This window comes from Acomys minous, assembly GCF_964271855.1.
Source record: "Acomys minous genome assembly, chromosome: 17".
Classification (NCBI taxonomy): domain Eukaryota; kingdom Metazoa; phylum Chordata; class Mammalia; order Rodentia; family Muridae; genus Acomys; species Acomys minous.
Genome location: NC_140500.1, coordinates 20,043,157 through 20,114,885, shown reverse-complemented (window position 1 = coordinate 20,114,885; position 71,729 = coordinate 20,043,157). Strand labels below are relative to the sequence as shown.

The 71,729-nt window shown below is 48.4% G+C and overlaps 1 protein-coding gene and 2 long non-coding RNA genes across 3 annotated transcripts; 1 reads left to right on the top strand and 2 right to left on the bottom strand.

The window, feature by feature from the left end:
• Window positions 1-37,286: 37,286 nt before the first annotated feature.
• Window positions 37,287-40,250, bottom strand: KCNA5 (potassium voltage-gated channel subfamily A member 5). Its single transcript, XM_084766695.1, has one exon. The coding sequence runs from the start codon at window positions 39,909-39,911 to the stop codon at window positions 38,094-38,096; it is 1,818 nt and encodes a 605-aa protein (XP_084622821.1). The 5' UTR covers window positions 39,912-40,250; the 3' UTR covers window positions 37,287-38,093.
• Window positions 40,251-40,362: 112 nt separating this feature from the next.
• Window positions 40,363-53,690, top strand: LOC311588767. Its single transcript, XR_014776332.1, has 3 exons — window positions 40,363-40,443; window positions 49,469-49,625; window positions 53,574-53,690. It is a non-coding gene; the product is annotated as an uncharacterized lncRNA (long non-coding RNA).
• Window positions 53,071-66,143, bottom strand: LOC311588766. Its single transcript, XR_014776331.1, has 5 exons — window positions 64,193-66,143; window positions 59,622-60,235; window positions 56,780-56,838; window positions 55,860-56,052; window positions 53,071-53,876 (listed from the first exon to the last, which is right to left on the bottom strand). It is a non-coding gene; the product is annotated as an uncharacterized lncRNA (long non-coding RNA).
• Window positions 66,144-71,729: the final 5,586 nt, after the last annotated feature.

Genomic DNA, 71,729 nt, shown 5'->3' with positions numbered 1-71,729 from the left:
CTGTGTTGCTGTGTGAGCATTGGGAAATCAGACAACACCAGCACCTTGGTGTCACCGATTTATAGGGTCCCAGTGTCTGGATTTGGTCTCTGTTTTGAAGACTTACACAGCTACTGAAATTATTTCTTCTCATCCACTCCCATCCACCTTACTGTGTATCAACCTCGGGGTCTCATTAGGAAAACATTCCGTGACTGAGCTTCATCCTCAACTTGTTGCTTCCTTGTAAGACAAGGTCTTACTATGTAGCTCGGGCTGTACTTGACCTCACTGTGTAGCCCATGCTGTCCTCCGAGGCACCATATTTTTAATCTCAGCCTCCTTAGAGCTGAGATCCTAAGTATGTACCACCATGCCCAATTTACAAACCACATCTTAAAAGTCCATGGGTGCACAAGCTGGTTGATTGCACATCTTGGCTGTTGTGGATGGTATTATGAAAACCATGGGCTTTTAGACATTACTTTCATACAGAGATCTTACTTCCTTTGGATATGTGAACCCATGGGGTATCTAGATCATATAGGAATCCTACTTTCAGTTTTCTGAGGAGCCTTCATATTTTTCCACGCGGATGTACTAAACTACGTTCCCACTAACAACATTCAGACCCTCCTACTTCCTGCACCCTCGCCAGCATGATAGTCTTTGCCTCTCATCTTACTGTGTTGTTGGCTTACATGTCTGTGATGTCTAGTAATGCTGAGACTTATTCATATATCGGTTGGCCCTTTGAAAAAAATGTTTATTTAAGACATTATGTCATATATTTTTATTGTCTCTGATATTTTGAACATGCATACAATATATTTTGATATTGAACCCCGTTCCTTCCTCTGATTCCTCCCAATTCCCTTCCCCAACCCCTACCTCTTGCAAGCTTTGTGTTTGTTATTGTTATTTATTATTACTACCATCACCTGCCAAGTCCAGTTTGTGCTGCTTAAATACACATGATGTGGGGCCACCCACTAGACCATGGTTGTCTTATCAGGGCCCACAACATTAAAGAAAATGGACTCTTCCTCCCCTGAAAACCATCTACCGTCAAGAGCTCCTCATCTGGGGGTGGGGGCTCGTGCACTCCTCCCTGTTCCTTGCTGGAATACTGACGGACACCTTGGGCTTGTGGGTCTCATACAGATGCCCGCAGCTGCTGGGAGTTCATGATGGGGTAGTCCCAGCCTGTCCAGAAGATGCTATTTCATCCAGTCCACCTTGACCACGGGCTCCTGGGAGACAGGCTTTAATTCCTCTCCACTGGAGCGCGGGCTAGACCACAACACGTACAGAGGACAACCTACAAAAAGTGGGGGACAGCAACTTTCCAGCCAGGGCACCGGCAGGCACCTGGTAACCAAATGTAAGTTGTGGTGCTTGTATGCCGCCTTCTGTGTGACACTCTTGAGAGGCCATGTGCCCTCCGCGCTCTTGCTCCCTTATCCTGTGGCCTCAGCTTAATCATGAGCAAACCTAAGATGGATCAAACTGAGAGAGGCATGCTACAGACACTTGACCAGTGCTCCTTAAAATTGCCAAGGTCATGGGAAACCTGAAAACACTGGAGGAGGCAACAGAGATGTGATAATTAAATGCGATTTGGATCTGGTATTTGACCTTGGAGCAAGAAAGGGTCCTCACTAGAACAATGGGATCTGATTTCAGTCTGTGGTTTAGTTAAGAGCAATGCGGCGACGCCTGCTGCTTGAATTTGACAAATGTACCATAGCTGTCTGATGTCTAAGAAATTAGCTAACAATGGGCAAAATCCTCCCTCGGTGTCACATTTGCAACTTTTCTGTCCTCAACCAAAATAGTGAAATTAACACTTTAAAGTCAATGTCTGCATATTATATGACCAGTGCTATTTAAGTATACTCACAAGTGCACACATGCACATGCGTGCACACACCAAGTGGAAACACACTAGTTCGTTGAACACAGGGTGGGTTGGTTCACACACATCATTGCCTCTAAGAGTAGTGTTGCCTGGGAAACTCGTAGCCCCTGAAGCAGGGCAGTTGAGAGCTGGGGGAATGGCTAGACATACACCCGTGAGAAACTGAGCTTGACCCCAAGGACTAGTGTAGGAAGCCGTTCTTCCTTGGCCTAACAGTTAGTAAGAGGCACAGATACTATGTCCCCAGCACGCCTTCGGTACAGCCCATGCGCAGTCTTCTTGGGGGACCATTCTTCCCAGTAGTTAATAAGTACAACTGAACTTTCTGTGTGAGTCTCAGGGCCCTGGGGAGGATGTAGTGGTGATGCACAACACTGACATGTCAGCCTCTGAGGTTATCCTTGTCCACACGGGACACAGCCGGCAGACGTACTGCTCTGGGGAAAATCCTCCAGCCTTTCTAGCCCTCCTGCTAGCCTCTCCCAGTAGCCACAACTAAAAATACAGCCTGTGAAAAGGAGTCTCTTTCCAGAATAAGGATGTCAAGGCAAATGTCACTGTACTCACAGCAGTGGGCCTCTAATTCCCGATATAGCAATGGGAAGAGGCCAGCTCCACCACTGCACCCCACATGCAGAGCCTCAGAGCCCAGAAACAAGGACTCCACAGGAAAAGCAGGTGATCAGGTTAGTGTCCATGGTAACAGAGAAGCCAGACAGAGACGGAGCACAGCACGAAGGGGACTTGAGGATGTGTAAGGCAGACCCTGTCAAGGGAACTCCTACCATCAACTCTGCCTGCAGAAATTGTCTGTGGCTTTGCCTTTTCCCAACCTTTACCAAAGAATAATTGACAAATAATTGTTCTGGAGTGGTAGTGTATGCCTTCCAGACCAGCACACAGAGACAGAGGTGAGTGGGTCTCTGTGAGCATCACGGACTGTGCTTTTAGTATTTTTGTCTCCTCCTTACAGGCCTGAGAAAACTTCTTTCAGCTACAATAGGGCTCTCTCTCTCTCTCTCTCTCTCTCTCTCTCTCTCTCTCTCTCTCTCTCTCTCTCTCTCTCTCTCTGCAGAGAGCTAGCGTGCCCATCCACACCACAGCTGAAACCACTTAGATCAGAGTCTACGCCATGGGCTCTTCACAAAGACAACGGGCTCCTCTAAAGCCAAAACCCCAAACCTCAATGCCATTAAACCACAACCTTTCAAGCAAAGCATCCAATGAGTGAATTGATTCATTCATTAAGCATCTTGACCTCACGCTGCAGGACTGACCCTGTGCTAGAGCTCCTGTACACAAATGGATGTCTGGGCCCTGCCACTGTGCTGTGCTACGGACTCTACAAACAACTGTCATGAGGAAAGTGCTTGCTGCGGAGATGATTGCTGCCACCCAGAGGCAGGAATGATGCAAGGACCCCTGGAAGAACTTTCGTGCTTCAAGGTAATGCTGTTACCCTTTAACACAGTTCCTCAGGTTTTGGCGATGCCCAACCATAAAGTGACGGGATAACAATTGAGATGTAACCTGAATAAATTAATAAAATAAAAAATTTAAAAGCCTATTTTTGTTGTTACTTCATAACTATAATTTTTCTACTGTTATGAATCATAATATTTCCAGTTCTCTTAGGCAATGCATATAAAAGGGTCCTTCAATACCCAAATGGGTCACGACCTACCAGGCAAGAACCACCAAAGTGGCTAAAGAAAGTCTTCGGAAAGGACTGAGTACAGGGCGTTGGGTCCTGGGAGTCACAGGATGCCCCTGAGTCTCCTGCAGAGGCAGAGTGAGAAGTGTGGGCTGCTCAGACCTGCAGGTAGCTGTGGCCATGCCGTGGCTCAGGGGAGCAGGGTGCTGCTTATCAAATCAGTACTAAAGAGAACAGTAGAACCATTCTGCAGCTGGGGGGTGGGGGGAGAGGGAGATGGGAGCTTCCTTCTCAGATGCTTCAGGCCTTCAAACCAGAAGCAGCTGAAACCTAGTAGAAAAGGAACCTGCAGGGCACAGGGCACAGACAGAAAGACGACAGGGCCTTGGGGGGACTGGGCCTGGAGCTGGGGGAGACAAAAAGAATTTATCAGGTGAGGAAAGTACAAAGCTGGACCGACAGAAGGGGGCAGTGGGAGGGGGGTGACAGTGGAGGATGCAAGTGTTCTTCTGTATCTGTCTCTGGAGTTCAGACTAGGCATGCATGGAGAGCGTGGGCAGTAGGAGGGGACAGGGCTAGAGGAGGGCCACATTGGTCTGTCAGTGCTGTCAAGACTCCAGCACATTGGTTAAGAGGGAGTAGTTATCCTGGTCAAACCAGGGACAGTTAGATTAGGGTTTAAAGTCACAGCATCCCTGTGGCTAGATTTTTGTGGTCAACATGTATCTGACTTTTTTAAAAAAAAAAAAACAGAAATGGAGGAGCTTCAGAACTGGAGACCAGTGGCGATGCCATTGCTGTAACTGCAGCAAGAGACGGAAAAACCTGAACCTTATAAAAGAAGGGAGGCTGGAGACAAAGGATGTCAGAGAAAAAGCCACTGTGGCATAGGAAAGCTAGGGTGACAGTCAGAAAGGATTCTAGTCCTGGTGGTCAGCTCTAGTCCTCAAAATAGCTCTTGGGTCCACATGCTGAGGCGTGGTCCCCAATGTTGATGGAGTCTTTAAGAAATAGGGCCTGCCAGAGATACACTGTCTTCCTACCATGTTAGCCAGCTTTCCGTCACTGTAACAAAGTACCTGATAGACTCAACTTACAAGGAGAAAAGTGTTGTTTGGGCTCTCAAGTTTCAAATTTCTGGTCTGACCGATTTGCTCTGTGATGGTCAAGCATTTCATGCAGAGACTGGGGTAGTGCAAAACGGTTAGGGTCGGAAACTTGCTGAGGGAAGGACCCCAGACTCAGATAGTATGCAAACAGCAAAAAGTGTTTTATTTCTGCAGAAGTCCAGCATTCAGGGATCACCACTCAGGCAGAATGGCAACCCCCAGGAGAGCTCACAGGCTTTTCTAAAAGCCAATTAGGGGAATTTCAGATACAGTTAGGGCATCTTTATTTCCATTGGTGCAAATTAGAATGGATACATTGGGGACTGGTCCAAGCCAAGTCAGGAGTTAGTCACGAGTTAGAGGTTTGCTAAACCAGTGGTTGAGCAACCTTATCTCTCCTGGCCAGATATCATGGAAAACTCTGATTGGTTGCTCATTTTCATTGGGTTTTCCTGTAACTGAAGTTTCTATTTCTGAGACACAGAAACTTAGGCCTGTGCTGGCTCAGCGAGAAAATTAAGCCTGCCTTGGAGCCGGTTAGGCGTGTGTAACAGGGCTCTTAAAAACCACTACCTCATGGTCAGAAAGTGAAGATGGTGACTAGCCTAAGGCTCCACAATACGCTTCTAGGGCATTCCCCCCAAAGACCTTAAGAGATTCCATAAAGCCTTATCTCTTGAAGACTCTACCACCTATCAGCGGTGGCCCCCTGAGGACCATGCCTTAGTGTGCGGCCCTTCTAACCAATAAGGAGAGGAATGCTGGCACACAGCTCAGGCTGTCAGGCTCAACTGGCAACACACATTGAAAAGAAAGAGAAAGAAAGGGGAATGGTGAACTTTTGATCGTTGTCTTAGTTTGGGGGCCATTGTTGTGGTTAATAGGATTATAAGGACAGTTCTGAGGCACCATGTACTTGTGACGAGAAGGAGTCAGTTCATACTTGGCGCGCACAGAGCAGAACGGTGGCCACTCACTGGACTTCGGTAAGGTGAATGATCAACACAGATCAACACAGAACATAGCTTGTCTGTGCCAGTCTTCTGTGACCTGGACTTTATGTGTTCACCCACCAAATATGTGTCTAGTTTTGACTCTGATCCACCAGCTAGCTAGCTATCTTCAGTGATAAAAAAAAAAAAAAGGATGTTCAGACTGCCATGTTGAACTTGGTGGTGCAGCGCAGGCTGTTAAGACCAGCTCTTAGGAGGAAAGGGAAGAGGAGCTCCCATGGGCAACATTACCTACACAGCAAGTTCCAACCTTCCAGAGATATGCAGAGAAAATAAATTCTGTCCCCAAAAATGTTTTAAATTAAAACATAAATAAATTATAAGCTTTCCTCCTCCTCTTCCCTCCTTCATTGAAGACCGCAGGATGCGAGAAATGTCTGCAGTACATCACTTGACCAGCAGGTGGCAGCCAAAGAAAGCGTTTACGATTCATCCCAGCCCTTCAGCCTCGGATAGAAATTCTAGGAGCTCAAAAGGAGCTTTGGAGTTTCTGAAGTCTCTGGCTTCTGTGTGGGACAAAGGGTCTACTGCAATAGAACAAGGACAGAGGGCCTGAACATCACATGTCTTGTCACAAATGGAGCCAAGACATTTTAAAAAAAAATGGTCCACTTTGATACTCAGTTGCCAGAGGAACCTCTAAGTTGTGGGGCTTTAGATGTGGCAGTCTCTAAGCAGACTGGAAGCCAAAAAGCCCTGTCGGGAGGCAGGTGATGGGGAGGGCAATCTCTCCAGAGAGCCGCCCTGCAGCCAAGCTCCATCAATGCAGAGGGGTTGGTGGTGACGTTGCCATGCATGTTTGGGAAGGACTTAGGCCACACTCGCCGCTCTGTTGTTGTATGTGTACACCCCCACCTTTGCCTTTTCTCTTTCCCCATCTATCCCTAGCGTGTTTCAAGCCCCTCTCCACCCTCCCTAGCTTCCGAAAAGGAAGGAAAGCGGGTAACACTTGCCTTGCCGAGTCTGTTTTTTCACTCAATGTGACAATCTCCAGCTCCCTTCATTTTTCTGAACCTAGGATCTCACTCTTCTTTACAGCTGAGCAAAACTCTATTGTTTGGGCCCGTCCAGCCTGTGGCCCAGGAAAGGTATGACTAAAGCCCAACTTAAACCCACCAACTCACTTACAATGTTATGAGATTATGCTTGTGATTTAATGCTTATAATTCACTTTCAGGGTTCGTTGACATGAACTTTTGTATTGGCTACGGTGTGTGTGTGTGTGTGTGTGTGTGTGTGTGTGTGTGTGTGTGTGTGTGTGTGTAGTACCCACAAAAGCCAGAAGAGAGCATCAGATCCGCTGAAGCTGGACTTAGCTCCGCGGCGATGCTGAAGCTCAGTGTAGTTATGTTGCCCTAGTTCCAGAAATTGAGAAATCCCGTCAGAGGGCCTGTGCTGGTTTGAACAAAAATGGCCCCCATAGGCTCATATAAGCGTGCCCTTGCTGGAGTAGGTATAGCTTTGTTAAAGAAAGTGTGTCACTTGGGGGGTGAGCTTTGAGGTTTTAAGAGTCCATGCCAGGTCTGGTCTCTCTCGGCTACTGCTCCAGCACCTTGTGTGCCGCCATGCCTCCTGCCGTGATGATATGGGCTAAACCTCTGAAACTGCAAGCAAGGCCACAATTAAATGGTTTCTTTTATAAGAGTTGCCTTGGCCATGGCGTTACATCACAGTAACAGTAACCCTAAAGAAGACAAGGCCTTAAAACAAGGAAGAAGACCAATTGTCGCACAGGGGATGTTCTGTTTGGACAAATGGCGAGTGCAGGGGCCGCGTCCTTGTCTGATATCCTCTCCTTTTCTCCGGGTACAGAAGTCTTCCTCTCCGGACTGAATCTCGGGATAGGGCTGGAATAAGCGTAGAATAGATGATGTTGATCTTGCAGCTGGCCTTTGCAGGACTATGGCTTCTGTTTACTCCCACGATGTCTCTCTCTGAGGGGGTGGGGCCAAGGGGGCGGGGCCAAGGGGGCAGGGCCCAGGGGGCGGGGTCCTGGCTCCTTCTCCCACCAGGTGTCACATGGCTGCTTATCTCCGCTGACCTTTTCCTGCTTAAGGAAATGGATTTACCAGGACTAGAAGTCAAAACAGTGCTCTGTCCAGATCTTGCTGACCGTCACACAATTATCTCTGACCCATCGGACATGTCAAAAGGCTTTTATTTTTGTACAGATAACTGTGCATCCATGATTTTTAAAATGTGTTATTTTACAGAAAGCCATGGACAAAGAACATCCCTCTGTGCTCCAGGAAGGGGTGCCCCATAGGCTTCTGGGGTTTTATTCTTCCTGTACTGGCTGGCAGAACAGAAAACAAAATATTTGTGTTTCTATTCTTAATTTACCTAATTTTAACAGCTATTATGCCTATTTGATGTCACAGCTGAGGAATGTACCCGAGTCTACTCCTTCCTATTTTCTGTCAGTCTCCTAACTTTCACTCCTTACTCTGTGTTTATATTTTCCCTAGTACTCTTGATGACACTGGATAAGACACTGAACTTTATTTTTAAAAATATAATTTGTGTATTAGGACAGCCTTAAAACCTATAGGTTAATATTGTGTCTTAATCTGGGACAGTACCTGTGAGCCTCTATGGGGCATAGAGAATCCGATGCGTTGACCCATTCCTCCCTCTGATTTCCAAAATCTCAATCTCATGTGTCAGTTCCCCACTGTGGACAGCAAACACATCCCAGCGCAGCCTACAAGGAATTTCTGTCTGAATAGGCCTAGACTTTCCCTTTTCTGTAAATGGTTGAACACATTGACATCTCTCTAAGAAGGAGACACCTCCAAATAGCCTCAGGCAGAGCTAACCTGGGAGGGACTGGAAGAGGAAGTGAGGTGAGACGACTGGGAGGTGGAGCCCCCTAGTGGTTGGTCCTCCCCTCCTTCTTGAGCTGGGTACGGGGAGAAAACAGGATGCCGGAGTCTCTGCCTCTGAGTTCATCGTCAGTGGGACTCTAGCAGAAAGTCTGAGATAATGAAGCAGCTTCTCTCTGGTAACCAATAAATGAAAATTGAAAATGGAACCCTGAAACTACACCACCTGGGGCTTACTTACAGGGTAATGAGGGCTAAACTAATACAAGCATCCACCCTAGCATATAGAAATGCTAGCTAAATAATACAAGTTTTTAAACTTAAATATGCATTTGTACTCACAGGAAAGAAGGAGATAAATCCATGAATGTCATAAATAATGAAAAAATTAAAAGCCGGCCCTAATGTCTAAAGGTATCACTAAGATGGCCAGCAAACAGGATACACAGCCTCTATACAGGCTCCGAGATGCCTGTACTAAATTAGGATCCTCTAATATAAAGAAATATGAAATCATAGCAAGCCATCTAGACAGGCGTGAAGATGATCTAAAGAGAGGCACTCACTCCCTTCGTGTGTTCATTAGTTGGTTGAAACTATGCTCCCCATAAAATTGAAATTTCTTCATTAGTCTCAAAGTTGCATAGGTGAAAGTCTGAAGCCTGGTGCCTGCCAGAGAGGAAGCTTTGTCCCTCAGAAAGAAGTTTCACACCTTCTGACCACCCGCCAGGCCACCTTGTAGGAGAGACTGGAGCTGAAACAATAGCGGTTCAGTGACAGGCGGGGTCATATCTCCACCAGGACGGCTCAGTTATGGCTACCTCTCCAGCCCTCTATTTAAATGGAAACTTCATGTTGGGACCCTAATAATAGACCTGAGGACTCACTTGATCTCTTGTGCTGTTGTTGTTCCCGGTGTGGCTGCAACGGATGAGTCTCTTTTCTCTGCTTACCATACTACTTTAAAAAAAAAAATTAGACTTTTGAGGGTTGCTGGCCAAATCTATCAAAGACCCTGACCCTAACATCCTGGCAAAGAACCTTATTTACAAAGGACAGCATACTCAGTCAAAATGGTGGTCATAGTAGTAGTAGTAGCAGCAGCAGCAGCAGCAGCAGCAGCAGCCACAGCAGCAGCAGCAGCAGCAGCACCCACAGCACCCACAGCAGCAGCAGCAGCAGCCACAGCAGCAGTAGAAGTAGCAGCAGCCACAGCAGCAGCAGCAGCCACAGCTGCAGTAGAAGTAGCAGCAGTACATCTCTCCATCACCGGGAACTGACAAGACAGTTTTTCTCTGCTTGTGGGACTAGATGGAGGAAGGCTATGCTGAAGAGGAATTTGGTACCTAAATTCATGACGAAGAAAGAGAAAGCAGCATGGTCCTGGTCTCCTGGAGTTAATGCTGGCCCATAAGAATTCCCATGTAAACAGTCCTGGTAAGGACCAGATCACAGTGAAACCCTGTGAGTGGGAGTCAGAAAATGTGAGGTCCCCAGCACGACAGCAGGACACCATGAGAGGTGTCTCATCCAGCAAGGCTTTCAAAGGAAAGATTGACCCCAAACTGTCACAGGAGGAAAGTCAGAAAGCGGAAGGGACCAAGCACCTCTCACTTGACAGATGAATTGGAAGGTCCTCAGGGGACAACTCCTGACCATGTGAAAGGTGGTGATGGGCCGGAAGAACTCGGTTTTCTCAAGCTACAGGCTGGCTCTTGAGATGTGAAATTGAAAGCGAGGTGCTGGGGAGGGCAGTAAGGCAGACAGCATGCTGAGAAGGAAAGCAGAGCCACTGGCACAGGGTCAGCTCCATTCAGTTTCAACGCGAACGCTGAGCCCCCTGTAGAGGAAGGATCCCAGACGGTCTGGAACCCTCTTAGGAAGGCTCCTCTCCCATGAACCAACTCACTGATTTGACCAACTTCCCTCAACGTACATTCAGCCCTTGGGATGTTGAGACAGACAGATGGACATCTTTCTAGTTACAAGTTCTGATGATCTAGTTGAAGAAGGAAAGAAACTCCATGAAACTCTGAGTGCATCAGTTTCCCATCTCTGACAAAAATCAAATAACTTCTAAAGACAAAAGATTTATTCCGGCTCATGACATCAGAGCCTCCAGTGATACGGGATCAGTGGCCTCTGCTGCTTTGGACATGTGACATCAGGGTGCTTTAAGGAAGCTCTACAGGTAAGCCATAGGCCACGCCCACCTTTATGGCTGATGATGAAAGTGAACTATCTTGGAAATCCAGCGCTGGGCCAGTTGTATCCCTTCAGGAAGCCAAGGGATTCTTTGGGGTGACCTAACAATTGGAAGAAGAGACATACCATGAGACCTGAAGTACCACAGGACGGTCTAGGGTCAGCCCAAACATGTCCAGGCAAACCTAAATATGGGATCTATGTAGAATGTCCTGTACTGGCATAGGCTTAGAAAACGGTTCTAAAATTGGCCTTTCTTCTCTTGGGAAAGTCAGATTCTTTCCCAACAGCTAGTCCAAAAGGAAGATTGGGGTAGTGGGGGGGGGGGGGGGAGACAAATCTTTCCATGGGCCATTACCTTCTGTGATGGATGACTTTCCCCTCGGGGCTTCATTTCAAGCCAGCATCCTAGTCTTGGCTGGGACCCAGGCTGTCTGGAGCCTGCACAGTGTGTCTGATAGGGAGGGCACAGGGAACTGGCCCTTGTGCTGGGTTCCCAGCACCAGCTCTGGATTTCTAATTATAATCGGCTCTTGCTCTCAGGTTGCGCACCCTCTCCTCAGAGATCTTCCTTCCGTCCCTACATCCACAAATATTTACTGGGTTGTGCAACGTGCGCAGAATTGCCCTGACCCCTGAAAAAGGAGCTGAGAACTGCAGAGATACACCGAGAACTTGGTCACGAGAAGGTGGCCGCAGTAAATGGTTTCCTCCTGCAGTTGTTCCTGATGAAATCTTTCTAAATAGGAAGGCTCCCGGGGAATGCCTTTCCTAGGTCCCAGAGGAGTAGCCGAGGTCACAGGACATAAATATCTCTAGCTCTGGCATCTAGACTGCAATTCAAGGTTCAACTCATCAAGTCACTAGCAGGATTCATATGGAGACTTCCCCCCCCCCCTTCTCTGAGACCCCTAACAAATGCAAGCCGACCCAGAGAGACCTGGGGTCTGCAATGGAGTGTATCCAGAGTCAATTCAGCTGAAGAACACAAATATATCCACAGGGGGAAACCCCAGGACTACTAAAAGCATCACGGTTCTTGGCAACAACCACCTACACCAAGAAGGAGCTGGGGGCTGACGTGGCTTCAGGCTGCCGATGGGTTTTCATTCCGCCGGTTCATTTTTCTGAAGAGTTGAGTGCCGACACACCCAGCTCTGGTCCCCTCTGCCACTCTGTAGCACAGGCATACACCAACCAAATTTAAGGCTCGAGTTTGTAACCCTCACCCCAAGACTGCAGCACGTTGAGATAAAAGAAACCCTAGCATTTCCGTTATACAGAATTTCACTGATGAGGTGCTGCCCTTGTATTCCACCCCCCTTCAAAACTATGAATATCTCCAAAACTATGAATGTCTCCAGGCTGGGCCTTGCTTCCTTACTGTGTTTCTTCAATTTGGCTGTATTGAACACTCGCTGTCTTCATCTTTATGAAGCACACGGTTTGGTGAGCACAAAGAGAGAGAGAGAGAGAGAGAGAGAGAGAGAGAGAGAGAGAGAGAGAGAGAGAGAGAGAGAGGGAAATCTGGGCATTAAAATGTTAGTGAAAATACCCACCCGATCCTTCCCAGGAGCACCTTCATCTTCACCTACAGTTCTCCGAGGGCACCCAGACTCTGAGGGATGGTAGTAAAGGTCACACAGGACCAAGAGTGGGAATGGAGAGACTCCTGGGAGGCCTGGTTTAGGGCTTCCTGGAGAAAGTAGGTTGTCCCCTGTCACAGACCAACTTAACCCAAGGAGGTTATGCCACTCACGTCTTAAAGGGAGTATGTTTATCACCACTTGGCACCAAAGGTCTGTAGCATTCATCAAGGGGCCCTCGGCTCCCTCTGTCCTTTCGACAAACACGGGAGAACCACAGAGATGCCCCTAGACACTGGTCTAAGCCCGAAGGAGGACCAGCTATTAAATAACTACAGTTTGCCTTGTGACCTGTTCCTGCTCTGAAGAGACTCTTCTGCAGTCAGCGCTGGGTTCCAGAAACAGAAACCCTCTGTGATTGACATGTTGTAATAAGAGTTGAAGCTGTCCCCAGCAGCTGCATGATGAGTCCCAGGACAGTAATCAACCAGTACAAACCCTATCCCTGATTGCTTGGCTCTGCAGACCTATCATCCATCACTTCCTCTCCTTCCTTGTGAACTCTCGATGTTCCTATGAGCCACTGGAATGCAGGGTTGAGGGTGCAGATCCTCTTGTCCCTTGTCAATGGGGCCATCCTGAATGAATCCCCTAATGTGCTTACTACTGTGTGTCTTCTGTTTAGTTAGTTGGGAGGGCAGTGGCAGAGCCTGGTCCTCTGGGACCCCCTGAGCTGGGCCTCTGGCCAGGACCCTGATAACTGAAGGCAGTGAGGGGATCACGTGACATGCCCTAGCAGATCCTGCAGAGATTGAGCTCATGGGCTTATCCAGCAGTTGATGGAAGGTGTCACCTACTGGCCCCAAGGAGAGCTTCATGAAGCTGGAAGATGGGAGAGGTTATTTAAAAATCTCAGCACTAGTAACATCACCTCATAGCTTACCTTGCACTTAAGCCGACATGAACTCAGTAGGCTTCCCAAAGCCATGGGATCAAAGCTCACAGTTACCATCACTTTGATGGGTGTGGGGGGGTAGGGGTTGGAGAAGCTGAAGTAGGTGGGTTCTCAGGTAGCCCAGGCTGGCCTCAGGCTCACTAGGTAGCTGAGGATAGCTTTAAACTTCTCCTCCTCCTCCATCTACCTTCCAGATCCTGGAATGACGAGTGTGCATCACCACATCGAGTTGTATGTAGTGCCGGGGATCAAACCATAAACATGCTACGAATTGAACTGCACCTTCAGTCCCTTTTACCTCCTCACGCAGGAACGTAGATACAGATGTTAAAAGGCTTACGGTCAGTTCTCTCTGCCAAGTTGGGCTACAACTCCAGTCCTCTGACTGAAAGTCCAGTGGGACAAGACGACCTCCATTGTACCACCCATTCTTGGCCACCCAGTCTGCTCCAGGTAATGATAAATGCATCCCCTCTCAGAAGTATGCAACATAAATTCTACGGGCTGCGCTGGGCCGTAATGAAGGTCAATACACGTTTCCCAAAGCAGGCAGACTATAATATACAAACATTGACAGTAGAGATGTGTGAAGGAGGTCCTGATGTGCCTATCTATTTAACTCATCACCTTTCAATACTGCTCAAGAGGGTGAGAAAGAGGGGGTGTTCTAGAGAGAACGCAAACAAGCTTAGGCAAATAATACAGCACTGAGTTGTAGTTTGCGAACAGCAGGAAAGAGCTTTAAAGGGATGGTGTGACAATAGACAGCGATCCAACCATGCTAGCGGGAAGACTGGGCCTGGGGATATTAAAAGTAAGCCATCCTAAATGTGTGTCTCACTGTGTGGAGTGCCCTCAGCTTCCACATCACTGGGGACCGAGCACACCCAGCCCAGCCACACCCTTCCTTTACCATCCCAGATCCCTCTGCCAGCCATGTACTCTGATTGTCCTTTGTTCCAACTACTGACGTCAGCCAAAGTCCTGGTAAGCCCTTTATCTCTCAATAAAATATGTATTTCTTAGTGTTGTGCCCTCTGGGTATTTTTGGCTCAACTAAGGCCTATGTGTGGCATCTGTTGCTCCCTTCTACACTCTCCAATTAAGAAATGTCACTGCATTTAGAATGGTAAGGCTACCACCACCTGAGTTCAGAGAAAGGAAAAGTGACTGGATTGCTGTTTGGCCTGCTTTGGTATCAGGAAGCATATCCAAAGACCCTCAAGTGTTTTGCATATTGAAGAATGACCATAGCCTAGGGGCAAACCTGAGTCACCCCAGCAGCTTCGGCTCCTGCCTCCTCTGCCCTGCTCTAGCTTGCAGCACGGAGTAACCAACTCAGCGCTGGGTCATTGTGAGTCCACCTACCTTGGCCCTGCCTGCTCGCTCCCACCTCTCGGGAAGCCAGGGCTGAAGCTCCTGGGGTGAGCACTGGACAGAGGAGCTGCCTTGCTCCACAGGTGATCCTGGCTCAAGGGAAAGGATGGACACATGGTTCAGCACTCCGGCTTGCCTTTTGTTCATTGTTTTTGCTGCTGCTTTTGTTATGACTATACATATGAATGCATTATGTATGCACACACGTATGTATGTATGTATATATGTATGTATGTATGCATGTATGTATTTTTGAGACAGGCTGGCCCAGAACTTTCGATCCTCCCCCGTGCTGGCATTACAAGCATGCATCGCCACAGCCTGCCGTCCACATTTTTAGAGGCGGTTGTGGTAATCCTTCCATGGGAATCGGAGAGCCCTCTGATGACCTCACCTTTCTGACTCCCCAAAATGAAGTCCTTAGAAGTGTATTTCATGCAACTGTGGTGTGTGAGGGAGGAAGGTCAAATCCCTGTCCACCACAGGAGGCATGCTACCTGGCAGCGTGAGTGCTGTGCCAGGTGCTAGGAAGACAACCCCAGTCCAGGATGCTCCCCCAAAGTAGTCGCTCTGGGACCTGCTGCCATCTGCTGGACACTAGGCAGCTCTCCTCCTGTCTCCTTGTCCTTGGACTCCTGAAGAGGATGGAGGGACATCTTAAGATGTCTCATGGACTGATCATGTAGAGCCACCAAGGCTTTGGGAACCCAAGACTGCCCTCTCTGGTCCTGCGTTTTGTATATTCAGCCACTTTCGGGTCATCCTTTGCCTTTGATGTTCTCCGTCTTCCCCCCCTCTCCTCCTATTCCCTGTCCTTCTCCAGCTCCCCTCCCTTCTCCCTTCTTGTCCATCCCCCCCTGAACCATTCCTTTCCTTTTCCCTCCGCGCCCTTCCCCCCCCTCCCCACCTGTGCTAAGCACGTGCACCTCTTACAGCAGAAGGCCTCAGTACCTGTCTGTTCAATCGTAAGATACATGACGGTAGCAGTCCCTTTCCTAAGTGGGTCACTGCTGCCAGATCGCCTCAATGTCCTGTCTCTGATGCCTCCTCGGGGCAACCACAGTGTGTCTCTTCCCAGCCCTTCCTCTCTCTGCTCCAATGAGCAGCCCAGGGCCACTCAGAACAGGCTGCCATGCAAGGCTGTGACTGAGTTAGGGGCAGACAAACATGACACATGACACGAGGCAGAACAGAGACCAGGTTGCTGAAATCAGGGGAAAGAGATAGGGGCCAACCTCTGGACCTGACCTTCAGCTGCATCTTTGTAGTGTTGATGTAAGACACAGAAAACATAGCTCTTGCCTCAAAGGGGATAAAGGGGATAATAAATAACTTATTCTGAGCCAGCTGGCATGAAGTATCCATAAATTTTTATAGTAACTGAACAAAAGGCAGTCACATATCAAGACATTTACCTAGTGCATTGATGGGGACTTCAGGTAGGTTGTTTTCAACAGAAAAACAAACAAAACAAGACAAAACAAAACTACTCTGCTATACCTTCCAGTTCATGTCTTGATTAGGTCTCCCATTGTTGTAAAGAGACACCATGACCATGGCAACTCTTATGAAGGAAAATATTTAATTGGGGCTACTTACAGTTCAGAGGTTTAGTCCATTATCATCATGGTTCTAGAGAGTTCTACATCTTGATCTGCAGGCAGCAGAAAACCACTGTTCCACTGGGAGTGACTTGAGCATATGAGACCTCAAAGCCCGCCTCCATTTCCTCCAGAAAGGCCACACCATGTAATTACACTCTCTTCATCTGCCCAGTTTGCAGCCATTTCATTTACTTGTTGGGGAGTTCTGGAAACCCCCTGTTGATAAGAGGTTGACTCAGCTATAGCCACTGCATTCATGGAGTTCAAGGCTTGGCTGGGAGTCTAGTCACTGACAGCAAATGGGGTTTCCACTGTTAGGGCACAGGAAAGAAGCGACTCCCTAGCCTCCTATTAGGCCTCAGTGTCTGAGAGGTCCAAAACACATGAGCTTGTGTGGACATTTTGCATCAAAACCATAACTTGGTAGTTAATAATTCATAATCATTTTCTCTGATGAAATGGGGAAAGGTACAGGAAAGAAAAAGAAGAAGATTTACAGTTTTAAAATATGTGTATCTTCCGCATAGACAAAAGGGAATGCTGTGTCAAATGTTAGCATTAGACTCACTATCTATTAGCAATACAATATACACAGGCAATATTAGGCGTTCAGTAAATGCACTATGAAATATGAACCCTTTATCCCCAGTGGCTCTAAGGATCTAAATTATAATCAGATCTCTAGTCCATCTGGATCCAGCATCACTCAGTCTTTGGCATCTTGCCATAAATAAGTCCTCTTTCACTTGTAGGAAGGACTTTCCTCACGCGGTGGGTAGCTGGACTTACCCTGAGCCCTCCTCCCCCACTGCACCTCTGTCCCCCTGAGATATATCTTCCAAAATCAGAAGCAGGTGGCAGAAAACTCACAGGGCAGGTCAGCGAAGGGACGAAGGACAGACACCTTCACTTTCCCCTCCTCACCCCTGCCCAGTAAGTAGGCTGATGTTTGAGCATCACCACCAAGACAGCTGCCTCTTGAGGACCATTACCCCACACCTGCCTCCTCACTGCCTGAGTGGCTCTGCCTCCTCTGCTCCCTCCCTGGAGACAGAGTGGATGCATAGCAACAAGAGCAATAAGCAGGATGAGAGAGCTGCCTGGCAGCTTGCGAAGCCCTCAGACAGACACCGCTTCACTGCGCCGGCTGCTCTCCCCTAGAGAGGACCCTTCAACCTCTTGGGGAAGCAGGAGCAAGTGTAGACTCACTGAGAGAAACAACCACAGAGGGGGAATTGAAGACCAGAATTTATCCCCTCTAAAGTGGTGCGATGTCTGCCTTATTATGGGGACGTGTGGTTTTTATGTCTCATCTTTGGAAAACCTTGTCGATTTTGATGTTTTAACATATTTTAATCTCGTATCATCTTCATTTACTGGGAAAGTTGTGTCTCCATATTTTATAGAAGAAAACTGAAGCAAGATATGGGGTTCAGTTGACTCCAGGCACGAGCGCGCGCGTGCGCGCACGCGCGCGCACACACACACACACACACACACACACACACACACACACACACGATGCTTCCTGCCTTCCAGCCCCATCATGGTAGCTTTCCATGGGTTTTCAGATCAGGCTTTCCACATGGGACTGGAATGGCCCAAGATTAATGGTGGAAGAGTTGAGGAGAGTTTCAACCCAGGACATCTAAAATGAGGATGGCAGGCACTGGCTCCCCCTCTTTCCCAACCTGGTGCCAGAAAATTGGCTGCCCAACCATCAACTGTGGTAAAAATTCACTAGACAGTTATCAGAACTTACTCCTTGTTTGACCTTATAAGATTTCCGCCTTCTGAGTCCCCTAGCCCCTAAGAATGAAGATAAAGATCTTTCAACACCTCTGTTCTGGCCAATGGTACATGGCCACCCAAACCTTGCCCCAGACACCCTGCCCACCTCCCCAAGGGCATTAAAAAAACCTTTACCCCCAATAAACCAAACCAGTGCTCTGAAGCTATTCCTGGGGGTGTGTGTTCTATGCCAGCACACTCATGCCCACCAAGGCTCTGCCTGCACCCCACACGTCTTGGCTAAGCTTCCAACCTGACCCCCCACGCACCAGCCCACTGTGGTGCACAAAGGGCTGGCTATCCTGGAGAGACGTGGACACAGAGCAGCATCTCCGGACAGGTTCTATTTTCTCTCCTGCATCCTTTGGGTTTGAGTGATACACAGCCTCACTGAGTGATCTGTCGCCAAAAGCTCGCATGAAACACTCGGAAATCACACATGTGAAACGCAGCCCTTTCTGTCCTTGTTAAAGAGCTAATGCCAGCTTTGCCCAGGATGCCCTTTATACAAGTCATTAGCAACTTCTTTTGATGAAAAACCTCTGCCTGGAGGTGATGCTGGAGTCATCACCAGCCCCCGCTTGCATCTCCACAGGGCTCATCTGCATGAAGGTTGGAACTTCAGTGAGCCTTCTGAATATAAATTAGGTTTTCATTTTTTGCAGTGCCAGGCTGAGGGACCTCCACCCTGGCCTAGTGCTACACCAGTGCCACATGGCCACAGCCCAGTTAGGTGTTCTTCACAGACACTTTCAAGAAAACGAAATAGCTTCCCGTACCAGCAGGGATTCAGAGCCTGGTCAGGAGATCCCTGCGAGTAAGCCCTTGGCCGACTCTCCCTGCAATGTTTTCTAACCCTATAATGTCAATGTGATTATGTCTATATTTTATAATGCTCTCTCAGCAGTGATTTGTGGCCCGCATCTGTGGGAGATGTCCCCCCCCCCCCAGGTAACACAAGGCAAACAGAGATGCCTAAGCTGTGATGCTAACCCTGTGGCTCATGACTAACATGAGACTTGCATATGTGTACTCACGGCAGACACAGGCATGTAAAACATCAATGGAGGCAGGTGACGGCGACATGTCTCGTGGATGGGGAAACTGAATTGGGTACAAATAAACACAGGCCAGTCTCAGTGAAGAAAGGCACTTCAGCTGAGATGGGCTATTTACACATTCATAGAGAAAAGCACCCCACCACCACGAGTCTCCTCAAGCTGGCTCCCCGTGATGAGCACAGGTGATACTGGTGGGCCACTGCAGCTAGGTACCTTTTTCCTCAACAGAAGTGGCAAGAAACTCTTATCGTAAATATTATTCACCCCAGCTCTTTTGTGCTCCCCCTTTGTAATGAACGGTGTGCTTTCTGAAGTATAAAAACCGTCTCATCTTTGCCAAGCTTCACTTCCAACTTCCTGAGCTGGGAGCAGGGCTCAAAAGGGGAGACTCACACCACCCCCAAGTTCAGAGTCCACCTGTGAGGCCCGTCTGCAGAGCATAGCTGCCACCCACAGCAAACAGTCCTGCTCGGCTGCCTCCCAGCTCGGCACTAGAAGTTAAAGTTCCCTAACATGGAGACTGGTCACAAGGCATCTTAGTGTATAATGGGTAGTAACAATTGCCAAAGGGGAAAGGAGACCGGTGAAAGAAGAAAATGATGGAAGGAAGTCTCCGTTGGGACAATGCAGCATCGCGTGACGTGCATATCTGACTTCCATCATCAAGAGGAGCACAGTCTCAGCACCATATATTTTGTGGCTTAAAAAAAGTACTTCTACTTTTTAGAAATATTTTTTTAAAAACCAAGTCATATGATAACTGTTAACCCCCAGAGGACTGGGGATTTTCAGCATACTGTAATGTGCTTGCACGAAGCCCCAAGATCGACTTCTGTATTGAAAAAGGAAATGCATTCAATGATAGGGATTGTTCAAAGGGAATTAAACATGGAGGGCTGGGAGGACATCAGATGGAGCAGGAAAGGCGATGACGTCACTGTGGTACTATAGACTAGGATGAAGATTGACTACAAGGGATGTAAGATGCAGGTGAAACGGAGGCCAAAATGTTCAGACATCATGGTTCTGTAGAGAGCACAGATTGAACCCTGTCCCGTATACATATTAGCCATCTGGCTTCCTCCACTTAGTCTCAGTTTACACATCTGTAAATGGGACTAACAGTTGTTTGATGAGGCCCCTATAGACAGGATAACGTCATTCACGCCGGTCAGAGGTGTGGATCATGCTAAGCAATCCTTCATGCTACAAACTTCACCGGGTGCCTAGTGGTAGCCTCTGGAGTTCCTCAACTGGCAGAGGTGCAAGGCTGCTCTTGAAGTATTGGCTAACCAACAACAAATGCAACATTAGAGACAAAATGGAAGGACCCAAACTTTTCCTTGTAAATTGCTCAACAGCCACACCTGGTCACATCCTCCTGAAAGGTTGATAGGCCACCCATCCTGGCAAACAAACTTGTACACGTCTTAGAAAACAGGTCGCTCCACGGGGGCCTAGACTGCAAGCCTGGGTGTGTCTGTCTCACGGACCATATTCCTTTATTAATGAAAGGAGCTATGCAGATGAACTGTATGAGATGAGCCAGCTGTCTCAGCAAAAATAGCAACAGGGCTGGTACCACAAAGTGGAAACATCTGGTTCTGGAGAAACAGCCGAAGGAAATGTGACGTGGGTGCACATGAGCAAAGTCCAAGTAGGAGAGCTAGGCTCCGGTCCTAGATTCTAGTCCTAGGTTGGCTCCACATGTTCTGTGTCCCTGCGGCTTTGCCAAATTTTATCAATGAATGAAAATGGAAAATGGAATAGCCCATTTTCATCACACTAAGAACAGCTTCACTAAGCCATGCGTGTGTCCAGCGAAGTGAAAGGCTCACTTCAGCTTCAGCAGCAGGTCAGAAGGAAGATGCTCTACACACGGCCGCTGCCAGATTTGAGCCTCTATATTCTGGTCATCTCACTTCTCAGTTACAGGTTGGATCAGTGATTTCCGTTGTACTTTGACATGATGGCTGGGACGTACAACATAGCGGCTGTGTCTCACGTTGGTTTCTGATGCTGTCACATGCTGACCAAAAGCAACCTTAGGGAGAAAAGGGTTTATCTGGATTACAGGTTATGGGAAGCCAGAGCAGAGACTCGAGGCAGGAACTGAAACAGAAACCATGGCATGCTTACTGTACGCATACTGGCTTACTCTCTATGGTTCACTCAGACTCCCTTATAAAACCCAGGACCACCTGCTCTGGAGTGGTACCACCCACAGTGGGCTGGACCCTCTTGTGTCAATCATTAATCAAAACCATACCTCACAGACGTGCCCACGGGCTGCTCTAATGGACTGACTGAGACAGTGCCTCAGCTGAGAGTCCTCTTCCCAGAGGACTCTAGTTTGTGTCAAGTTATCAAAAACAAACCATCAGAGACTACTTTGTCACCAATGGTCCCCAAGTGACTGGCAAGAACTGAGCAGTCTGCCATTTCCTGAGGTGCATACAGAGTGAGTAAGAACTCTGACTCTCAGATTCTTGTTACTGCAGCAGCATCTGACCTAGCCTTCCTGATACACTGCTTCACGTTAGCGGGTTTCCGGTGCACCAGCTTTATAGAACACATATTAAAACAATAGCCTGAAATGCTTCTTAGCTGAGCTTTGACAGAACTGCACCAGCTCTGCAAGTGTTCCTAAAAGTTTTGTTAGCCAGAACTGTGATGTCGAACTTGAGATGTGTAAAGGAATAGAGGAAATACACTATTTCTAAGTAAGGAGGATGTATGTGTGTGTGTGTGTCTGTGTGCATGCAGATGTATTTGTGTGTGTGTGTGTGATTATGTGTGTGCATGTGCAGATGTGTGTGAGACAGTAAATACATATATGTGTGTATACATTCCTGTATGGGAAGAGTAATGAGAGTAATCACACTCCATGGTGCACGTGTAGAGTCTGAGGAGCTGCAAATGTCGATCCTCACTTTGCACATGGTTTAAAATAGGGTCTCTTTCTTGTTTTGCACAGCCTACACCAGGCTGCACAGACCCTTGAGTTTCTGGACATTGTTTCATCATGGTTGACTCTTTTCGAAGGACAGTCTCTGACCACCGAGGATCTTCCTCTGAGTTCTGATATTGAAAAACAGGCCTCAAGGATATCCCCCAGTGCTCAGCTCCTCCCATGTCACCTCCACCTCCATGGAGAATAGTAGGCGCCCGAAGGGCTATGCATTTTCCTGCTTCTATTCTTCCACCCAAGGCTCCTGTGACTAAGGTCAAGCAGCTCCCAAAAGGAGTAGCTGCAGAAGGGCTTGCAGAATAGGATCTCATCATCCAGGACCTTGTAGTGTGAGACCCATATCTCTGATCTGTTGACCAGGTAATTCTCGATACATATTTCATGGCATAATGGATCATTCAATGTATTTTCACCAGGCCGTTTCACAAAGCTCCATAGAACTATGTGAACTGTGTCTTTCTCCCACCTTGGACTCAGCTATATAAAGTCAGAAGCCATGTGGTCTTTCCCAGCGAAGATCAGGCACTCAGTGAATACTTACTTAACAGAGGAACTCATCTTCATTGTGGGGAGCCAGAGAGAAGAGGCTTATGCTGTGGATCAGCTCAGCACCAGCTCCGGAAGCAGATTGCCTGGAATTAAACCTCAGCTTTGCAGCTTCCTTTCTACAAGCCCTTAGGCAAATCTCTCTTTCACCTCCTTTTCTAGATCTGAATGACCACTACAGCGCGTGCCATCCATGGGTGTCCTGGAGGATAAACTAGATAGTACATGCAACACTTAAAACCGTCTCTCCCAAGTACAAGTGATTAATAAACATTTTCTAAGTATGGCTTGTAGATGGTGGGTGCACTGTAATTCGATACCAGACCAGACTACAAACAACTCAGAGAGAAGGACTTATTTTGGCTCACAGTTTAGGGGACACAGTCCATCATGATAGAGAAAGTATGGGGAGAGGAGTGGCACCTTGGTGTGGTGGCAGGAGCAGGAACATGCTTGTTCACATCTGGGAAGACAAAGAAACAAAGACAGGATAATGCCAGGGCCCAGTGCTCAGCTAAAGTTTCCCACTCGTGGGCTGAGACTCCAATACATGGGATGGTACCTTCCACAGTCAGGGTCAGTCTCACACAGTTAGTCTCATCTGTAAACACTCTCATAGACGTACCCAAAAGTGTGTTTCACTAATGTCACTAACGCCAGAGGTGTTCAACAATCCGGCTAGGCTGACAGTTCGATGAGGATCAGGTGCAGCTGTGGGCAACTGGAGCAGGAGGTTTGATTCTGTCCTTCGCGTGATGCAAGGAAAGAGGTTACACTTACCATGGAGGCAGTTTGAAAGTTTAGATAAAAGAGGAAAACAAGACTCTTCAAGTAGAATTGTCAATAGAAAGTACTGGATATATCTAGAGCCAGAACTAGCAGCAGGAGAGTACACATAACAGGCACAGACTGTTGAAGGAGTCTGGATGAAAGACCTAGGGATCTTTGACTGTAGTAGATCATAGAGGTACAGGATTAAAAAAAAAAATCCTGTTCCTCTGAATTTCAACATTCCCTCCAAATCAAAACACATGTTCCAAGAAGACAAGGGAGGTTGGGGAGCCTCACTCCATTGATAAATATGAGGTAAACAAAAGGTCTCATATGGGGAAGAATAGAAGCTTGGAAGATTCTTGAGGGCCCCTGACAACAGCATAAAAGAGAGTATACAGTCACTGGGGGGGGGGTGCAGATGCTGACTATCCCAGTGCAGAAAGAAAAGGGGGTCAGGGCTACACAGAGAAATCTTATCTGAAGAAAAAAGAAAGAAAGAAAAAATGAAAAAATGAAAGAAGTGAAAGAAAGAAAGAGAAAAAATAAAAAAGATTCAGGTCCTGTTGATGGTAACAGAGTTCCAACTAGCAGTGCAGACTTCCTGATGTGCCAAGACAAGCAGCGGTGAGAGGTGGTCTAGAAACTCGGCTTCTCTCGAGAGTTCCCAGGTGAGTCTTAGATGGGAACATGAGGACACTGGGCCCTGAGACACCTTCCGACTCAGTCTGTATTGCTGCAGTAGCTGTCTGATGGTCAGAATTCCTGAGCCCCGTTAGCAGATCAACCAGGCAGAGTTTCCACCAGTTAAGGATAGCTCTAAGTGTGGAAAGAGTGGGAATCCATAACCATCCAACACCCCCACTTTCCCTGCTTACAATACCCATACAGCACATTCAGAGCTACATATCTGTATCACTTGGGTTGGGGGGGGTGGCTTCTGGCAACCTGTCGTCTACTCATTAGCCCTTGTCTCTTACTCAAAGGAACCTAGAATTTCCCACAGGCCTTTATTCCTTTGTAGAGAATGTTAACCAGCTTTTGCTGCTATGACAAAAAAACCTGAGGCAAGTAACTTAAAAAGAGAAAAAAAACACATTTATTTGGAATCCTCATTATAGAGTTCCCAGTCTAAGACTGAGTGGCCCCATTTCCTTGGGCCTCTGACCAGCGTGTCAGTTCATGACAGAGGCATGTGACAACTCAAACTGATGAGTTCATAAGCCTAGAAATAAAGGAGATAGGAAGAGACTAGAGTCTCACACTTCTCTTGAGGGCCCACCTCCAGTGGTCTAAAAGCCCCCACTAGAGGCCTCCTCCCGAAAGCTCCATCATCTCTCAGTTGTGCCGTCACAGGACTACACCTTTAACACATGGGTCATAGTGGACAACCCCCCCCCAAACCACAGAATCAGGATTTGGAAGGAGGCGTAAAATGCTATTTGTACTTCCACAAGTGAGGGTTTCTCCAGCAAAAGATACACATATGATTGTGGAATGTTTGACTTCAGCTCCCGTGTTGTGGCAGGTTTGATTTTAAATGCACCCCCCCCAAAGAGGTAGGACTATTGGGAGGTGATTAGATCCTGAGCAGTGTGACCCCGTGATTAGACATGATGCTTGGACTATTGGAAAAGAGTGGACTGTGGAAGAGACGGGGCCTGTTTGGATGACATAGGTCATTAAGGGTGTGTCTTTAAAGGGGTGTTTAGTTTCTACTCCCCACCTGCTCTATTTTTTTCTTTCCTGGGCTCCGTCAATTAAGCAGCCTTCCCCACATGAGCATACCTGTCTGGCAGAAGGCCTCAACCCCCCAGGGTAAGTGGTCACCAGCTGAAACCTCTGAAAGTATGACCTAAACCTGAACTGACCGCTTCCTCTTGTGAGTGGCTTTACTGTTAAGTGCTTTCTCTCACAATGGTGGAAAGCCGACACCCATCCCAAACAGGAAACAGCATCTTCCCATCTCTCCCAAATGGGAAGTTGGAAATAAATGATGGTCTAAAATGTCCAAAATGCTTACATAATTATCAGGAATGCTTTTTAAAATGGTGGCAGCATGTGGTCAGCCTGTTTTTGGTGTTTGTTTGGTTAGGTTTTTGTTGTTGTTGTTTCAGCTGAGGGAAATATGCTCTCTCTAACCTGCTGTGGCTGGCAAGCCCAGATACCTTGGTTCGAGGTGGTGAGCATTGACCTCAGGGAGACCAGAGACCTGACATAGGGCTGGTGGGAGCTGAGCAGAGTACCTAACAAGAGCTATGCTGGGGATACCAGCAGCGTGATGAGATACACAGGAAGGATGGAAAATGGTACTTGGGTAGAGTAGTTGGTTGTTCAGCAACAGCTGGAACCCTGTCCATGGCTTCTACGTCAGATATCTACAGGCCACTGTTACCAGTTTTCTTAAAATGCCACTTTGGTCAGATCAGTTTTCTATTACCAACCAGACTCTTCACTTGAGGATGGCATCAGTTCCAAGTTCCTCGCTCTGCTATTCAAAGCCTGCTTCATGTCTCCAATTTTAGCCACTCCCTCAGTCATAAGCCTTTGGGACACAAGACAATGACCTTCAGTGTTTCCTTTATCTTTAGCCCCAGGGCTTTGTTGCCATGACCTCCCATCAGAGCCCCTCTGCTCTGACTTGGACTTCGCTTTACCAGTGCAATTTTTAGGTGCTTGTTTCATCATTGCTCTGCCCTGACACCTGGTCAACTCCATCTCCAGTCTCCATGTTCAGCTCTTACAGAATACCATCAGAAGGAGATATATAGTTTACCGGCATAAGAGCATAAATTCTAATGCAGTTCAATCAATGTCTGCAGTGGGGCTTAGGGCACGCTGTGACAGCCTTTAACTTTCACTGGTTCTAGAGCATGGCAGCATTATCTTAGTGGCTGAAGATGATCTATGTGAGGAAGGTGTACATGGCACACAATAGATGCTCAGAAAGTGATGTATTTCAAGATGATCTTGGAGTCTTCCCTATAATTACCCTGATGCCTGCCACCGCACTCAGCTCTCTGCTGGTTTCTTACCCGTGTTGAGACAGTCTCTGAGATCTCCAGGTATTTGTGCTGCAAATTCTCTGTTTTTTCTTCATTAATTTATGTATTAAATCACTTTGCAGCTTGATCGATGCCTCCTCCCTCCTCTCCTCCCAGTCTCGCGGAGGCCAGCTCTGCACTCAGCTGACCGGCTGCTTCCATGGAGCCTGAGGACACATCACATCACAGCCTTTGGGTAGAGTCAACATGTGCTCCCCACGGGAATGTGCTTAAGAATGACAGCCTTGATTTAACAACTGAAACACTGTTGAGCTGCCTGGGAGCCCAGACAGCTTGCTAAGGGAACCTGGTGGTTGTCAAAACATACCCTGGCTTTCCTTGGCAGGGGGTGTCAGGCAATAGCTGTCCTTGAGCAGAGAAAGCTCCTGGGAGCGCAGTCCTGATATGTGATTAGTAAATGGCACATGGGCCCGAGGGACCGATGCCAGTGTCAGCTCCAAGCCACCTCTATCTCAAAGCCTAGGACAATTGTGAAGTCACCAGCTCCCTTCTACAGGTCATGGTCCGTATTTTAAAACTTAGAAACATCAGAATGGCTATGAATTGTCTTGTCTTCCACATATCAGTCACAAATCCTCCTGTACATTGAAAGCTATTCCCCTGCCTTCCCTCCCTCCCTCCCTCCCCTTCCTTCCCCCTCCCTCCCTCCCTCCCTTATCTCTCAGACCCACAGTCTCAATGCCTCCTCTTTAACTCCGTGTTCTTGTTCTCTATTGTGACTGGTTCAGGGTATTAGTGAATTTGACTGAGCTGAATCTGATGGTGGGGCTTTGAAGGTAGTTTCAAGGATTCTTCCTGGAGTTTTATGTTGTAATCGTAACAACTCACCTTCACAGAAGGCTTCCTGCCTGACAAACAGCTATGTGGTTTCTTCTAGTATTCACTCTGTCTTAATTTCTGGTGTTGGGGGTGGAGCCAGGAGTTTACACACGCTAGGACGGTGCCTTGAACACAGAACCAGACACAAAAACTGTTCAAATTTATAGCATTTGCCCCTTGACAATTCTAAAAGGTATCCTGATTTGGTCCCTGTTCCACAGTAGGGGGAAAAACTGTTTTATGGTAAGTCATTTAGAGAGGGATCATTTGCATTTGGTCACATAGCCAGTACATGACAAAACGGTGATGTGAACTCAGATCCACCTGACTGCAAACACCACCCATTTAGCCGTAATGCTTTATTGATGGAGGCATCTTTCTGGATGATGCAGGAACAGAGGCTCCCAGGTTCAATGTTAAGCTACCTATCTTATATGGACCAGGCCCTCCTCCCATCCATAGATGGCTGGACTCTCCTTCGCCAATGATCAATCATGAAGATGTCCCCACAGACATGCTCAAAGGCTGGTCTGATGGAGGAATCATCAGTGGAGGTTCCCTCTTCCCAGATGTGTCAGGTTGACAACCAAGATCAGCCATCACATCCAGCATCCTCTTTTGCCTCCCTTCCCAGTTGCCTTCCACTCTTTTTTTAATTAATTAATTTGTTCACTTTACTTCCCCGCCGTAGCCCCTCCCTCCTCTCCTCCTAGTCCCTCCCCTTTCCACTATTCTTAAGAAAAAGGGAGCCCCACCCACCCCAACTCATCAACTTTCATTAGGACTGAGTTCGTCCTCTCCCCTTGTGGCCTGACAAAGCAGCCCCATCAGGAGGAAGCAGGCAATAGAGTCCATGTCAGAGAGAGACCCCACCCCCACCCTGCTCTCCTCCCGAGTGAATACACAGGAAGCCTGAGCTGCTATATCTATGTATCTATGTAGAGGACCTAGGTCCAGTCCATGCATGGTCCTTGGTTGGTGTTTCAGACTCCACACCGGCCCTGGTTAGTTGGCTCTGCTGGTCTTCTTGTGGAGCTCACGTCACTTCTAGGTCCTTTTACCCTTCCCCCCAATTTTCCACTTAGATTCCCTTATGCTTCCCACAATGTTTGGTTGTGAGTCTCGGTATCTGTTTCAAAGTGCTGCTGAGTGTAGCCTCTGAGAGGACAATAGGCCCCTGTGTGCAAGCATAGCAGAGTATCTTTAATGGTCAGAGATTGGCTCTCTTCCATGGGGCGGGTCTTGGGATGGGCCAGGCATTGGGTGGACATTCCCTCAGTCTCTGCTTTATCTTTTCTATCTTTCTCCATGCACGTCTTATAGACAGGGTAGGTTTGGGATCAAAGTTTTTGTGGGTGGGTTGGGGTCGTCCTCCCTCAACTAGGAGTCTTGTCTAGTTAGAGGGCAACCTTTTTAGCCTCTATGGCCCCTGCTACTAGGAGTCCCAGATATAGTTCCTGCCATATCCTCCCAGAGGCCTATTCTGATAGCATGCTGCAACGCACAGACCCAAAGAAGATAAGTACCAGGGAGGACCCAAAGGAAGATGCTTAAATCTCACACATAAAGGAAAATAGAACAGACAGAGGTAGTGGTTGAAGAGAGGGGACAAGGTGGGAGAGGGCGCACAGGAGAGAAATAAGGGTGGAGATCAGACCTGGGGAGAGAGGGTGGGTGAGAGGACAGAGGCCTGCAGAGAAAAGAGAAACTGAGTGGAAGCATCTCTGTGCCTTCCATACTTTTTTTTAAAGAGTATTTATTTATTTATTTATTTATTTATTTATTTATTTATTACAATGTATACTGTGTTCTGCCTGTATACATAGAGGACATCAGATCATATTATAGATGGTTGTGAGCCACCACGTGGTTGCTGGGAATTGAACTCAGGACCTCTGGAGGAGCAGCCAGTGCTCTTAACCGCTGAGCCATCTCTCTCCAGGCCCGTGCCTTCCATTCTTAACCTCTGAATTCCAACCTTTTTCCCCCACCTCCTGGACACAGTAGGCTCTGCAGCTGCTCTCTGGAGAGGCCCTGTTTTATGCCCCCCACCCCCGGCACTTCATCTGCCCCACTATTTAGGCAGCCTACTGCCAAGCTTGGCTACCCCTGATCCCCAAGATGAAACTTGCATTTCCTGAAGCACCTGATTACCCTTTAGTTGTATTTGACTTAACTAAATGACACCAGAGTGTGAGGAAGTATTAGCCCTTTAATGTGCAATAGGATGCTATTTGTATAGCATGCTCCAAAATGGCCCCTTTGGACATTTATTATCTCTTCTTCAAATATACGCACACGTACATGTGCTTTACAAACCCTGCTGAGTTCATAGCCAGTCTTTACTCATGTCTCTTCATCATGCAGTTCTCACTAATACAGTTGCCACTGTGGTGACACGCTTAATACTTCCTCTCTGCTGTCCAAAGCCTGAAGGAAGGTAACCCAGGCCAAGCATCAGCGACCAGGGAGTTTTACCTCACTTAATTAAATAATAAGTCTCTAATTAAGAAGACTTAATCTCCAGCTCTGACTCCACCTAAAGAACAGCCCCCTCTCAAAGCTGCAGAGTAAAGTCCCTGTCCAGGTCAAAAAGGTCCCTCTCAGGCTCTGTCCCAGCGACCACCAGCTGTTCCCGTCTGAAATCCATTTCCCATTTGCAAAGCCACCCAGAGAAGCACCCTCGATGTGGCCAAGCCAGCATGGGTAGAGAAGGTCTGTGTCTAACAGCGATCAACTCAAAGAGGAGTGTTGTGAGGCTGGAGAGATGGCTGGGCAGTTCAAAGCACTTCTTGATCTTCCAAAAGACCCAGGTTCAATTCCCAGCACCCACATGGCAGCCCAGAACCATCTGTTAAGCGATGCAGCTGCAGGAGAGCTGAGGCCTTCTTCTGATCCCCTCAGGCCAAACACTCATATTCATAAAATAATTTTCTTTTCTTTTTTTTGGGGGGGGGGGAAGAGGGCTGTGAAAGGCTGTCTTCCAGAGATGCCATAGCCAACACACTCAAGAACTCACAGTGGCTGTGGTTACCTGCACAAAACCAATCCAAGATGGAGTCTGTGAACATTCCAGCATGGATTGGGGTGGGCTAATAAAGCCTTACTCCTAGTTAAAGAGGTATTAACCACTGAACACTGCAGGGGGAAAGCAGCTCATTTTATTCAGTGGTCTAGCCACACACAGTGTGTGTGTGTGTGTGTGTGTGTGTGTGTGTGTGTGTGTGTGTGTGTGTGGACATGCACATGTGCATATGTGCGTGTGTATGAAGTTGTCCAAGAATAAATTCTAAAAACTTCAATGTCAACCTGAGCACCTAATGTTAGCTAAAAAGAAAAAAGTCAGGTATTTCTGAAATATAATGTCCTTCACCTCACTCTCTCCTCTCTCCTATCCTTACCCCTGTAGCTTCCTCTTGGTCTCGAAATGACTTGGCTTTTGACATTCACACACATACACACACACACACACACACACACACACACACACACACACACGAGCAGTAAAGGAAGCGTAGAACTCCAAAGGTCTCGTTAATGATGCTGGATAGCACAGTCTTAGTTTGCAGTTTCCATCTGAGGACTGGGTTGTGGTTAAAGCAGTGGATTAAGGCCACAGAAGGCTCCCTGACATCTTATTTATGCTGAAATCCAGCGTCCAGCAGAGCAGCTGGCACAGGGGAGCTTAGAACATCTGTGCGGACCTGGCTGATCTTGGCTCTCCTGGCACCGCTGCCGTTGCTATTGTCGCGAACTAATAGAGTGACCCGGGGCTCTGAAAACGTAGCCCGCAACAATGGAAGGAGAGAATGGCACCCCCATCTTACTCCTACCTCCTCTTGAATGGTCCTTAAACTAGAAAATGGGGAAGGAGGAGGAGAGAGAAAGACACACAATTAGGAAGGCTACCTGACTAAAAGCGTGTATGCCTGGATTGTCCTTGTCACTCTACCTGTCATCATGGTGATGATCTTCCTAGCTTGCCACATCTGTCCATCACCTCACTCTCTTCTATCCTTACCCCTTAGCTCCCTCTTGGTCTCAAAAGCACTGCTCTGAGTTCTTGTTCATGAAAAGACTGCCATTCTCCCACACAGCTGCCTGGATGCCAAAGGTATTACATCATTTGCTCAAGAACAATGTTAGTGCAGGAACCTGGAAGTGATTGCATTCTGAGTCAAAAGGAGTCAGTGATATATATACTATATACTATATATATATATAGTATGTACCTGCTACTAATGCCAGATAAGAGGTAGCAAGATTATCTGGAGGGTGTGAGCCTGAGTGGAAGAGATACAGGTCACCTACCAGCCACTCACAGATGGGCAGGACATCTTGGTGAAAGGAAGCCCAAAGGAGGAGTTTGAGCCTGAGTGGAAGAGAGACAGGTTACCTACCAGCCACTCACACATGGGCAGGACATCTTGGTGAAAGGAAGCCCAAAGGAGGAGAATGGCTTTGCACTGGAGAGGCGGAGGACATGGATTTGGCATCATACTCTGGAGGGCTTCCAAAGTCAGGCTCACAAGACCCAAGTGATGCAGCCTGGGATCCCTGGACTGATGGGATGATAGGACCTGTCCTCTGGAGATACTAACCTGAAAAATCACAGGCACGGTTGCCTGGAGATAGAGTGTGATGGGAAATTGAGAAGACCATGAGAGGTGACTGTGGTTACCCTAGATGATGTGGATTTCCAAGGTGGCATCACTACAGCCAAAGGGAAGAGCGAACAGCAGCTGCATAATTGAGAGAGTGGTCCAGAGGAAGAGGTGTATTAGCAAGTACCACTTGCCTTGCGTGGATACCCAGCTTGGATTGCAGCTGGATGTAGTGGCTCCCTAGGTGCAAATGGGACCACTTGCCTTAGTCATCTAGGCAATGTCCACTTCAAAAAAAAAAAAAAGTAAGTGGCCTCAGTGGAGGATATCTGGGAAAAGGCAAACACATAGGCAGTGGACTCTCCTGTAAGTAGCGGGGGTTCCAAGATACTGTCCGGCCAGAAGTGATCTCACTCGGTACAACAGACTACCCCTGACAGCTATTAAAGCAAAGTGGCTAAACAGCTCTGGAGTTTCCAGATAGTGGAGTGATGTGCAATTTTGTGATAAATGTTGCATTGCTGCCATGTTGGCTCTCGGTGCATCCTAAAGTGTCTACATCCTGGAACATCCATCCAAGGCAACCGATATTTGCTGACACATCTCTTCTTGTATCCCTCTCCCTCGATTATGGATGCTTGTTTTAAAACACAATTTATAGGCTTACTAAACAATGGAGCTGAAGAATTCTCAAAGGAGCCTGTTTCAGGAGACCAATTATTGCAAAACCAAAGACTTAAGGCCCAAAGAGGGCCACATTCCATTTTTTTCAAGTATGTGAACTCACTATCATATCATAGTGACTTGACCTGTGTCACAAATTGCCACTGTCTGAGCGACAGCTCCCAGCCTAGGAAGATAAGACACAAGACAAGATGCAACAGCCCATTCAAAAGAAGAGTTATCAGGGACAGCAGAGTTGAGTGGAGGTTCCTGGGGCCAGGAAGACGGACATTGAATTTCGCTAACTCTAAAATGATGCCCTCTTCACTGTCTTCCAGACTTAGGTCAACCATCCAAGACTATAGACTCACTGGTATTTATATGGGGTTCATGAAACTGGGTGTTTGGCTTTGGTCTGGATTTTCCATGCCCTCAGCAGAGAGGTGTGGCAGAAAAACATGGCTTCTCCTATGGCCCCACATTCCTGTCCTGACTCTGTGCCTTGGTAAGAGCCAGCCTCTTTAGTAACGCAAATCCCTCCAAGCCTATAAAGGCTTAAGATGAAATAAATGCAAGTTGATTTGTCTCAACAGGTGCCCAAGAGGTGCTGTTGTGGAGAGCTAGATACAAGACTCGCACAAGGGCTGGATGGGCTTCTGGCAGCTAGGCAGGGAAGCAGCTTCAGGAGAATGCATAGACTTTCATGTAGAATTTGCATGTAGGCTGCCTGAGAGAAATCCAGTCTTGGAATTGGGGGTGGGAGGGAACAATTCTAATCTTACATTGACAAGTAGTGGGAATCACCTCTTGCTGGATCTCAGTTTGCTCATCTGTGAAACAGGTGAGATACACCAGGTTACATACAAGAGCCCTTCCAGATGAAACAACTCATGTGGCACAGTTTCACATTACAGAGGAAACACTAGCTGGGCAGGCAGTTCTGTAATTCTGGCACTTGGGGAGACAAAGGCAGGCGAATCTCTGTGAGTTTGAGGCCAGCCTGGTCTACAAAGTAAGTCCAGGACAGCCAGGGATACACAGAAAATCCGCCTTGAAAAAAAAATAAAGGAAACACTAAGGAAGGTAATGTAACATGTGTCCTGCTTTGTTCTGGAGGCCTGTGGCCTGGAACAGAGTTGCTCTAGGTGGGACCATGCCTCATGACCTCAAGTGTATATAGAGGCTGCACCAGCCCTAAGTCAGTCTCTTGTCTCTCTCTGTCTCTCTCTGTCTCTCTCTGTCTCTCTCTGTCTCTCTCTGTCTCTCTCTGTCTCTCTCTCTCTCTCTCTCTCTCTCTCTCTATATATATATATATATATATATATATATATATATATATATATCCCTTCCTTCCTCCCTTCCTTCCCCCCCCCCGTACACACGCACACACACACACACACACACACACACACACACAAAGTCCCACTGAAGAGCATGTTCCAGGTTGCCTGTGCAGTGTCAAAAGTGAGAAGGCAGATAGATGTCCACGCTCTCCTAGGAAAGCTCTTAAGGAAAACTCTGGGTAGAATGCCCAGTGTGACATCTCCTCCCTCCTTCCGGAACACAGGTCAAGCTGCTCTACACACAGGTGGCCAAAGCCAACTTTCACGAAGTAGCAGGAGAAAGCTAGGTCTCTTCCAAAGGTGCTTTCTGGAGGGGCACCGCCAATGTAGCGCCCTCTCCACATCAGGACCTGCAACTGGCACCAAATACACATAAAGTGGCCTATAGGGAAGTCAGGGGAACAGATCTGGGCTTCATAGATCTGATGAAAGCCCCAAGAGGCAGCTGTGCATGACAGGAGTTTGCAACTCTCCAGAAGAGGCAGATTTTATAAGGGTAAAGGATTGCATCTTGAGTGTTATATAAATACCCACCATTGGCTAGATTTTTGCCTCAGCCTACAGGACCTAAGACATGCTCAAAGTGGTCCTTTCAGAAATGTCTCCAGTTAGTATCACCCAACCTCCCCCACCAACCCACCTTAGCCAGATTGGGGATTGCACTGTAGCCCACATAAGACACCATCTCCAGGGACAGTGACTGACATAGGGATCCCTTTACATGACTGCTGGATTCCTTTCTAAGCTCTAGGTCCCCAGTGGCCCAGCCCAAACTCCACCTGACCCTTGACTGTCCACTTGGGACCCTTTGTAGGGACGTGATAACTCATTGTCTTCTAGGATTTGCTTTTCTTTTAAGCCAACTGGCCCTTTTCCCTGAGTCTGGAAGTCTTAGGTGTCCCAAATTTGTTCCCAGTGTCCCGGACCATGCTGGAAGAGAGTAGGCCCACAACATAAATCTTTTTAAAAAAAATTTAAAAATTAAGAAATTAAAAATCACTTCACCTTCATTCAGGATCGAACTCCACTGAAGACAAACTTGCTATTTCTGGATGGCATTTAGAGTAAACTGTCCCTTCCCCAAAGAAATTCTGTTCCCTCCACCCCCAACCCCATAGTGTTGCATCACGTAGGAAGAAAGAATGCAATACAAGCTCTGTGGAGAACTCTCAGGGGCCAGCAGTTTGAACTGTTTGAACCCTACTCCAGGGAGCAGCCCCAGCAGGGCCAACCAATGAGCTGGGGGTTTTGAAGAGAGTCTGAGAGTCTTCTCAAACCCATAGCAGGAGATGAAAAGCAGTGAACAGGGAGAAGAATGGGGCAGGGCCGGGTGTGGTAGGGTGTGGTAGGATGAGGTCGGGGAGGCCTGCCTTGCTCGGCTCCCAAGGCACATCTCTAGGTACACTTTATCAATGCAGAAGTCAGAGGATTTCTGTTGGGAGAGCCAGGAAGAAATATCTGGATGAATAAGCATGGCTGAAGCCTCTTGATTTCATCTCTTCAAGGGGCAGCAAGGATGTGGAGAAGCAAGGATGCAGAGGAGGAGAGAGGAATGGGAGAAGGGAGGAGAAGCTTCCCAGCAGGATTAGCCCAGAAACAACAGTCTGGACCTCTGGCAACTAGACTCCAGGCAAACCACAGATTGGGGGGAAGGGGGTGCGGCAGCAGTTTCCAGGATCAGAACAACAGGGGCACTGTGAACACGGAGGCACTAAGCCATGTGCCTTCTTAGTGGCTCAGTCAGGTCTCCTGTCACTGGTGTCTACAGTGGGAGGCTGCACTGGGAAGCCTAATTAAACAATCTTGGTCTCTTTTTTAGACAGGATCTAGGGTACCTTGCCCTCCCCAACACAAACATGCACACACACACACATACACAGAGGCATGTACACAAAACAGTCAATTTTGTTTTCTCATTTCCTCCACTTGGTCCCTAAGCATGTGCGGAATGCTGCCCCATCCCCTAGACACTTTAAAGATGAAATCTCTTATAAATGTGCCAATATCTCTCAAACCCCTGTCCTGAGAGCACCTCTGCCTGCCTCGCTTAATCCTGCCTATCTGTGCTGTGTCTGTTTTGCTTTGCGGGGGAAGGTAGACCTCCCAGAGCCAATTCCCAGACCAGTGCCAAATCTCAAACACCAGCTTTTAAGGCACGGAGAGGTCAGAGGTGACACTGCAGGGCAAGATTCCGGCAGGTGCCCTGCTTTTCAGCATATTGCAAATTGTAAATCAACAGGCCCTCTTGCCCTCCTCCTTAAGCTTTAGCGTGCACTGAAAACCAAGGGAGCCAGGCTGCCTGGTCCTCCTGTCTCCCCAGTAGATAAGCTGTTATTCAAACAGTTCTTGACAAGAAATGTCTGTAGGTATCGGACGCTGGCTTATTTTATCCTGTCTAATTTAAATCCACAATCCTTGGACTTGAATTTGATGGATCATTAATAGGGAGACCCAGCCACATTGTCAAAATTAGCCACCAAACTCAGGGTCGTCTTGAAGTAGGAAGGGCCGAACCAGTGGCCTTCCCTGGTTAGACTGTAAAGCAAGCAGCCTGTATTCCATATAAAAAGCAACAGCAGGAACCCAGAGTGAAATTGCAGCCGGAATTAAACCTGCTGTGGGGTTATGCCACAAACCACCCAGCTAAAAGAGGAACAAAGAGATTCATTCTGAGTTTAAAGAATATGGGGGAAACCCCCAGTCTGTCCTTTAGCTGGACCGAGGCAACCCTCCGTACTCCCCACCTTAAAGACATGGAGCACACCTATGCTCAGCCAGGCTCAGGTAGTGAAGAGTCAGGCACGTTCCCTGAGTGATGTTCTCCACACTGCGCACCTGGGAATGGGCTTCCCTGAGCTACCAGGAACAATGACAGGGGGGGGCTAAGGACTTACAGTAAAGGAGACAACCGTGAGACGCCCAGAGCCTGGGACCACGGAGGACAGTTGCAGGGTGGGGAATCACCCCCCCCACTTCTACAGTCTGTGCTGACTTTAATCCACCAGTGCCACACCCAGCCTTGGCACAAACAATTCATCTATCATCCTTCTAAACCAGTGGTTCTCAACTTTCCTAACCCTGAAACCCTTTTTAATACAGTTCCTCATGTCGTGGTAATTCCCCGCCCCCCCCCACACAAGCATAAAATTATTTTGTTGCTATTCATAACTGTAAATTTGCTAGCGTTATGAATCATAATGTAAATATTTGATATGGGACCCACCCTCAAAAGGGTCACGACCCACAAGCTGAGAACCAACATTTAAGCTCAGCAAGACCAGTCAGGAAGAGGACACCAACTTTCTTGGAGCTTCTAGCCCCACTGGTGCATTTGCACTAACTGTAAAATGACACAGAAAGTAGCAGCCTTCACTCCTTAGCACGTCAAACACCCAACAGCAGCAGCAGAAAAACTCACACTTGCTCAATGGAGTCACGTTTTATTTCCTGGGATAAAAATGAAAAGAATAAACTCCTGAAAGCCTTCCTCCAACATCCTTAGATGCTTCTGTGAAGAAAGTCATAAGAAACGCTTAAAGGGACCAAAAATAAAATTAGATCTGCTGTTCTTCTAGAACAGTCTCTACCCTAGACACAAAGCACCAATAGTGCATCCCAGAATAATGAGAGGCTTGGGAACACAGGAACCTGAACATCTTTTTCAAGGTCTCTGGCCCCCGAGTGTCACAGGAAAAGATGACTCCCTCCCCCTCGCAACTCTTTCATAATTCAAAGTATATCTTAAGAACACACCCAAATATTCTTTATGTGCACCACTGTACAAAATACACTCATCTGCCATAAAAATAATGTTTGCCCCATACACAAATATAATCACATGTAAAGTAAATTTGGAACACAGGGACAGGGAGGGCCTATGGAATCTCCTGGGACCAGAGCTATTTAAAGTCATTTTTGTCTGAGTTATCCCTCTGCTGGGTATAGAAAACTGGCTATGAATGCATCCCTCTCACAGTGCTCACCATTTCAACCGCTCCTGCGTCATGGAACGCGATACATTTTAAAAATAGGTGACCCCTAGTGTTATGGAAAACGGAGGAAAAATGGGGGAAGTTAGAGGGCAGCAGGGTGAAAAGGAGAAAGGCAGGCATCCAGGCATCGGTGACCAGGTGGGCTTAAAATACTCTGTGGTATAAAGCAGATGCCCAGGCTCAAAGGGGGCCACCCCTGTTCCCAGCTCCACTTGTCACCAAACTTCCTGAATCTCTCTTTACAAATCTGTTTCCCGGCTTGTGTCCAGACAGAGGGCATACAGGGACCTCCGCAAGTCCACGTTGCTCTTGGCCTTGAGGTGACACTTTTCTAGGGGACAGCTGCCCCTTCTGATACTGTCAGAAGTCTCCAGGGAACCACCGGTCTTGCAGACGGAGGCCTTGCCGCAGCTGACCTTCCGTTGACCCCCTGTGTCCAGCCCAGACTCCCGCCTCTGGATGCTTTGCTCTTCCTTCAGGGCAGCCTGCTCCTCATGGTCTGTCTCCCGATGGTAGAAGTAATTAAAATTGGAGACGATGACTGGCACAGGCAAGGCGATGGTGAGGACGCCCGCGATGGCGCAGAGTGAGCCCACGATCTTGCCTCCCACAGTGATGGGCCTCATGTCTCCGTAGCCTACAGTGGTCATAGTGACTACTGCCCACCAGAAGGCATCTGGGATACTGGAGAAGTGGGACCCTTGGTTGTCTGCCTCTGCGAAGTAGACAGCGCTGGAGAAGAGGATGACTCCGATGAAGAGGAAGAAGATGAGCAGCCCGAGTTCTCGCATGGACGCCTGCAAAGTCTTACCCAGGATCTGCAGCCCCTTCGAGTGGCGGGAAAGCTTGAAGATTCGGAACACCCGGACCAGGCGGATCACCCTGAGGATGGCCAGGGACATGGCCTGCTGTCCATTCTGCCCACTGCCCCCCGGTTGTTGCTCTGCCAGCTCAGTGCCCAGGGTGATAAAGTAGGGGAAGATGGCCACAATATCAATGATGTTCATAATATTCCGAGAGAACTCCGCCTTGCTGGGGCAGGCAAAGAAGCGCACGAGCAACTCGAAAGTGAACCAGATCACGCATGTAGTCTCCACGATGAAAAATGGGTCAGCCAGGGTCCGAGGCAGGAGTGGCGCCACTGTGGGGCCAGAAGAGGCACCAGACCCCCCGCTGCCATTGGCCCCTGAGGCGGGGGCTGGAGGCTGGGGCGGCACTGGGGGATGGCGGAGCAGCTCCCGTTCATCCCTGAACTCAGGCAGAGTCTCTAAGCAGAAGGTGATGATAGAGATGAGAATGACCAAAACTGACACGATGGCGATGGCTCTTGCGGACCCTGAGCTTTCTGGGTACTCGAAGATAAGCCACACCTGGCGCTGGAACTCGTTGCGGGGTAGGGGCTTCTCCTCTTCCTTGATGAAGCCCTCATCCTCCCGGAAGCGCTCCATGGCCTCCTCCCCCAGCTGGTAGAAGCGGATCTCATCTGCAAACACATCCAGGGAGACGTTGACCGGCCTGCGCAGGCGGCCCCCAGACTGGTAATAGTAAAGGATGCCATCGAAGCTGGGCCGGTTGCGGTCGAAGAAGTATTCATTTCTCAAGGGGTCAAAGTAGCGCAGGCGCTTGGCTGGGTCCCCCAGGAGGGTGTTGGGAAACTGCGCCAGGGTACCCAGCTGTGTCTCAAAGCGCAGACCTGAGATGTTTATGAGGACGCGCTGGTGATGGAGCGACCCTGTGTCCTGAGGAGTCAGGTCCTCCTCCACTGTGCCCAGGCCAGGGTCGCCTTCTCCCTCTTCATCCTCAGCAGAGGGCCTTCTAGGCTGGGACAGCTCCTGAGGCAAAGGGGGCAAAGGGGGAAAAGGCGGCCCACCCTGGTCCTCATCCTCTTGAGTGGCGCACCCGTTCGGTGAGGTTTCTTTGGACTGATTACTGAGCCCAGCCGTCGGAGGGCACCCATACTCTCCCCTGGGGGTCTGCCCACAGCTTGCCCCTGCCTCCCCTCTTCCTCTGAGGGTCATGGCACTGCCGTTCTCCAGGGGCACCAGGGAGATCTCCATGGCCCGGGGGCAGGGGGCATGCTGCGCCCCAGACAACAGGTTCCCACACCCCCAACTCACGCTCAGCGCCTTGCGTAGGGCTCCTCTCTAGCCAAGGGCCCAGCCGGCCGACTCCTGGCTGGCTGAGGTAGCTGGCCCGATCCCCCCTTAGCTGATCCTGACGTCAAGAAGCCGCTGCCCTTGCTCCCTGCCTCTCTGTCTCCCTCTCAGTGTTCTGGCAGCTGGTTACCAGGCAGCAGAAAAGCCTCCTTCCAGCAGATGCAACCTCCAGCAGCCCCTCTCTGGCTGAGCTCCCTGGCCTCCGCCCTCTGTGGCTCCCTGCTCTCACCCCTCCCTCTGCCCCTCCCCCCTCCTCTCCTCTGGGGACAGAGTCAGAGAGTGCCTCTCGGGAGGGTTCAGCTGGGGCCCCGGCAGCAAGGACAGGAAGGGGCGGAGGCTAAGAGCCGGAGGAGCAGGGAACAGGTTGTACCAGGAGTGCTGAAACTCCCAGGGCAACAAGATGAGAATAGCTTCAGGATCTCAGATCACCTGGGTATGCACAAAAAGCTAAGGGGACGCCGGAGGGTGGGGACTGCTTTAGATGGAAGGGAACGGCTTTCAGCTGAGTCCGACTGCGAGAGAGTGGAGAAGAGAGTCCTCTGTATATATTTTCTTTTCCTTTAAGTAGTGCTTCTCAGCCTTCCTTATGCTGCAACCCTTTAGCACAGTTCCTCATGTTGTGGTGACCCCCAACCATAAAACTATTTTTGTTGCTATTTCATAGCTGTCGTTTTGCTACCGTTATGAATCGTAATGTAAATATTTTTGGAGATAGAGGCTTGCCAAAAGGGTCTAGAAGCGCAGGTTGAGAACCCCTGCTTTAGGGTATTAACAGCCTCCCCTCTTTGCCAAGCATTAGACTGGAAGGGATTGGCAAACCGTGTGTGTGTGTATGTGTGTGTGTGTGTGTGTGTGTGTGTGTGTGTGTGTGTGTCTGTCTGTCTGTCTGTGTATGTCTGTGTGTGTATGTCTATGTGTGTATGTGTTTGTGTGTGTCTGTGTCTGTGTGTGCACGTGTGTGTGTGTGTGTGTGTGTGTGTGTGTGTGTGTGTGTAGAGGCAGCACTTCCCATCTGTCTGCAGACCCACTGAAATGTAGGAGAATGAGCCCTCACAGCACCCTCTGGAACTGGTCTCCAAGTCCAGACATCTGTGATCTGATCTGCCAGTGCAGACCCAGGGACAGCTCCATCAAGGGAGAAGCTGTCTGGTCTTGTGACCCTGCACCCTGCACGTTCTCCCCAAACCTCTTCACCTAGTTCTCATTTGCAAAAAAGCACAAGGAGGAAAGAGAGGGTTATAAATCCTGGTGGGGAACGATTGTTCACAGGGACCTCTGAGCCAGTAACTGCATTAGAGACCTGTAAGGAGAGGGAAGAGGAAGGCGGTGAGCTGGAGTTGCTTGTTGCTGGTAAAGCCCAGAAAGACCGACTACATGGTATACAGACATAGAAATAGAAAGCATCCCTGCTGGGATTCAAACCCAAGCTGCTAGACCTCAGGGGTGGGGGTGGGGGGTAGGGGGAGGATGTGAGGAGGGAGGATGTCTTTCTCTCCTCCTCACATCTGGCCTGAGAGTATTAGCTTCCACTGCAGGAGGCAGAAGGATGGCTTAGATAAGATACAACCCTAGGCTGGGACATCAGGTCCTCTCCCCTGCAACCCCTCCCCCCACCCTTCTAGCTCTGTCTTTAGTCGCACAGGACTGTCATGGGCATCAAAAGCCAAGAGGAGGATTTTTCAAGGTTTGGCTAGCAATCATCCTTTTCCAGATGTTTCTTGATTTTTTTTTACATCGCTGTGAAGTTACTATAGTTTTGAGTGTCTGGTTATATTGTCGGTTTCTTTTTCCTGCATATTGTTTGAGATTCTTCTCCAGGGATGCCACGGCCTCTTGTCTGTGAACGGGTCTACAAATATGGGTGTTTTGGAACCTTGGTGCAAAATTTGTTGAAACAGCAAGGGGGCACACAACTTTGTGTCAGCCCTGGAAATGCAAAGGTTGTGATTTTTTTTTAAAAAGGGGGTATGTACAAGAAGGTTGCCGGGAAATGCAGAGTTTAGTTGCGTGTGACTTTGTGTATGTGGTGTGCCAGGATGAGGACTGAGCGTGGGTGTGAAAGGCAGTGTGTGGCGGCATCAGCGGGTAGCCTTCGAGCCTTTCACCGTCCACTCCACACCTCCCTGTGGTTTATTTACTTATTTCTTCATTTATTGAAGAGCGGAAGATCTACCCTAGGTCCTTATACATGCTAGGCAAGCTTTCTACCGCCCACTAACAGCTGAAACCTCCCTTTTCCAATGAGTTAGGTCCCTCCCTGCTGGGATCCTGGAGGATGCAGAGACCCATGGCCCTGTGTCTCGCCCCTGACTCATGCATCTTATACATACAAGGATGGATATTGGTTCATGTGGGCTACGCTTGAGCTCCCCAGGGGGAGAGTTCTCTGGAGCTTGTCTCTCAGGGAGCTCTGAGAAGGCTATTCCTGGAGGAATAAGAGGATAGCACATAAGCATGTTAGTCAGGCCTCCTTTATTCTAAATCTGTTTCTTACACACTTAGTAACTCTCCGGGACTTCTTGCTGAGTTGCCTCCCGGTGTCACCTTCATGTGGCAGCCACACAAGCAGGCTGCTGAGACAAGTCTCCCCTTCATGAAAGACTTACATTTTTTTTTAGCTGACTGAAAGAGTAATTATCTGACAACCCTTAGTTTGGGGACCTTCTACCTCTACCTGTGCCTTGGCGTTTTGATAAAGTCTCCTGGACTCCCGGGCAGCCTTCTGCCCATAGCATCACTGAAATCTGGGCCCTGCTCCACTCAGAAACCGAGAATTCTACTAAAAGTCATATCGTTGGAGCAACAAGGAGTAGGCCAAGACATTGACATTGCTGACTTTGCACTCTCTCTCCTCTCTCTCTCTCTCTCTCTCTCTCTCTCTCTCTCTCTCTCTCTCTCTCCTCTGCCCAGCTATGCTCACCTCTCCTTTCACAAGTGGCAGCCTAGCAGCGTGGCCTCAAGGCTGCCCCTCAAAAGTGTGACTTCATGTCACTCTTCTTCATCACCATCCCTACTTTAACAGATCACATGAGTTCAGGGAGTGTGCTTCCCTTTCTCCAGAGGTAGCTACAGGAAGCATGCGCCTTCACAACGGGGTTTCTATGCCTCATCATCCTAGGGTCCTGTTGAAATGCAGACTCCTAGGCGACGCTGTTCCCACTCCATTCTGCCACCCATGGTAGTGTGATTGTCTGTGTGTGGTCTGAGATGGAGAGCAAGGCAGGAAAGGCCCAGGGGATGGAGACCTCAGACAGCAGACCTCAGTGAGACAGTTCCTTTACTTTGGGGGAACAAAGGCTTTCTAATCATTTGGGGAAGTGGATACATCATTGGCTAGAGGAGAAGAGAGAGAGGGAAAAATAAGAGAAGAAAAGTATCCTAACCGTCAGCTTTATTAATCCATTATTAATCGAGAACCAAGAGTGAGAGTGCACATCTTTAATCCCAGCACTTTGAAGATAGAGGCAGACTAATTGAAAGTTTGGGCTACAACTTGGGCTACATAGCAAGACTTTCTCTTAGAAAGACACTTTAAGCCAGACATGAGAGCACATACCTGCATGAGACAGTATTGAAAACTATTCATTTACTTAATTAACTAATTAATGTCTACTACATGCAAGCTATTTCTCCAGGGTATGGGTAATGCATTAATGCCCAAGGCAGACGTATTTCTGCAACCCCTTGGTGGAACACCACAAGAAAGGCAAAATGCACTGACACCTAATTTTCCATTGCTTGTTTAATTCCAACTTTGAGAGATTCCTCACAGAGCATAAGGTGTTGTGAGAACAGCGGGGCCTGGGCTCCTTTTGGAGCCTTAAGATGCTTCCCTGATGCAGAAGATGGGCTGTTAGGTGGAAAGAAGACTATAACTGCAGACTCCAGAGAGGAAATCCCAGGCATGGCTTTAGGACCAGAAAGGAAAAAAAAACATTAATAGAACTGACAGAACAGACCGAAGAAGGGTTCTGTGAGATTGGCCAGCCACATGGACAGGAGCAGTTCATGAAGAGGTGACCGACCACGCCCTAATGATTTTCCCAGGCCCATAACATAGCCAGTGGTGCCTTTCCTTCCTCCGCACTCAGATAGGTCTCTTGTGTCTCTATTGAAGGAACTGTGTTGACGTGCCTGCATTTCATCTCTCCCCTGCTTGATTTAGATCCCTCTTCCCACTTCCCATCACCTCCTCTAAACTTTGTCTTTGTGCGTAAGTGAATGTTAATACCTGCAGTTGGTTTTAACCATTTATTATTGGTCATCTGCCCATTTTCGATTATCTATCTATCTATCTAATTTCTATTTATCTATGTATCATGTACCAATATTTACTAAATAGGTAAATAAGAGAGAACAGAAGAAAGAGAGCTGAAGAGAGACCTTGAGCCAGGCTATGCTTTACCAATTTTTCGATTCTTTCAAAATTATACATTATGTGAGCGCTGTATTATAAATTGTAATGAAGACACAATGGTTGCAGCTACTAGGTCAGACAGAAAGGAAAAACTGAGGGACAGAAGCAATGGTGACTTTTAGCAATAGCTAACACCCCCAGTGACTGGGAAGTTGATAAATGTAAGAGCCCTTTAGATGAGCGAGGGGTAAATTAGGTTTGCTACTAACCCTTAGCTCAGGTTATATATTACTGAATCATCTATGACCAAACAGGACACATCAATTTTGTGGATAAAGACAACATTGTGGATAAAATGACAAATTAGCATGATAGATTATACAATTTGCTTCCTATTGTTTGAGATGTAGTCACTGTAGTTTGTGTACTATGTCAAATAATGCTATTATATTAATATCTAATATAACTCAAAACATGGAGAACCATATTTTCACCTTGGCCAGGGGAAAGCTTCCACTGCTAAGCAAATTTTAAAATGAACTGAAAGGGACAGAAATAACATGGCACCAGTTACAGCATCAGGCATCAATTGTGTTTTTCTACAGTTAACAGGTGATCCACTCATGGGCAAGGTTTGCGTGACCACAGCCTACAAACAGGCTGAAGATGCTTATGCAGGCAGGACAAGGCTCCCAAGGCTTGCATTCAAGGAGGTGGACCAGAGACTGCTGTGCTGGAGTGGAGCAGTAGCTCTGGCAGATTCCAACAGGTAAAGGGAGAGGGATGGAGAGGGATGCCAGACTTCAGGCTCTTTGATCATTCTTAGGAAGGGGCACATTTGCATTATCCCTGCTCACAGGCAGGCCCAGCATCTTCACATTTCTCATCCCTTCAAACCAGCAATTAAACAAAGCCACTGTGCATTCTGGATCAGGGACACAATCCCATGTAGACTGGGGAAGACACAGTCTCTCCATTTGCCTTAAACCCCATGATGAGCATCTTTCTGAGGAATTGTCCGGAGAAGGCAGAGCAACGTTGAGACGTCTCTTTCTGGACCAGTAAGAGCTAAAAAAAAAAAAAAAAAAAAAAAAAAAAAAAAAAGTCAGTCTGTTTGAAATCTACCATAATAATTTTTTTCCCTTTTTAAATAAATAGAGGAAAAATTGACCAATGGGTCCTTAGTAGTTTGAGTCTTGCTGCTGACTTTATAAAATGTACAACTCCACCCTATCCTAGAAAGATATAGGCTTGTGCAATCATTGACGATAGAGTGAATGACCATATTCTCTTGCTTAATTCTCTGCCCCGGATACATTTCCTTCCTCTATATGTAGCATATACATTACGAGGGGAGAAGGGTTCCTTTCTCTCCACCCTTTCCCTCCTCATTTGCCTCTCAATCCAACACCTTGGAAGGAAACCCTTGAAGTGACCTCCCTTTCCTGTTTTAAAGTGCTCAAAAGTGGAAGGAAACAAGGCGCGAGCGCGCGCGCGCGCGCGCGCGCACACACACACACACACACACACACACACACACACATCAGATGTGTTCATGCTGCAGACAGACCTCTCCCTCACCAGTTGGGGGCGGGCATGGAAGGAGCATCCCAGGAGGGTGTGGGGAGAGGAGAGGAGAGATTATGCCTACATTGACCCAGATTCCTGCTTAGAAGGATTAAGATGAGAGGCCATTCACAAATTAAGGTTCACATCTGGAGCTTGGCTTTCCCCCTCCCACGCCCCTCCCCTTCTGCCTCCCTACACACTGATAATCACAGAATAAACTCATTAATGGGTCCAGTGCATTTTCAGAGGGCAGAGAGCGCAATGCGACCTAAATATAGAGCATCTGGGAAGTTCACAGGACAGCGTGCCCTGCTGAGCCCTGTGTGTGTGGTTTCCTCCTGTCTTCCCCGTGTTTGTCCCTCCTCCACTGACAAGCTGCAGGTTAGAGCTGAGTTGCCAGCATTTTCTCTTTCTCTTGTCTCCCTCTTTTCCTCTCTCAAACCATCTAACCGGAGCGCCCACTCCCACAGCGTGAAAGTCTTCTGTGGAATTACTAACCAATAGTTTCTCTGTCGTCCCAGGTTAGAGATGGTGAGGCTGTAGGTTCAACTTCCCAATTCCAGCCATAACGCGAACTTTAAACACTTTTCCCAGAGGCTCAAACCAACAACATGAGCTGAGCATATTCGATCCAGTGGCTACTTACCGCTCATTGTAGTCTGTGTCGTAAGATATATTTTTGAATTTTGGTGAAGTTATCAAGATGCATAAGGTAGAGCATTTAAAAGCAGCTAGGCAGATGTAAGATGTTTTGGGTGCTGAATAATTAGCATTCTTCCTCTGCCTGGGGAAAACATGAGGGGGGTACACAATTCATGGGCAACACTCATCTCTGCATTTATCTCTCCTCAGCATACCTATCAAAGTAAATCCTTTTTATTCTGATTTGGCAAAAAGTTGCATGACTCACGGAAGAGGACTGGTGTCTCAGCGACAGTGTCATGCAGAGCGGCTGGAGGTGGAGGCTGAGCCGGGCTGGCCGTCAGCTGCATGCTACTCAAAATCAATATTGAACACAACTGCAATCTTCCTGGGAAGTCAGTTTCCCAATGGCCTCTTCATGCATACTGCATTAGATTAGCCGGAGACGGGCCCAGGAACCAGTGTTCTGGAAGCTCCCACATGATTGTCACACCCACTAAAGCTGGAAGAGACTTCCCAGAGAGCTTGTCCACTCAAGGGCGTGCTCTTTTCTCTAGAGTACGTAATAGGCTGGGGGCTGGGACATGGATTCTCCTGGGCAAGGGCTGGGGATCTGGACTGAAGCAGGCCTGGGCAGAGCTAATAAGTACCGTGTATTTACGATGGCTCAGTTTCCTTGTGTGTGGCATGAAGACAGCGTGAAAGCTGCTTTCCGTAGATCTCTAAGTATCAGGTGTCTCATAGATCACAGAGCTTGGTGTGCTTTCTGACCTGAGTCAATCTGTGCCAGTTGACTATAATCAGCACCCGAACCAATGTCCACTAACTGTCCAGAGTGACTGACCGTGTCACTACTGCTCTGTCCCTGTACTGACCCCACAATGCAGCTGTGGTCCTCTGGGTTAGTTGAAAGTAGGAGCCCCTGGATCTCTGGGTATGAGCTTCAACATGGGAGAGCCTGTCAGAAGGTATTGGGCCAAGAGAGATTCACTGTCTAAGCTAGGATTTCTGTTACTCTGATAAAACACCATCACCAGAACCAACGTGGGGAGGAAAGGGTTTATTTCCACTTACAACTCTCAGATAACACTCCACCTCTGAGAGAAGTCAAGGCAGGAGCTCCAGGCAAGAACCTGGAGGCAAGAACAGAAACAGAAGCTCTGAAGAGATGCTGCTTACTGACTTGCACTCTATGAATTGTTCAGTTTACTTTATTTTATTTACCATCCAGGGGTACCATAATGGGTTGGGCCATCCCACATCAATCATCAATCAAGAAAAATACCCAGCAGGCTTGCCTGTAGGCAGGGCTTTGGAGGTATCTTCTTAACTGAAGTTCCCTTTTCTCAGATGGTCCTAGCTTGTGTCAAGTGGACAACATCCGCCCTGGACCTTCTTAGACAGTATGAGTTTTCTTTTGTTGTCATTACTAACTGTCAGGATTCAACTCAGTGTTTTGAAGTTCCAGCATCTAGAAGTTCAAAGTTACCCTCTTTGAGCTAAAATAATAATTTCAGAAGATCTGACGCCTTTTGGGAACTCTGGGAGCATTCACTTTCTGGTCTGTTCCAATTTCTCAGAGCCACCTGTACTCCTTGACTAATGGCTCTTTTTTGTCATCTGCGTACAGCTTGTGCTTCCTTCCTTACACCGCTTTCCCTCATCCATCTTCATCCTCTTCTGTCCTGTAAAGATGTGGCTATATTTACTCCACCCATCTCATCCAAAACAGTTCCTAATTGAAGACCCTTAAAATGCACTCACATTTGCAAGGTCCCTTCTGTATAAAGCAACATGTTCATGGGTTCTGGGGATAGAGATGCGGACATCCTTGATGGGTGAGTTACTCTGCTGTGGTATTGCTCTGATCCTAGGGAGCAATGCCCAGTGATTCTGAGTTGAACTGGGAAAACCACAAGGGATATAAAAGATGGGCTTTTCAAATAGCCTCACATATGTGGTAAACATGTGGGCGTTTGCTCTGTGGAAGGATCCGAGAGTCTCCACAACCTGAGCCTTTTGTTTCAAGACCAGACACATAAGATCCAGCTCGGTGGTCTCTCTCCTACTTACTGGAAGATGAACAGCGTACACCTCAAAGGCTGTGTGCGTGGCTAGAGTACACGTTAGGAGCCTGGTCTCTCATTACTGCCACTTCCTATGAAATGAGAGGCAGCACAATTTCTCACACACAGCAATCATTTCTTTTTCTGATAAAGACACTAATCGGGAAAAGGGCAATTATCTCAGCGGACTTACCAGCCTTCCAGCGTGACGTTATCGACTGTTTGAAATTACATGGTATTCATTTGCTGCTATTTTAACGTCTGCCTTCTCCTAGCCCTCTACTCCTCAGCCCACTGATCAACCCCACCCTCCCACCCTGTTTCTTTTTTATTAATCTGGGGAGAATAACTGACTTATTTTTAGCTGCCTGATGCTGCTAGCAGTATTCTGATATTAAGGGTCATGACCAAGAGTTTTACTCTGGTGGCTGGCGTCCAGCCACCACCTACGGAAGGTCTCAGAAGATTTCACCTTTGTTTATGCCAACAAAGAAATGGCTGGCAACAGTCTCTGTATCATCTGGTTCCTTGAGCTATATGGTCCTTTAGAACCCTAGAGTTGTTCTATTACATTAGTGGATGCCAGTTACCAACCCTGTGAGCTACAATCTTAGCGCTAAAGACAGCCTCCCCCCTCCCCCCTCCCTCTCTGTGTTGGAGGTGAGGAGAAAAGGCTGCTAACACTTGACGGAATTAAAGAGCATGCCACTGGGAAATGAAAGACTAAGGCTGGAACGCCACTGTGTACTTCTTGTTTTAAAATTTTTGGTTTTAATCATGCAATGCATGTATGTCTATGCTTGAGTGTTTGCATGTATGTATAGTTGCTCTTGCAGGCTAGAAGAAGATGCCAGATCCCCTGACACTGGAGTTAAAGTTTAACTGACCAATGTGGGCACTCGGAACTCTTCTGCATGCGCCACTGAGCCATCTCTACAGCTTCCCTGCTCCGTACTTCCGATTACTAATTTCATGATGAGGGTAAGTAAATTAACCTGTACAAACCTTTGGTCATCATTGTATAAGGCGGGAATGACAGGATTGAGTTTATAGGTGATCTTGGGGTCGGTGTAGAGTGCAGGTTCATGCAGAATACATGAACTGAGCTGTGTGGTCACAACCCCTGGGATCCTTGGAATCTTCAAAGGGCGGATTCTTCCCCATAACAATAAGTGGTCTGAAGGCTGAAGCCCCTAGGCCTTGGGACATCAGGGTGGGGCCTTGTCACTGCAAGGACTAAGGCAGAGCTTGGGAGCTGGTTGGGACTAGAGAAATAGAGGGACCGAAGTCAGTTTTGGTCACTAGCAGCTAACAACTTCACCAGCTACGCTTATGCAGTGAAATCTCCAGACAAATGTCAAAGAGCTGGGCTCAGGGAGCTTGCGTGCTGAAGGCAGCTGGGCTCCTGGAGGGTGCGCCACAGTCTCCGTGCCTTACCCTGTGCATCTCACAGCTCTTCATGTGCAGCCTTTAGATTGAAGGTCTACTGGTCTCTCTGGCACATCGAACCTAAGGAGGGGGTTGTAGGCACCGGGAGCCACAGCCATGAATCAGGAGCACAGGTAAAGCATCCCAGGTTTGCAAGTCAGCCCCTCACCCTCTACATCTGACCCTGTCTCCAGGTAAACTGAGTCAGAACTGGATGCTACTGCCAATGGTCAGTGCTGGAAGGTGGGTGCTGGGAGTTATCCTACTTTATAGATAGGGACACTGAGGGGTAGCTCAGCTAAGGAGGTTGGGGGAGTGGGTCTTGAGTGGCAAGTGGCAGGGCCACTGTCACTATTGGTGGTGAGAATATCAGTAGGGACTTTCTGAGGCGCTGAGGCCAGAGATTTGTCCCAGCTTTCTTCTTCCACCATGCCCTTGGCTACCTCAAGTCACTGAAAATCTGGGTGGAGAAAAGCCAGTGTCCAAGTCTGGGTAAATGACAGCCTGGAGCAGTCTCAGGCCTTTGCAGACTGTCATGGGACAGTTACCAAAGGGTGGGGTCTCCACAAGGCCAAGGTTGGGAACAAGTCTTCTTTCTTTTCAGTGACAGAGGTAACCTGTTTCTTCAACCAAGACAGCACCACCTGCTGGCTGCTTTCTTTCTTGCAACTGTAGCCATTCTGGTCACAGCCCAGGAATGGAAGCAGGCATAAGAAAGGCACGAATAAGCCGGGCGTGGTGGCGCATGCCTTTAATCCCAGCACTTGGGAGGCAGAGGCGGGCAGATCGCTGTGAGTTTGAGGCCAGCCTGGTCTACAAAGTGAGTCCAGGACAGCCAAAGCTAACACAGAGAGACCCTGTCTCGAAAAACCAAACCAAAAAAAAAAAAAAAAAAAAGAAAGAAAGAAAGAAAGAAAGGCACAAATTCTCCTACATGTCCTCAGCTGCCAGGAGAACTTTGCAAACACTAGAGATGAAACAACAAGACTGTGTAGTAAGCTAGAACTCAGCTGCCAGGGTGCACAGCTGGCCCACGTCCGTGCTCACCTCATGAGGGATATTTCTAAAGACTCCATCTTATCCAGGAACTTCCTTCAGGGGAACTCAGCCTTTGACCCCATCACCCTCCGATCGTCCTTAGGAAACAGGCTTCAAAATAGGGCCACGGTCACTATTTGTGGTGAGAATGTTGCAGGGCCTTTCTGAGGAACTGAGGCCAGAGGAAGGTCCTTACTGGCTTGTCCCACCTTTTTTCTTCCACCATGACCTTGGCTACCTCTAGTCACTGAAAGGCTGGGTGCAGAAAAGCCAGTGCCCAAGTAGAGGTAAATGACAGCCTGGAGCAGGCTCAGGCCTTTGCAGGTTGTCATGGGACAGTTACCAAAGGGTGGATTTTCCACAAGGCCAAGGTTGGGAACCAGTTTTCTGTCATTTCAGAGGCAGGGATGGGATACACCCTGTTCTCCCAAAGTAAGGTACAGTGCAGTTAGAAAGTAACTCTACATCCACCTTTGACCTCTGCATGCACATTCATCACTCAGACATGCACACCTAATGACCAGACCACACAAACATGCACAAACACACACACACACACACACACACACACACACACACTCATACACATGCACACACAAGCACTCTCTCTCTCTCTCTCTCTCTCTCTCACACACACACACACACACACACACAAGCACGCACATGCCATGCACATATGCAGGAACACATACACCAGCATACAAAAGCAAGCACACAATACATACATGCATGCATACACACGTGCACACAGATGTGTGCACACACACACTATATCATATCTCACAGACCAAAAGGGCATGTGAATTGCAGATATGGAATTTTTAAATCTTCATATATAATAAATGGGTGTGTAGAACTACAAGCTTCTTAAATTGTATGAATTTAGTATTGAGTTCACATCAACAGAAGCAGAAACGGAGCCCATCCTTCTGCAGACCAACTGGGCAAACTTAGCAGCAGTGTTGAAGAATCCCCTAGAAGTCTTGGGCTCACGTTTGAGGTTGCTCATTCGGTTGTATTCAGAATGGTCCCCCCATTCCCTTCCCCTCTTCCTGGAGCTGATGCTAAGCTGAGGTGCCACTGGGGAATCAAAGCCTACCCTGAGGTGGCCCAAACATGAGTGTGAATAAGTGACCACTGCTGGACCTTTATGTGTCTTGGCCTTGGAGCCCTGTCCCAGGACAATAATCTCTACTGGCTCTTGGACATCCATCTGCAGCTGGGAAAGTTGTCCACCACACCTGGAGAGTCATTCTCTCCTTCTTTTGAAATTTTTTGTGGTCTTCTCTGCATTCAACTCCCTCTTCTTGACTCTTTGTTCCTACTTAAGACACTAGACTTTTTAGTCACCTTTCTTATGGGGTTACTAGACTTAGCAAATAAAAGTATAAGATGTCCAGTTATGTTACAACCGGGCGTGGTGGCGCATTCCTTTAATCCTAGCACTTGGGAGGCAGAGGCAGGTAAGTCTCTGAGTTTGAGGCCAACCTAGTCTATAATGCGAGTCCTGGACAGCCAAGGCTACACAGAGAAACTCTGTCTCGAAAAACCAAAAACCAAACCAAACCAAAACAAAACAAAACAAAACCCCCCAAAAAGACCCCCAAAAACAAGATGTCCAATTACTTTCAATAGCACGGATACTTTGTAGTAGAAACACAACCCAAATATGTGTGGCACATTTATGCTGACATTTATTCATTGTTTGTCTGAAATTCAAAGCTAACTGGTTATCCTGTATTTCGGTCTCTCAGCTCTGCCTCCTGGGCTATTGCAAATCCAGGGAGATCAAAGCCTTGTCCTAACATCCAGCATTGTTTAGGCTCAGGAGACTTCCCTACATGAAAATAAATGAACTGCTTCTCACTAGTCCCCCTCCCTCTGTAGAGGCCTTTTGTACTATTTACATTCAAAGATTTTAGTGCACTACAGTGCCTCCCACTGAGACAGGAGAGCCCTTGATCTCAGATGATTTTATTTGCCAATATTTATAGAAGAGACAAGTGAGCAAGGCAGAGATATTCACATGTTGACAGAAAACAGGTCTGATCCATGCCCCCTCACCATTTCTCCCATCCCAGTAACATACCGTGGAATCGAACAACTACAGAGCTATACATACAGATGATGTGGTGAGCCAAAAGCTATGTGCGGGGTGGAGAGTAACTGTTTATAGCTAACATCAGAAACCAAGCAAGTGTCAGATAGCAAGCCATCCTTGACTTTGTCCACACCCAGGCCTGCTCTCTACCAGTTGTCATGGCCACCAGTTGCAGAATCCGAGCCCTAGAGACACATTTGTCAGGATGAGGTGGGTGCCAAGCACAGTGGCCACTGGAAAGAAGGCAGCCCCTTCCGTTAAAATGCTCTGCCTAGTAGAGGCGGGAGGTCAGCCAATAGTTATAAATCCATGTGAGAAGTGCGTCTGGAGCCTCACTCCTTTCATTTCCCCCTGATCTCTAGGAGGGAGAAGATTGTCCATCCAATGAACTGCAGTTCTGGGGATCTGCTGAGAGCAACGCTGTCCTCTGCCCAGGTCTCCATGACGACAGCTCTGTTAGTCTTGGTTCCTGGTCCTCCTACTCTTTAAGTCAGCATCTTTCAGTGTCTCTTGGGGATGGGAAAGGTGAAGCTGGTGGAAGCAGAAGATGAGGATGATGAAGCCAAGATACATGGGGACACAATGGCTGCTTTGAAACCCATCCGTAAGAGGTACTTGGTGAAATGGTGGAAGAAAGCGTGAGCAGTGATAGCCACAAACTGATCCTGGAAGAGAGAAACAGGAGGGAAGAGAACAGGAGCATCAGAAGTCATCCCTACAAGTGACAGCACCCTCCCCTGGGTCCCTCGTCTCAGCCCCATGTCTATAAGCAGAAGGAAGGACCTGCTGTTCAGGGGAACCGTCAAGGCCCAGCCTATGCTTCTAAGAATCTTCCTGAGCCTTCTTTGCATCAGCTGCCCCCATGTGTCATCCAGTTTTGTCATGCTAGCACTAGTGGTGAACTGAGAGACTCCTAATCCCTCTGAGGAATTCCTCATACTGTCCAATAGCTGTCAGTGATGAGCTGTAAGCCCCAATGCACTTGGGCTCCTGTGTTCAATCAGTCATCAGGGGGTCACAGGATGTTTGTGTTTAGGGGTGATCTAGCTGAAACACCCATGTTGCAGGTGATGAGAATGAGACCTAAGTGTAAAGGAGTCTTTATTAGCCTATTTCAATTTTTGTCTCAGAGGATTACCCCCTCCCCCCACCCGTCTGCTAACCTAGGCTTAGTCCTGGAAGCTTCTAGCCTCCATACAATCCAACCTAGGCCTAGGATGTTTTCAGCCTCTGAGACTTATTGCTTAATAAGATCACCATTTCTTGTTATTACTGAGCTTTGGACTGACTGATTCAACTCGACTGTTCTGGCTCAAACTCCTCTCCCAGCTGATTTACTCAATCTGGCTTCTCTCTCGGCCCCTGAATTGCTCTGCTTGGCCTCAAACTACCTCGAGCAATCTGTTCTAATCTCTTGGCTCCTGGTCATTCTCAAAGACCACTCATTTGGTCTTCACCTGAGTGTAACTTGTTCTTTCTCTTCAACCTTGTCTCTCCCTTTCTATCCCAGTAAAACTGCCTCCTCTCTCCCTTATTCTGTGTTGCTCCTTTAAATAGCTTTCCTTTTCTCTCTCTTCTCATGAGAGTTGAGTGTATCCTATTCTGTCAAATCTTTCTCTGGTCCTTCACATTTTTTTTTTTTGCCACTCAATTAAACTTCACTTTCAAAGATGGGTCCTCCCTTATACAAACTAGCTTTACCTTTGTTGTTTGGGATTAAAGACATGTACTACCATGCCTGGACCTAAGCTTTTCTTTACTGGAAACTTGCTCTATACTAGGCTGGCCTTGAATTCAGAGCTGCTTGCTTCTGTCTCCTGGATTAAAGGTATGTCTGTATCCTAGGTCTGTAGGATCACACAGACTAGAAGATCTTCAGATGTGATCTCTTGCCAGAGCAGCCATGTTCTGAATTAAAATTCCTCTACACCTAGGCACCCGTCAAAAGTTTTCTATCAAGGCTCATTCGTTATGGTTAGCCCAAAGAGCAGAGGAGGTAGCCACTGAGACTCTGACAAGTAAGGAGACCTTGGGATAATAAAGGCTTGTTCATGGTCAGGTAACAGGACACAGGTGTAACCCAAAACATAGCTGGGGGTTCAGCCCAGGCTAACAAATTCTTCTCACCAGCCCAAGGAAGGAAGATGCTTCCTCTACAGACAGGATCTGTGAAAGGTCCCAGGATGCCAGTCCACAGTATGAACTGAAGATATATGCCAAACTATATTCATTCAATGAAGAAAGCTGCAGAGAGCAGTGGGGGGAGGGGCAGTGCTCCTCACAGCTGGGCACATTCCTGCAAACCTGTAGAGAAAATGCTTACTAAGGTTTTATCTGAGATCCTGCATGAGCCATCTAAGGTTCTAATGCGGAACTGGGGGAACAGGATGTTCTGTGAGTGTGTGAATGACTCCCTCCCACTCTCCGGGCTGTTGACTGAGCTCCTAGAAAAGCCACTTTCCCTGCTTCCGGCAGGGATACCAAGGAGGATCTCAGGAGTAACAAAGGCCTGGCTTCCTGACCTCAGGGAAGAGCCATCTCAAAGAGACAAGTTATGCTGGCACAGAGACACCAGTCTCCCAAGCTGTCACTCAGCCCATCAGAAACCTGCTTCCTGAGGGCCTGAACCTCCAATGGATATCACTTACCTTCCTATCCAGAACGTGCTGGGTGCCAGCCCACCAGGTGGCCAGCATGGCAGATGGCAGCAGACACACTGGAAGGTGAGCTGGCATAGGGTCTTACAGAAGACAGATGTGGAGAGGGAGGCACAGGAGCGAGGATGCCCATTCTTGGGGCCTTCTTTCTTCAAGCTTGTCTCCTGGAACCTCAGACACCCCTCTAGAAAGGACAGGTGACTTGTTTATTTTACCCAAGGGAAAAACTGAAACAAAAGAAAGATGGCAGTAACCGAACATCTGCTTAGCACCTACTGTATGCCAAGTATGCTTTGTGAATATAAAATCATTTAAATAATACATATTAGTTTGCAATGTGTGCTCCCATGGCCAAAAGCACACAAGTACTACGTGGCCACCCTGAGATCTGAGTACTCTGATTTCACAGTCTAGGGTCCTTCTTCTGACATCCCATTCTGCCTCCCATGACCCAGCAATGATCTAGATATGAGACTTACAAGAAAGAGGCCCTTTCTTTCCACACTACCACAGATGAGTCATGATCTGATCTATCCATGTGGAGAGCCTGCAGAGCCTCTGGGTTCCCAAGCCGGGCTCCTCCCCTGACTAATATGTAAACAACACTTTGCTGTCTGATGGCCTTTGCCATATACTGCTTTTTTAAATTGTTAGGTTTTCCATTTCAATGTAATCTAAAATCTAGTTGCTACTAGGTGAGAGGTGCCCGCCTCTATGCAGGCGCCTAAATGAAAAGCGAGGAACCAAGGAGCCCGAGGAGCCCGAGGAGCCCGAGGAGCCCGAGGAGCCCGAGGAGCCCGAGGAGCCCGGTACTGGGACCAGCTGGAGGGAGGCACTTGCACTGGATATCTGGAATGCCATCCAAACCTGCCCGATAGAAGTCCATATAGGAGCAAGCGGAGGATATTCACCTTGCAAAGAATTCAGCAGCGGTATTCAAAAATCAGCAGCGGTAGCACACGCTCGCCATCTGCTGGGCAGAAAGGGGAAGTTCAGTGAGACCACGTCCTACTGAGGACAGGCCTAAACACTGGCTGTTTCTGTGGGCTTTCCTGTTGCCCAGGGTGTCTGCAGGCAGTGACTGTTAGCTTGCAAAACAAGTGAGGAAGTTCCTGGGGTGATCACAAAGAGGCTTCCAAATATGCTTAAACCCAACCTTGCAAGTGGAAGGATTTTGTTTTTGAAAACTCACAATCTTTGCCAGGTTTGTAATCTCAGCTGCTGGGGGAGACTGAAGCAGGAGGATTAGGAGTTCAAAGCCTGCTTGAGTGAGTTTAAGACCATCTTGAGAGATTTAGTAAAAGACTCTGTTTAAAAAAAAAAGGTTAAAATGGAAGGAGCAGAAGACACAGCTCAGTGGCAGAGCCCACTTGTGATGCCCCAGGTACAATCCCCAACCCTGAAGAGGTCTGGGTTGTCCTGTGCAGGGTGGAGGCCTGCCATTTAGCTGTCCCCAGGGAGCTGTTTCTCTCACACTAAAGCTCTGCCCAGGTCTCACTACTCTACACCCACTTCCAGTGACTTGTCAGGCCTCAGATTGGATTTTCCAATTCTAGAAACTTCCACTCTGCTTCCTGTTGAAATAGAACCACTAGCAAAAAGGACATGACTGCCCCTTAGCTATGATTACACTGAGCCAGGCCCAGTGGGAGATGCGCAGGCATTACCTAATTCAATTTTCTTTCCAAAAGTTCCTTTTAACAGGTAGATACTGTAACTCACCATTTATACATACAAATCAATCCCCTTACCCAGCTCCCAGAAAAATTCCATGTCACACAGCAAGGAACTGGCAGAGCTGACATCCAAACTGGTGGACTCCAAGGAAGACAGTTCACAGCCTCCTGTCGGAAGGCCCCTGGGGACACCAGCTCACTCAGCCTGATTGGTGCTTCCAGCACATGCTTTTCTCCCCAACTTCCTGTCATGTCCTCTGCCCAGTCCCAGTGCCAGTGCCAGTGCCAGTGCCAGCCCATGGTAGTCAAGTGGCTGATAGAAGGAGCTATGGTCATCCGGGAGCCCAGCAGTCATGAGCTTGAAGGAATGTGACAGTGGTGAGGATCAGGTCACGATGCTTGAGTGACACTGTGAGAACACTCCACTGGGCACTAAGGGGCTGGCCTGAACCTAAGGTTGAACCCCATCCTTCCTATACACAAGGAACGCAAAGCTTGCCTGGGCATGAAAACACTGCACCCTCCAAGGCTGGTGCCAAGAGAGCAGCAGGTTACCCATAGGTCAGAGGCCGACCGCAGATGGATTAACCTGGGCAAATGGGAGGAGATGACACTTTCTGGCAGAGCAAAAATATGTGGCACCCAGCTGTGGCTGAGCTCCTGGGGACCCGTAGATAGATGGTGATACCTTCCCAGGGAAGCAGGCCACCCACCAGAATAGAGGAAGAGGAAGTGGTTCAGAAAGGGGCTGGAGGCTGGTTAGGGAGCGTGGCTTCCGCCATTTGTTTCTTTAGTTGACAAGAGTTGGCTCAACTCTTGTCCCTATGAGCACAGTTTTGAGTACCAAGTCACACTGATAAAACACACTGACTCCAGGGTCATGGAAAGCAAGGGAGCTACTGAGGATTCGGTGCGAGAAGCTGGCATGGGCGAGGCAGGGCTTGCAGAGGATTGCGGTGGCAGCAGGCAGCGTGGTCCTCACAATAAACTGACAAGTTCTCTGGAGCACATTTTGTGTCCTATCCCGTTAGTGTCTCCACATGGTACCAGCCACTCTGCTGGGCCTGTCTTTAAAGAGAGTAGTAAGTCATGGGCCCTGCCTTTGTAACCTTGCTGTCTGGGAGAGAGACAGAAATAAATCATGAAGGAAGAGGAAAACCAGTGCCCTGTGGTGCCTGCTCCACAGGTTCTGGGGCATGGGAGAGGCAGGCAGCAGCTAGCAGAAATGGCAGTGGCAGTGGGGGCCTGCGGCCATTGAATTCCATGTGGGCTGTCTGGCTGCCTGACCTCCCTGCTCCCGATTAAGACAATTCACAAAGGTTGGTCACAAGTGTTAGGATTCTGCTTCAGTCTGCCTACCTGTGATGTCATTGCCTACCTGCCATCAGGGCATGGCCCTGGCTAGAGCCATATAAAAGGACAGACCCTCCTCTGGCACTCTCTCCCTCTACTCTCCCTCTTCCTCTTCCTCTTTCCTCTCTTCCTCTTCCTCTGTCTCTGTCTCTGTCCTCCCTCTCTCTGGGGTACTCCTCCCCCTTTCCTTTTCTCCCCCCCATGCTCACTTAATAAACCTCATATATTCTAATATCTGGCATCTGGTATCTTCTTATCTTAGTCTCATATATAAAACAAGGACAGAATGGCCAGAGATGACGAAGAGTCTCAGGTGCTACTGTGACTCCTCCGGGGTCTTCTAACCCTCTGTGTTAGACCTATCCCTTAGATACCCCAGAAAGGAAAGAGCTATATCTCTCGGAATATATGGGCTGGAAAGAACACCAGGCGCAAGTTGTAGGCAGCGAGGAGTTCTGACAGCTCCGGAGGATCCCTCTGGGACTTAAACCACAGGGTCCACTGCCACAAGGAAGGTCCTTATGTTCTCTGGGAGTGGCATGTGTACCATAATCCAGAAGTGTCCTTGAAGCTAGAGAAGCAAAGAGGGGCAATGGCAGTCGTCCCTGTCATCCCAAACCCTCCTTAGTCAGTTCCACAGCTCCCTTAGCCCTGCCTCTTGTCCAAATGTTGGGTTGGCTGAGCAAGCAAATGGAGGTTTTCGTTGTCCAGCATTATCTCCTACCTCTGTTGTCTGAGGCCTGGGCATGTGTATTCCACAGCTTTCCAGGGTATTGCCAAGGGAGCACCTGTAAGTAGAAATAGGATTTACATCTTGTCTAAACCCTTGCTGCCTGCACTTCCTGCTTCCTCTGTGGGCCTCTGAATCTGAGATCCCCTCCCCGTCTCCCTGGCATGGCAGCTGGGATGTACCTTGCTTTGGGACACCAGACAGCCGCCTCCCATACACTGTGGGGCACACTACTAGCCACATACATCCTTGAGGGGAGGGGTTCACACCTTTGGTTGTTCTATTTGGTTTTTCCAGCCTCTGGCAGTGGCTTTGAAAAGACAGGGTTCGAGGGACAGAAATATAGAGCGGGGGAAGGAAGAGGTGGAAAGACAGGAACAAGATATCCCCTCTTTCGGGTTCCCTCTTGGCTCACACTCTTAGGCCAGCTCTGACTGAGCATCCTGGCTTCTTCCACCTCCCACCGAGCCCTGTGGTCATCCATTGCTTTACTTACTCCTTTCTGGGGCTGTTCTTGGCTCTTCAGTCATTGCTGCTCCAGCTGTGCAGGCTGACAGGCCTCTGATGGAGCATCCTCTGGGCTGACTCAGGACCCTGCCCAGCTCCGCCTTGTTCAGAAACGCTCTATCCTGTGCTGTGGTCTGCTGGTAAGCCCCAGCCCCTTCACATGCTCACATGTGTACACACACACACACACACACACACACACACACACACACACAAACACACACACACCATCCCCAAAGCCATCTGTGCCCACTCTGACTCCACACACACCCTGCTTTCCTTACAGTCAAAGAGAATAAGAGACATCACCGGATCAGAGGACAGGGGTCAGGAGGAACTCAGAGGGGACAGCACCACACAGAGGTGGACCGTCTTCTCCTACCGTCCCAGGGCCCACAGCCTCACAATGCCCTATCTTAGTAAAGGTGCTTTTACCAAGCCAACATGAACTTAAGGCTGACCTGGGCTACATGGAAATGGTCTTGTCTCAAAATTAAAATAAACAAATAAATGAATATTAAATAAACATTAAAAATAACCATCAAAACAAAGCGATTCCACTACCTACAAGCAGTGTGTGCATGAGGCATCACCCTGAACCCAGCTTAGGCTCCTCCTCCTGCCTCAGGCTTGGGTCTCTTTTCTCCCTGGCTCTTTCTCACTGAGAAAGCATTAGGCATCTACTTCTCAACCTCTTGGATTCTTATTTCTCCTCTAGCTCTCCGTGTACCAACAGCCAGAAGGAAAGTTGGAATCACTGCAAACTTCAGATCTGATCTTCCTGCTCTCACCTCCCTTAACCTGCACTAACGAGCCGAGATTAAAATGCATGTCCAAATTACTCTGCTGGGCACAACCACCCTCCTCCCTTTACAGGACAAAGGAAAAGTACCTCAGTTTAGAAAGCAACCTAATGAATTAAGTCACCCGGCTGTGGACACCTGCATCTGGCTCCACAGCAGCCCCAGGACATCTCCTCTCACCAAGCTCTTTATGAAAGAGTGACTCAGTCTCTCCTTCTTAAAGACTCAACAGATCATGGCTAAGAAAATCTCCAGCTTCCACACCAGAAAAGACAACGGCTGCCTACAACTGTGCTGGGCTGCGCACACACATGGGTACGCACTGTATTTGTGGTTGTCCCTTTGCTCCGTCCTGCCCATGACATTGTCTGGAAAGATCCTTAGCTGGTCTCCAGTCAGAAGATAGGTCCTTGCACCCCTCCCCACCCTATCATGTGCCACTTTCAAATAGTGTTTCTAGCTGTCCCTTGCTCCACCCAGAACCTCCCAACTGAAGACCTGTATGATGCTCAGCACATGGACCCAGCTGGTCCTTTCATTGCCTGGCACTCACTGCCCATTTCTATATGTCTGACATGCTCTTGCTTCCTCCCTTACTTCCTGCTCCAAGTTAACCTAAGTCCCTTGCTTATCAGCTGCAAAGACCCTTACTTTTCTTTCATCAACCCACGACAAGCATTGTGGGCTATACAGTCCCTGTGGGGACCGGCCACTGGGTACCCTGAACAGCCAGATGCAAACATCCTGGGAAAAATATACTGCAGATGATGTTCTCAGAAGGCAAAAATCTTCCAGGTGAAGGCTGGACATCCTCTGCTGCCTGCTCCTACCTTGTGTCTTCACGCTCCCAATCCTTAAAATTGCTGTGGGAGTCTTGGGAGATCTCCATGTGGGACCTGAAACCCTGAGATGCCTCTTTAGGGAGAGCGGGTTGGGTCAAGAGAGTGGGGTCATGTTTGCTGAAAAGGAGGTGCTCACTGACCCCCTACTAAGTGCTCCCATAGGACTATGGGCCATCCACACTGAGGAGAGGTGTGTCTACTGGCATCCCAGACTGAGAAGGAAGCTTGAGTAGGACCCCACCCAGGAGCTCCATCCTAACAAAGCAAACACAGAAAGGCACCGATGGATGCTTAGATCGCTTAAGCCTGCTTAGCTCACCCACTCTCAGATCAACACTGGAGCCTGTGGGGAGATTCCGGGTCACCTGCCTCACTGCTGAGTGAGTCAAGCCATCCCTGGGTCCCCAGGTAAGACAGGGCTCCTCCCTGAGGCGGAGAACTGGAAATGGTACTTCCACTTAGCTTTTGCTGATGAGGGAAATGCAGCACAGAAAGGTTCAGGGCCTTGCCCAGCATCATACAGGCTTGTAAGTGGCAGGGATTTAGGTCCAGACAGTCTGGAGGTCAGAGCCACATACTTGATAAGTGGGATGCCCTGTGTTCATTGGGTCAGGGGCTGTACTTCAGGGTGCATAGTAATTCAGCCTTGATGCTCAAGGAGAGGCAGCCTTTATCTGTCCCATTCAGAATAGCCCTTTTCCTATTGGCTCTGACAATGTTCCAGTGCAAGTAGTAATAAAAACCTTCCCTCCCTCTCCATCCTCCTCCCCTTCCCTCCCTCTGTTTCCCCCTTCCTTTCCGCCATCTTCCTTCTTTCATCCCTCCCATCTTTCTGCCTCCCTCCTACATCTCCACCTTTACTCCCTTTTCCCTTCTCTATCCCCTCTTTTCTGTTTCTCTTCTCTCTGCTCCTTCATCTTTCCCTCTCCTCTCCTCTCCATCCTCCCTCCCTCTCTCCTTCCTTTCTTATTTCCTTTCCTCCCTCCTTCCTTCCTCCCTCTTTCTTCCCCTCCCTCCCTCCTTCCTTTTTATTTCTCTCCCTCCCTCCTCCTTTCCTCCCTTCCTTCCTTCCTTCCTTCCTTCTTTCCTTCTTTTTAACTCTGCTTTGTTGAGATCAAAGCAAAGCAAGGGTTTTCCTACCCTTGGGATACAGAATAGTCAGACCTCAGCAGTCTCTTGGGGAACAAGGGGCCCTGGGGAAATGGCCCTCACCCCAATGCAAATAGGAGGACGTTTCTGTCTTCCTCCCTCCCTATCCTTTGTGGCCATAGAAGAGTTCCATTGCTGACTTTCATAAAACCTTAGGAATGGCCGTGGCAGCAAGGATGACAGGACCAGTCTGTGCTTTGTCCCCATCTCTAACTGGCTACCATGCCAGCATTGCCCAGGGAAGTCTCTTCTTAGGGACACCACCATGCACACCCTCAGAACCCACTAATTCTCAGTGCCTCTTTCTCAGTCTCCAGGTTAGTCAAGGCTGTGCCTTTCCCATCCTGTGGACAGCCTCCCTGGTCATGGCAGAGATTGTCAGGAGCTGACCCTGTTTTGTTAACCCCAGTGGAACCTGCACATCGTGTTCCTCTTACAGAATCTAGTCAATCCACGTGTTTCATTATTATCTTTGTACATCACCTCAAACTGTTTACAGAGTGACTTGCAGGAGGCTGTCGAACTAAGTACAGGTGTGTATGAGCATGACTTAGGCAGACTGGTACACACTGAAGCCAGGCCTGGGTTCAGGAAGCCACCCTACCTTACAGGTCTGTGAGGTGTGCTGCCCTGGGAGCAGCAGTCAATGAACTATGCTTCTGCATCAGAGCTGAACTGTACCTGTTGGTGGGGGGGATCTCCACTTTTCAGAGGAAGCCCAGGTCACTCTTTCCCATCCCAAAGAAGTTACTTCTAAATAGAACCTTCCAGAAGACAAGAAGGGAACATGTGGGCACATGCGGAGATTCACATGGCACGACTGCCCTCAAACACCTCTATGTGTCTCTGAGTCCCTGGGTTCAACGTTCTCCAGCTGCGCCCGCATCTATCTCTGTCTGTCTCCCCTTGCCCTCCTTATCCTTGCGATTCAGGCAACAGCAGACAAAGACTGATGCAGGACTCAAGGCTGAAGCATGACTATGAAGGGATGGAGGAGGAAAGCATCCGGAGAGGCAGTGGGGGATGGGAACGTGGTATAGGTTGTGCCCTCTGGAGCCCTGCCTCTATCTGGCCAAGCAAGCTTCCCCCAGAACTCTAGTGGCGTCTGCACTGTGCCCATCACCACGGAGCTTTGTGTAACCGCCCACATGCACAGGGAGGAAGTAGCTTCCTAATGTGTGGGTCAGAGCTGGCAGAAAGGAAGTCCAGCCCAGCCACACAGTTCTTGCAGAGCTGGACATCAAGCCCAATGCCCTGTGCTTACCCAGCAAGCTCTGCGGCTGAGCCTTCACCCTGGGCTTGTTTATTGGTTTCCCTTTAGATGCTTCCAGCACTTGGTGCACGGTGGGGGCCGGGTGGGGCTGTGGTCTCTGGCAGAGAAGAGAGAGAGCTAATTGTGAAAGCTGCCTGCTCACAGGTGCCTCCTAGGGCATTCCTGCCAGCTTCGCGGCTGCAGTAATGAGTCTCTGAGCATCGTGGGCTATTCCTAACAAGGATAACTAAATCATTCATTTCATTACCGACAGGGCTTGGCAGATAACTGTGCAAGAGACAATTATCACCGTGCACGTTCCAGGAAGGAGCGTGTGACCGGCTGATGCTCCCCCAGCAATGCAGAAGGAAATAGGAGACAGAGCTGAAAGCACCCTGGCCTCCTGCCTGAGATGAGCTGCACTTCCAGGCTCAGGCTGGTGGCTTTATGTAAGGGAGGGAAGGAAAGAGGGAGGGAAAGAGGGGGTGGACAGGAGGGAGAAGGGAAGAGAAGGAAATAGGCAGGGAGGGGGAGGAAATGAGAAAGAGAAAGGGAAAGGTACAGAGAAAGGAAGGAAGGAAGGAAGGAAGGAAGGAAGGGAGAAAGGGAGGGAGGAAGGAAGGGAGAAAGGGAGGGAGGAAGGGAGGGAAGAAAGAAGGAGAAATTGAATGAGGGAGTCAGGGGATAGGAAAGGAAGGAGGGACAGAGAGAAGGGGACAGGGAAAGAAAAAAGAGTAAGTGGAACTGGAGAAGCCAGAGACAGGAGGAGTTTGCACTTGGCACGGAGGTGTCCCTGCTGTTTCTTTCCTGATGACTGCAGTCTACCTTCCCTCACGCCCATCTCTGCCTTTCTGGAGACCTGATTGTCACAGGCCTGCCGTAGTAACTTACCACAAATACTGCTTTTGTCTCATTAGCCTCCACTCTGAGAAATCCTCCTGACACGATCATACCCATTAGCTATGGCTTTCAAGGGCAGCTCCGATCTGACCAGTGCCAAAATTCTCCCTGGATGTGTCAAGAGATGACGGGATAAACCAAATGTCCTATACGTATGCCATGGAATGCTACCCTGCCATGCAAAGGAGGGAAGTGCTGCTACATGCTACAGTGAGGATGAATCTTGAACATCGGGCTAAGTGAAGGACGCCAGCCGTAGAAGGCCACGCATCACAGGACTCCCCTCCAGCAGAACTGTCCAGAAGCAGCATGCCCCCAACAGAGGGACATAAAGCTGACCAGTGGAAAAGAAGAAGAGAGGGAAATGGGGGAGTCTGCAGATGGGCTTGAGGTGTCTTTAAGGAGTGATGGGAACAGTCCAGAACTAGTCCTCGTGCGCACATTACTCTGACTCCAACAACAGTCACTGAATTATACTCTGTGAGAGGATAAATCTCATGATATGGGAACAAAAAAATCCTTCTCTGGTTCAAGGTGTAGTATAAAGTGGGAGTCACCACAGGCTGGATGTAAGGGACCCCGCACACGGTCCATTCATCAGGTCCAGGCCTGTCATGTTGTCATGGGAACAGAAACAAACAGATGCCATTGAGGGTTAATACCTTGTCCCTTCCAGGGTCTGTCTGTATTGCTAACCATGGGTGGACTTAAAATCCATATAAAATTGGCCATTTTTGTATCTACCTTTTCAGATATTCAGCATGTTTCATGTAAGCTCTGGAGGGATGCATATATGTAAGAAGATGCACACCAAGTCTGTGAGCCTGTGTGCCTATGAGGGGTGAAAACCAAAAAAATAAAAATAAAAATAATATAAGCATATGCATACATAAAATAAGACAAGTATAGTTAAATAGTCTGGGGAGTCCTAGCTTCTACACGAGAAATAAAAATAGCAAAAAACACTAAGATTGATGCCTGGGAATAACAACAACAACAACAACAACAAAAACAATATGGTATTTATTATGATTATTAATTATTCCCATGCACCCTTATTACCACACCTATGCATAATTCCAGTTCCAGGGAACCTGAAACCTTTTTCCAGCCTCTAGGGCAACAGCCACTCATGTGGGGCACAGACTTGCTGTCAAAATACGTATATACATAACATAATAAAATAATAATTAAAAAACAAAATAATGATACTACCAGGCTAACTCTGGACATTGAACTATTATTGCTATTAATTATTGTTACCTTAGAGCTTGAATTTAGAGACAAGCAACCTGAGAATGAGACAGACCTCACTACTAATGCTCCTGCTCGGGCCTTTCCCCCACAGACACTTTTGAGAAGAAAGATGGATTGTAGAGCGTGGGGTAGAGACAGCCACCCCTGCAGGGATGAAGTAGCGAACTGCTGCAAAGGGGTGTCAGCCTGCAAGCCGGAGTGAGGGGAACCAGCTCCTAAAGCCTACACCCCCAGAAGAACACTCCCCTCATCTCTTGCTTTGTTATTTGCTGACACATCAGGTTATGGGTGCTGTGTCGGCTTTGTCCGTGTAACATAACCAAGAGTCACCTGGGAGGAAAGGGGTTGTCTACACTGAGTTGGCCTGGGGGCATATGTCTGTGAGGGATTGTCTACACTGAGTTGGCCTGGGGGCATATGTCTGTGAGGGATTGTCTACACTGAGTTGGCCTGGGGGTATATGTCTGTGAGGGATTGTCTACACTGAGTTGGCCTGGGGGTATATGTCTGTGAGGGGTTGTCTACACTGAGTTGGCCTGGGGGCATATGTCTGTGAGGGGTTGTCTACACTGAGTTGGCCTGGGGGTATATGTCTGTGAGGGGTTGTCTACACTGAGTTGGCCTGGGGGTATATGTCTGTGAGGGGTTGTCTACACTGAGTTGGCCTGGGGGTATATGCCTGTGAGGGGTTATCTACACTGAGTAGGCCTGGGGGTATATGTCTGTGAGAGGTTGTCTTACTCAACAGATGTGGGAAGACAAGGTCTACCATGGGCAGTACCAGTCCCTAGGCAGGAAGTGGGGCCTAAACTGTATGCGAGTGAAGAAACCATACTAAACCAAGCAAACAGTCAGGCTAGTGGATATTCATTCGTCCATTTCTCTGCTCCTGTCTATGCGTGTGCTGCAACCAGCCGTTTCAAGCTCTTGCCGCTGTGACCTCGCCAAAATGGTGGGCTATAACCTGTGATTATGAGCTTTAAAAAAATCCCCTTTCCCCCCAACATTTCTTTTTGTTGGGATTTTCATCACAGCATCAGAAATAAAACTAGGAGGGAAGCATTAGAATTCCTAACTGAACATCATCTCTGGGCAGGACAGCCCCAGCAGAATATATCCTGCCTCTGAAGTCTCCTCGGGATGAAAATAGCCACACTACTTTTTGATGGGCTCCTGACATCGACACTGTAATTGGCTTTTGCCACATGTTAAGGTGGTGGCATCCAGTGGCACAGTTCCCAAGATTCCTGGTTTTTGGAGGCTTCCTCCCATAATAACCCCCGGTTGGGTTGGGAATGTGACTTTCTAATGTGCCATAATCAGAATGTCGTAAGGACGTCCCTGTTGGGATGTGGCCCCTGTAGGCCTCATGTAGTCACCACATCAAAGGTTCAGTGACCTAGGTTGAGTCCCCATCTGAGAGAAATGCCTGACCAGCCTCTAGCTGGTTCTACCACCCAGCAGCAGACCATACATGTGGGTGAAGACGCCACTGTGGACATTCCAGCCTCAGCAACAATCAGATTAAACAGAAAACCCATCCCATCCAGTTCCACACAATCTCAGAACTCAAGGAACGCAAGGATATTGTCATGCAATTAGGGGTTGTCATATAGGCACAGATGATGGAGACACCAATTCACCGATGGATCTCAGTGAGAAGGGTCAAGTTCATTATTAAGGGTTTGTTTCCATTGTTTAATGTAAGGAGAGGTGTCTTTGGGCCACCTTTCCAAAAGCCAGGCCATCAGCTTGCCTGAAGTGCAGCCCCACGTGGCAACAGAAAGCCCAAGGGGTCGCATGCTCTAGTTCACTTGTGACCCATGAGCTCCAGGAGCACGGCTTGAGGGGAGCAGGCCAAACTAGGACTTTCAATGACACGACCAAGGTCACAAGACTACTGAGTAGAGGAAGCAGGTCCACCGTCTTCCCTGTCTCTCCCTGCAGTGATGTTTAATTATTGGCACCACGTCAAAGCAGAATGTGTAAGAAGCTGGGAATCAAACCCTGCCTAAAGATGGTGGAAGCTCCTTGAATCCCTGAGGGAAGGGGAAGTTGAAGAGCCCACACTGGCTAGAATGACAGCTCCAGGCATACCTGGACTTGTCTGTGTAGCTTTAGGGGAAAATAAGAGGAAAGTTTCCTAGATTTCTTGAGGTATATTTGTCAAGTGTCCAATATGACATTTTGATGTGTGTGTGTATAGATGTGTGTGTGTGTGTGTGTGTGTGTGTGTGTGTGTGTGTGTGTGTGTGTGTGTGTATTGTGAAATACATTGAGCTAATTCACATCTCGGTCACTTAATTTCCATGTTGTAAGGACATTAAGAATGCCTTAGGACTCTTAAGGGTAGTAATAGTGTCATCCATGACCACTGTGCTCTCTCAACTGCCTAAAACCCAGAACCCACTAAAATGTTATGACCAGTCCCAAGCCCCCGCCTCTCACCATTCTGTATACCTGAGGACGGCTTTAGGGACTCAATGTAAACAGAAACACACACACACACACACACACACACACACACACACACACACACACACACATTTTTGTGGGCAAGTGTTTCTTTGACATGCTAAGCTTCATTTCCTTTGGGCATAGACAGGACCCCAAAGTGGGATAATGAGGTAGATGTTATTTTAATTCTTTTTAGTAACAAAAAGCTATTGATCTGCACGGCTATGTCTGCGTTCCACCACCAGTGTGTGGCCACTGCCTCCCCACGTCCTCCCCAGTGCTTCCTAGCTTCTGTCTTTTTGATCATAGCTGCTCTGACAGATGTGAAGAGGTGACTAGGACCGTACTCACTTTCCATATATCTCTCAGCCATGCGCATGCCTTCTGTTGAGAGAGATCTCTTTTCAGACAACTTGCCCACTTTCAGTTAGAGTTAAAATTAAGTGTCCTATGTTCCCTTCACATCGTAGAAGCTGGACCCTAGCAGCTTACAGCTGGGGACATTTCCCCTTGTTTTACAGTCTGTCTCTTCAACTTCCTTGCTTGTTTCTTGACTGCGAGGAAGTGTCTTAGTTTGGCACAATGTGTTTGTCTACTTCACTTGTTCCCATGTTTGGAGGCAACAACCACTGCCTAGATCAGTGGTTCGAGACCCCATTGGGGATTGACCGACTCTTTCACAGGGATTACATATCAGATATCCTACATATCAGATGTTTACTTTATGACTCATAAAAGTAGCAAAATTAGTTATGAAGTGGCAATGAAAATAATTTTATGGTTGGGAGTCACCACGACATGAGGAACTACATTAAAAGGCAGTACTTTAGGATGGCTGAGAACCATTGACTTCGATGAAGGCTAAGGAATCTCTCATTTTCTTCCATTAGGCTGACACGCTCAAGGTTTACACTGTCTTTATCCATTTTGAGTTTATTTCTGCACGTTTCACTCCTCTGCATGTGAAGGTGGGGAGCTTTCAGCATCGTTTATTGTAAACATCACCCTTCAGCCTGTGTGGCCCCTTAAGACCGAAGGCTTTGCACCAAGAATTAGTCTTCTGTATACAGCAGCCTCTTTGTTAAAGCCCTAGAGCCTGAGACAGGAGCAGCTGCATCACCCTGTGGTCTCTTGCCTGGCTCTCGGTTCTTTGGGAAGTGCTTCTGTGTGTACAGTCTCTCGGCTTCACATTTAGTGGAGAGGTGGCTGCCAGGCGGCCAGTTTCACTCTTGGTCTCTCTTAGCCACACCTGCATCCCTACCGCACTCCGTATTTGCTAAGTGAAAGAATTAGCAAATAAGTGTGTGGGTAAATCCAAGACTAGCACCTGGAGTGTTGTCCCCACCTCGTGGCCCAGCTTGGATCTGTAACCCATGGTGACCCAGTGCCACCACCGGCTTCAAGTCTGGCCACCAGGCTGCCTCGCTGAGTAGGAAGCAGGCACAGTTGTTCCTGACCCTGCCACAAGGGGGCAGATGAGTACCGTATTTTCAAGGCAACACCAGCAGCTCTGCCACACTGGCCGCAAAGGCACCTTGGGCATCAGACTGAGCAGAATGTTAAATGGCTCTGCCAGGATCCATCCAACTCAGGGATTACCACAGATGTACCACATGGCGGAGGATGGGGTGGGGGCATGAAATAGACATCTTGGGCCCTTACCCTAGGTGCGTAGGTGAGATGGAGGTAGAACGGGGCCTTACTTGCTCTGTTGCTTGAAGCTGACCCTCTGCATGTTTGGATTCCAGGCAATGTCGCCAAAATGGAGAGGTAGTGTTGAGTGGGTGCTACACTCACTACTCCTACACCTCGCTGGCTGCTCCCTAGCGAAGGAGGCAGGATAGCCAACCAGGAAGCTGCCGGCTGAGGGGTGGACTAGGCCTGTGTGCTGAGTTGGAGCAGACCAACCTCACTGTGTACCCCGGAGCACGTGGGATCCTGCCTAGGCCTACTAACTGTCCTGGGTGCCTGTGTCCTTGCCTCACCTCAGTTTATCCTTCAGGCAACACCTACAGGTAATAAGCATTATCGTGCCACTTATTTAGGTCAAGGGACTGAGCGTAAGAGCGGCTGGGTAGCCAGGTGACATCACTCAGCCGAAATGTAAATCAGGCTGGGATTTCAACACAGGTGGTCCGGCTTTTGCCCATGATGAGACCAGGGATTTGGGAAGGGTCAAGTCTGAGGCTAAGAGATGTAGTTGAACCCCAGGGGAGGTTGACACACCCAAACACATCCAACTGCCAAATTTGTCTCACCTCCATTAACGCTCAAAGCCAATCTACAAAGGTGGTGGCCTGACCCTGACGGTCGGGGGCCCTGAGCATGTCCAGGCCCTTCATTCACTGGCATTGTGTGGAAGCAGCTAGCACCTACAGGTCCCCGTTACCTCCTCTCCGGAGATAGAGGTGGAGGGCGACACTATCACCCAACACATGTTCTCTGGGATCTACACACACTCAGGGAGTTCTAGCCTGTCACTTTTCTTTGGAAGTCACCTCCCCTACTGTTTCTCCCAGCTCACAGAGAGATCATTCTGGCTGTTCCAGTGTCTGGAAGTGACAAGGGTGAACATAAAGGAAACTAGACTGTGTCCCTGAAGTCAAATGTGGCCCCATTTCAAGGGTTTGGTAGGACGGACTCAGACCTGATGGGACAGACCCCAGGCCATGCTCCTTTATTCTTCAGGCCCTACCTCAGCTGGGTTCATAGCAGTGGAAGAGGGCAGGGTTCAGCAGAGGTCAATGACTCAGGCCTCAGCAAACAGCCTGGGTGAGTGCAAGGAGTCCAGTCTCCCCTGTAGGGAAAGGCAGCGCAGAGGACCGATACCCTGAAAACTGAGAGCCACACCAGAGGGGCTTCACTGTTAGGTCCAAGACAGCAACACAGTCTTCCCCCAGACAGAAATCCCTCACTTCTTAGTCGCTGCCTCTAG

Coding starts and splice junctions, on each gene's coding strand:
- KCNA5 (XM_084766695.1), bottom strand. CDS start 39,911: ATGGAGATCTCCCTGGTGCCCCTGGAGAACGGCAGTGCCATGACCCTC.